A 72089-nucleotide genomic window follows, 5' to 3' on the forward strand; every position below is an offset into this window, starting at 1 on the left:
TACTGAAGACTTCTACGAGGATATGAAATCGATGCTTGATTGCTTTGATACCAGCGACTATTCAACGGACAACGTCTACGACATCCCTCAAGTAAACAAGAAAGTTGTGGGAAAAATGAAGGATGAGATCAACGGAAGAATTATAGAAGAGTTCTGTGGTCTAAGGGCGAAGATGTTCACTTACAAAGTTGGCGACAAGGTGGAGAGGAAATCAAAAGGAGTTAAGAAATGCGTGGTCAATAATAGAATCAGCTTGGAAGGTTATAAAGACTGCCTGTTCAACAACAGAGAACAGTACAGAAGGATTAATATGATTCGAAGTGAAAGACACGTTATTTACACAGTTAAAGTGAACAAGAAGGCGCTGAACCCGCATGACAACAAAAGACATGCCCTGGAAAATCGAGTAGAAACACTGCCGTACGGACATTGCGCATTCTGAGACTTTAGCTGGCGCTGCTTAAGCAGGCGCTGTCATCTTCTTCATAATCAGAATAGTCAACATCTTCATGATCATCGAATTCGTCTTCTGATTCAAAGAATGACCATAATTCAGGTGTGTTGCATATCGTTTCTGCTAGCTCTTCAACAGTTAAAGTACTGCCATCGTCTTCTTCTTCAGGCCTGTTTGCTAGCTCTTCAACAGTGTTGTTGTCTCGGTCCATTTAAGGCGTACAAAAATTATTCTGTATTAAAAAATTTTCTTTGTAAAATGGAGACTGTCATCAAGAAGGTCAACAATGCAAGCGGCACGAAAGAGATTAAAAAATTAAGTGAGCTAGAGGCAGACGTTTTATATAACATTACTGGATGTGAATATCTAAACACCAGATACAGAGAAAAAACGTGTGTAGAGCTTAATGATGATTTTTAAGTTATTTTGCCAGACAGATATGCTAAATTGATTTCTAACAGGGATGTTCAATTTTTTGATAGTGGACAGATGAAAATGAGATGTAAATGTATGAAGAAGCATAAAAATAAAAACAATGAACTTCACGATCTCGAATTCAGTATGTGAAACTTTTTTCTTCTTCCACCATCGAGGCAGGATGGCGTGTTTCAGCCCGAAATACTGGTACACTGTTGCGCTGAAGTACATAACGCAGAGGCCTGAGTGGAAGGCGTTCGATAGGAGATATTTTGCAGTTTTTTCATACATGCACCTAGGGAAAAGAGTCAAAAAATGGGTCAAATGGCTCTGAGCACTATGGGACCCAACTTGTGAGATCATCAGTCCCCTAGAACTTATAACTACCTAAATCTAACCAACCACACACATCCATGCCGGTCGCGCGATTCGAGACTGTAGCGCCTAGAACCGCTCGGCCACACCGGCCAGCCAGAAGAGTCATTTACTCTCGTTCACCAAGATGAGTGAGTTAGACCTGAATATTGAGGGAGAGTAACTGTTTTTTTTTTTTTTGGCTAATTATCTCGATTTTTGCATTCGTAACCATCAATTTATTTGGTGAACAATGGTGAATTTTGAGCTGAGAAATGGGTTAAAGTGTAGGTTTTGCAAGGGAAATGACTCCCTTGGTGAACGTAAGAAAATAAAGAGGTGAACGAAGGTGAATTTTGAGTGAATTGGAGCTGAAAATTGTGTTACAGTAGGATAATTCTGTAGGTTTTGGGTAATTAGCTCGGCTTCTGGCGAAACCGAAGGTTGGGCCAGGAAGTGAGCTAGTGAGCCAGAACTTAGAGAATTATTCTACTTACTGCTTCTAGATTGCAGCTTGTGGCACAAAACGCTGGACTTCATGTTGAACATGCCTTGCGCCAGCCTCACGACGGAAAACGGTGTCATTTTGCTTGTTATGTGGTTTTTGGCATCAGTACATATAAAAACTCATTTTTCCCATGCGATGTGGTACGGCCCTGCCGTGGTAGATGGGCTTACCTAACTAATAGTACTATAACTGTTGACCTCCGAACTTGTGCGGCTTATGCACGTGGAACAGTGTGGATGGTGTAACGTGCTTTCAAACCATGGCCGTCGTAATGCAATTCATCTTTCGTTTGTAGCGGAACCCATTTGCGTTTAGACGATCACAACATCATACACTGGGATAATTGTCATTAGGCTTATTTTGTTCCATGACGTTTCCCCCAGTACCAATGACATGCTGTTCAAATCGATGCCATTCTGAGCAGTGGTTCTCTTTCTACATCGTTTTGAAGCTGGAATTATGGACGTCTTGTGCATTCAGAGTCGGCCGCGCACCGGTTCCCCAAGCCAACGAAGTTGAGCTCTATCAGGGTTGTCTAGCACTTGGATGCATCACCGTCTGGGTCTGCCGAGCGCTGTCGGCAAGCGGGGTGCACTCACAATCATGAAAACTGTGCCGAGAATACTTAATTTGAGGTATCACTTCTCACCACGGACAGTGGTGCGTTACTTTCTGGGAAATCCTCGCATTTGAAAGCGTACAGTGAGGTGACAAGAATCGTGGGAAATCTCCTGATATCGTGTCAGATTTCCTTTTGCCCCATGTAATGCAACAGCTCGATGTGGAATGGACTCAACAAGTCGTTGGAAGTCCCCTGCAGAAGTACTGAGGCACGTCCATAATAGTGAAGGTGTTTCCGGTACAGCAGTTTGCGCACGAACTGACCTCTCGACGAGGTCCCATAAATGTTCGATGGCATCAATTTCTACAGATCTTGGTGGCCAAAGCATTCGCTTCGGATTACTCAGAATGTTCTGCAAATCATATACGAACAGCTGTGTCCTGGTGGGAACATGAAGTCCATGAAGAGCAGCAAGTGGTCACTAAGTAGCCGAACATAACCGTTTCCAGTCAATGATCGATTCAGCTGGACTAGACGACCCAGACAGCCCACACCATAACTGAGTCACCACCGGCTTTCAGAGTTCCTTCTCGTTAAGTTACATCCATAGCTTCGTGCGGTTTGCGCCACAGTCGAACCCTACAATCAGTTCTTACCCTCTCAGATCAGGGCCTATCTGACCAGGTCACGGTTTTCGAGTTGTGTAGGATCCAACTGATACGGTGCGAACCCACAGACCCTATTCTGATTCTTTCCGCCATTTTGCCGATCGGTTCGTTACGCGAGCGCACCGAAACAGAGCCCCAACATTATTCCGCACACATTTTGAAAGTGATGCCGAACGGTCCTAGCGAACCGAAACGCTGTTGTCAGTTCTCCTGGCGCCATCTAATGAAAAGCTATCCGCCTCAGATCCGCGCATACGCACTGCGGCACCTCAGCGTCACGAAGAGGCTAGGAGACGACACAAGCATGCCATTCTTCACAGTACCGAAAAGTGTGGTTAGAGTACTGTAAAGGAACTGAAAATATTGTGATTTAATCGCAGAGGTGCTGAAAAATTGTTCCCGTGACACACCAGAGAAATATCTGGTAAACTTTTTATCTTTGAGAGACATAGGAACAATTTCGCCCTTTGTTTTTTTTTTTTTTTCCTTGTATGAACGACTACTTTTTGTTCTGATGGGCTGGTGGGATGTCGTACTGTCTAATTACTAGTGTGTGTGTGTGTGGTAAATGAATGAGTTAAAAGACGCAAGATGTGGTTTATATTATTTTCATCGCACAACAAGCCTTATTCCCATGCCTATGGAGTATTTGTGTTAAGCAGAGAAGGCGAGTTTTAGATGGAACCGAAGATCTTCAAAACGGCGCTGCTCAACAATAGAGGTACGTGATTGTGCTCTCTACTTTCCTTTCGTGGCCGCTAAAATTACTTCCGATTCGTTTTGCCGAGACATTCAGAACCTGCAATCTTTTTCTTATAAAAATACTAGTCCGATGCAAAAGAAATACTCTTAGATTTAAAGAATTGCCATTCTTTTACCCAGGCCACGGGGAATGATAGAACGTACGTGCCTCTACTCTGAATGTACGTTCGCAATCTCCGAGTGTGTTACGACGAAATTATTTCACAATGAAAATTTCTCATCAGACCGCAACCACTCGCACGCGAATGTACGTACCCTCTGAATGTATCTAGTCAGTCACGAGCGCTGTTCAAAAGCTTTACTTTTAATATTCAGTGGATTACATTTCCGAAATTAATTTTTGTTTATGCTGCAAATCGTACTTCACGCGAAGTATTTATTACGTAAGTTTCATGCTCAATTTAATAAAAAAAAGATTCCGAATAATAGAAATAAAGAATAACAATCAAACAAATCAAACCTAAATAAACAGAAAGAGGGAACGTTAGAGTACGTAATACTGTTCAAATTTCGCTGACCACGGGCTACCGCCGAAAACAATGCTACGAATGCGAAACGTTACGTATGTATTGTTTGAAGTCTTCTGAGTGAGTGGGCCAAGTTTCCATCATTTCCGACAGATAGCGTAGCTGCAGGATCGTTTCAAAATGGCGCCTGTAGGTGATATACGTTACAAGCCGTTATTGAATTTCCAACTGCAGAGAAAGAACCTGTGGGGGAATATTCACAAACGCTTGTGCAAAGTGTATGGAGCACCTGCTGTCGACAGAAGTACAGTTAGTCACAGGGCACAGAGGGTGAGGTCATCAGAAGGGGTTTCGGCGGAGCTCCACGATTTGCGGCGGTCGAGGAGACCATGCACGGCTGTCACGCCTGGCGTGCTGCAGCGAGCTGATGTTGACATTCGCGAAGACAGACGCATTCGTGGAAGACACACAGTGAAGCACTGCCTCCGTCACCAGGACAAGGGTTTGTACCGAGAGGGCACGGACGTCCTTGTTTCGCCTTGGAGGAATGCCGTAGAACAGGATGAAATTACGTCCGAAGACGAGATGTGTAGATAACAATCCATTCTTTAGCGTGTATAAATCTCATTATGTTCAATAAAGAATTGTTGAAGAAAAAAATGCAGCACATTACATTCTGGGTAACGCTCATGTAATCGGTGATTCTAATGTTGTTGATGGAAAAGAATGTGGACTGCAAGATAGGCAAATAGTGCAGTTCAAGACTTAAGTTGACAGCCTGTAGAAAATAAATTGATGGTAAATCACATCGAGACAAAGTTTTTACAGTTTCAAAAGCGCAATTCAACTAAAACTTCCTACTGAAATCACAGACGGGCCATGTGATTAGTTAGTCTCATAAATGTAAATTCCTAGCTATTCAGATAGCTTGTTATTGAAAACCCATATTCACGAATATGTTCAAAAAAACTGAATTCTCCTATATTTACCACTAGAAGAGTATGTGCAATAATTCAGAGCTCAACTCGAAAATTAGTTTAGTATGCTTATTTTCATTTACTTACCACATACGACATGAACAAAGGGCATTTTTGGCCCACTAACAGGCAGTTGGAGTAATATGTCGACCCTTGTTCAGGAGTCTGGGAACTCCGTCATTGGCCTCACAATACATGTTTTCTTTAATGGTGTTTGTTGTTAATAATACGAGCTTATTTCCAAGAATAAGCAGTTTTGATTCAGTTAATAGTAGGCAGAGATCCAGTTGTAAGTAGACTGTTTAGGTTTTTATGTTGGTAACGCCACGTAGTGCTCTGTATGAAAATCACTGACTGTGCTGTGTGTAATCTGTGGCTGGTTGGCTATTGCAGTGTTGGCCAGTTGGGTGTGAACAGTGTGTAGCGTTGCGCAGTTGTAGGTGAGCCGCCAGCAGTGGTGGATGTATGGAGAGAGATGCTCGAGTTATCAGAGTGGACGATCTGGACGTCTGTCTCTGACAGAAAAATGAAATTTGTAAGACTGGACGTCAAGAACTGATATAATGACTTTTGAACACTGTTAAGGTAAATACATTGTTTGTTCTCCATCAAAATCTTTCATTTGCTAACTATGCCTATCAGTAGTTAGTGCCTGCAGTAGTTAGAATCTTTTATTTAGCTGGCAATATAGGCACTCGCTTTATTGCAGTAGTTTGAGTAACGAAGATTTTTGTGACGTAAGTGATTCATGAAGGGTATAGATTATTGTTAGTCAGGGCCATTCTTTGGTAGGGATTATTGAAAGTCAGGTTGCGTTGTGGATAAAAAAAAGTATTGTGTCAGTTTACTATTGATCAGAATAAGTAAAGAGAGAAATGTCTGAGTAAGTTCAGCTATGCTCAGCTGTTTGAAAATCAAATAACGTAGAGGTTTTCCAGCACTGTCATTTATAAATTTTTCTAAGGGTATGTTTCACAGTCTGCATTTGCATCGCACCTCTAAGACTCTTGTACAGAAAAGTGTGCAGTATTCTGCTACACGCGTTTTCAGTAAGATACCCTAAGATTTAAAAAATCTTAGCACTACTCCTATAATTTCAAAGTCTAAATTGAAGTCTTCCTCTTGTCTCTGATGGCTCACTCATTCTGTGCTGTCGGAGAATTATCGGGACAAATTAAAGAGATCCGTCCGTCGTATTGTTAATTGTGCTACCACATACCCAGCAGCTTTTGAGTAAATTTTGATATATCTATTATTAATCTTTCTTACATTAATTTTCATATACTGGCCCATTCCATGACCCTACTCCTCAGTTTGTTACAACCGAGCTACAGGTCTAAAATGACAACGAGTTCAGCTAACAGAAAAAAACAAATGGTCTTGGTTAAGGCGAAAATTTTCGCCTATGGACCCAACCGATGGACACCTGTGTTTCCCAATTCTCTCTCGCTCTTCGTCGTCTTCATGACAACTGCCAACACTAGAGGTAGGACAAACGATTATTTCGAAGTATCAGTTATAACGGTTAGGGTATTTTTTACGAGTTACTTTTAACAACTATTTATAGCTGTCAGTTATTTTTACTACCGAATTCGCCACATGGGGGTACAGTTAAATAAGTGAGCAGGGGGAAACCTTCATTTTAGCTTACCGATATGATTAAAACTCTCAGGAATGTCGGCTGAATCGTGCCATAACATTAGTCACTTAACTATCCATTACATTTCAGCTGATGCTTGAAAGGGTTATCGGTGTTTCATGTTACGTTTAGGTAGGTTATCGGTCGCTTTCAGAAATTAATTCTCGAAGCTGGTGCAGAATCTGTACATTTTGCCACAGAACTATCCAAAGTGTAATTTTAAAGACGGTCTTTTGAAGTGTGAACTAATGTGTAAGCTGAATACGGTAGACAAAATTCGAAGCTTAATTTCATGAACTTAACATCACAGACTCCTTTACACCAGTGCAACATATTCCGTTTAAGAAAAGTGAGAGCGTGGTATTAAAGTTTTACGCGTGATTGGAAAAACTACTCGATTTCTGCAAAATTTCTTCGGTTTCCGAAAGGGTATTATTTTTTTTTAGTGTTAGATGGACTAAGTACGTTTTTCCAAGCCTGCAGATTAGACTTGGCCACTGTCCCTATGTCTCGATACAGTGTATCGATACGTGGAACTGTTCCAGTGTTTCGGAACGGCTGTGGTTCACTGTTTCCAAACAGTGGTGTAACACTCCGTCCCTGTCTTGGATAACCGGACCAGATTCTATTTCGAGCCAGACACAGAAACTACACTCCTGGAAATTGAAATAAGAACACCGTGAATTCATTGTCCCAGGAAGGGGAAACTTTATTGACACATTCCTGGGGTCAGATAAATCACATGATCACACTGACAGAACCACAGGCACATAGACACAGGCAACAGAGCATGCACAATGTCGGCACTAGTACAGTGTATATCCACCTTTCGCAGCAATGCAGGCTGCTATTCTCCCATGGAGACGATCGTAGAGATGCTGGATGTAGTCCTGTGGAACGGCTTGCCATGCCATTTCCACCTGGCGCCTCAGTTGGACCAGCTTTCGTGCTGGACGTGCAGACTGCGTGAGACGACGCTTCATCCAGTCCCAAACATGCTGAATGGGGGACAGATCCGGAGATCTTGCTGGCCAAGGTAGTTGACTTACACCTTCTAGAGCACGTTGGGTGGCACGGGATACATGCGGACGTGCATTGTCCTGTTGGAACAGCAAGTTCCCTTGCCGGTCTACGAATGGTAGAACGATGGGTTCGATGACGGTTTGGATGTACTGTGCACTATTCAGTGTCCAGTCGACGATCACCAGAGGTGTACGGCAAGTGTAGCAGATCGCTCCCCACACCATGATGCCAGGTGTTGGCCCTGTGTGCCTCGGTCGTATGCAGTCCTGATTGTGGCGCTCACCTGCACGGCGCCAAACACGCATACGACCATCATTGGCACCAAGGCAGAAGCGACTCTCATCGCTGAAGACGACACGTCTCTATTTGTCCCTCCATTCACGCCTGTCGCGACACCACTGGAGGCGGGCTGCACGATGTTGGGGCGTGAGCGGAAGACGGCCTAACGGTGTGCGGGACCGTAGCCCAGCTTCATGGAGACGGTTGCGAATGGTCGTCGCCGATACCCCAGGAGCAACAGTGTCCCTAATTTGCTGGGAAGTGGCGGTGCGGTCCCCTACGGCACTGCGTAGGATCCTACGGTCTTGGCGTGCATCCGTGCGTCGCTGCGGTCCGGTCCCAGGTCGACGGGCACGTGCACCTTCCGCCGACCACTGGCGACAACATCGATGTACTGTGGAGACCTCACGCCCCACGTGTTGAGCAATTGGGCGGTACGTCCACCCGGCCTCCCGCATGCCCACTATACGCCCTCGCTCAAAGTCCGTCAACTGCACATACGGTTCACGTCCACGCTGTCGCGGCATGCTACCAGTGTTAAAGACTGCGATGGAGCTCCGTATGCCACGGCAAACTGGCTGACACTGACGGCGGCGGTGCACAAATGCTGCGCAGCTAGCGCCATTCGACGGCCAACAACGCGGTTCCTGGTGTGTCCGCTGTGCCGTGCGTGTGATCATTGCTTGTACAGCCCTCTCGCAGTGTCCGGAGCAAGTATGGTGGGTCTGACACACCGGTGTCAATGTGTTCTTTTTTCCATTTCCAGGAGTGTATATCGTTGTTTCAAAATAAGGCTGTTTCAGTCCCCCTGTGCTTAGAACGGACTAATTGTATCGAAACAGTGATGTTTCAATCCGCTCTGCGTCGGACGAGATTCGGGCTCGGCACGGGTACTGAAACACAACATACCACTTCATGAAGCACAGCAATAGCATGAAGCTAAAGGTATCTGAAAATAAAGCTTCGTTTCTAGCTGACTGTTATATTCCGAAATGCGCTAACATCTACTTTATAAACACTAACCAAACAATAAAACAACGCATATTATTCACATTCAAAATAATCAATATGTGAAAATCATTTAGTTAAATTACACTTTTTATGACATACGCTTCTCTGTTCGTGTACAGTAATCATATTAAGAAACGCAAGTAAGCCTACTACATTTTGAATTTTAAAAAAAGGCGTAGAGTAAAAGTTATAAGACCTATACATAAATTTGAAGTAGGTATAATTGCAAGCAATCTTTTGGCATATCACTGATAGTGTAATGGTGAATGGGAAGGGCTGGGAAGCATGGTGAATTTATAGTAACGGTTCGAAACACCTTGCAAGACAAAATCTTTTTCTGTTGTATTTTGGTATTTATTCGAATTATTTGGCGTTATTTGTGAGTCTGTAGTCACTGTGCCTATTATCCACAATGATTCCCTTTGTGTACGTGGAAATTAGCAGGATGGGTATATTACCCATACTAACGGAATATGGGAATCCCAGTAGCAAATCCGTTGTTCCTGCAGTTTGCTCCCATTTCAAGTTCCGTTCGTGGTGGTTCTTCTGTCTTCAGCTATGGCTGTCGTCAGCCAATTGAAAAGTATGAAAGTCACACGACACGAAAGCAGCGCATTTGCTGCAGGAAATACGAAACTGCCAAGACGCCTTTCTGCTAAATGAATAGCGCCCGTGCACCTCATTTGTGTTTATGTGGACTGTTTCCAAACAGCGTATCGAAACATTACATTGTGCTGTTTCATTTGTTTCGAAACAGTTACGTGTTTGAGTTTGCCCATATCTACTGCAGATCCAGCAGATAAGGCGTGTTCCAGTGATACTAAAGGAAGGTAAGGGCCTGCAACTGCATCACACAATAGGCGTCCTCATTACTCGCAATGTGTCGACAGCTGGTTTCTCAGTTGGCAACACTGCGTAAGGGACTTCACGTCACATCCGATCGGCCTTGAGGCAAACTGTGGCGCGAAAATGTATCAGTCTGCGACCAGCTGTCGGCGAGTGTGTACAGGTCTGACTCCTCCTCCGCGGATCGTGTTCTTAATTCAGTCGTAAAGCAGGTAGGTCTTATGTTTCGTGTTTGTAAATGTCAGCTGGCCGTTGGTTTGTTGAGAGGAACCGAGAAAAGAGCGGTGCTGTTGTTACTTATGTACACAGAGCACGGGACATTGGGAGGGAGTGCCACTATCAAATCCTGGAACTACCATACAAGGTTAACTTCACAGCGGATTCGCTTAGCCGCTTAACATAAATGCTAGGATGATTTCTTTACACAGGTCTCAACCGTTTTTCTACCTCATTATATGTGCTTCACAGCAGGGAAAAACGAGCTAGTGCATTTACCGTCGCCATGCACAAACTGACGTTTTAGTTTCGTTCTTCGTTCGTGATTTAATAAATTAAATTATCAATTGGCAGGTAAAATGTTATTTCGTGTTATTCACTTGTGTTGCGGTAACGACCAACACAAGAACTACAGGCAAAATTTATCTTTAACTTAGGCATAAAATTTTGCCATTAATAAAAACGTAGAATTACAGAAAATCTCAAGGCTTACTTTACTATTATTTTCAAAATAGCAGCGACCCACAGTGTACCTGGAATCAGTTCGTTTGGTTTAATTCTCTGACCGCATAATATTGCGTTAACTCTGTGGATCTTAAAAAAAGACGATCGGACTTCGAAGCAAGTGGTTGCATGTTCTATTGTAATTAATGGCTGAAAAATAATATATCTGAACTTGGCAACTGAAGTTAATTCCTATACCATACGAAAAGCTTCTGTATTTAAATATTTCATCTTTGGTTCAATGTTATGAACTTTTCTCTTTGTTACAACTCGCCTACAACCCTAATAGCGAGACAATACAGCAATGGCCGATTTCGCCACTGACTCGTCTTCATACAATCCGTAATGCAAAAAAATGGTTCAAATGGCTCTGAGCACTATGGGACTTAACTTTTGAGGCCATCAGTCCCTTAGAACTTAGAACTACTTAAACCTAACTAAACTAAGGACATCACACACACCGATGCCCGAGGCAGGATTCGAACCTGCGACCGTAGCGGTCGCGCGGTTCCAGACTGTAGTTCCTCCAGACTGTAGTTCCTAGAACTGTACGGCCACCCCGGCCGGCAATCCGCAATGCATGAAGATCTTTGTCTTCTTCTTTCTCCTTACAGTGGTACTAGTACAATGTTTACAATGATCACTGGTCTTCCGCAGACGACAAATATCTTACACATTAATTATTATTTCACTTCGTGTGTACTTGACGCTCGCATGACGACATTAATAATTTCAATAAAAAAACAAAGGAAAATTCCTTTCATTTTCCTGTAACGCTATATGCTAATGGTGTTTTAGAGTCCATGTTTACTAGACTTTTTCCCTCTGAATGCTCCTTCCTGACACATCTCAGAATACTGACCATCTTGAATGCCGTGTATACAAATATACGTTCCACGACTACTTACCCCGCTAGCTGAAGGATGACTTACAGTTTAAAATAGACTCAGAATCACATTGCAACCTCCCATTTTTCACGTTACAAAATCATTGCTAGACATGACAGAAACGGCAAGTTACAGGACAAGCCCTGGGGCCAGCGGGGATGGAACGCTACTCATTTGAGTTCGCAGACTGTTAAACTCACTGTGATGGTTTGTAAGCATTCCAGACATACGAAAATAGTTCGCATTGTCTGACATGAATAGTTCTTTTATCACAGCTGCTAGTGCTATGCACTGCTATCGCGTTTTTTTTTTTTTTTTTTTTTTGTTTTCAGCTGGCGTGCGAAATGTTAGGTATTGGGAACGTTCTCTCCACAGTATCGTTTGTCTAGTGTTTGTGCAATAATTTAAAGTGTACTTTAAAATATAGTAGGTCATTATATACGATAACTAATAATGTGATTTTACCATTCCATGCCTGGATGATTAATAACTTAAAATAAGCTAGCCGTACTCAGGACGGTAGATAGAATGAGAGCGAAGGTAGCATTACATTTTCAGTCACAGTGTGTCACCATAGGAACATGACCTTTTCATTCCCTCACGCACACAAACACACACTTGTTTAAATTTGAAGATCGTAAATGTTTAGTTTAATTCCTCAAATGATTACAAAGGTAATTTCTAAAACACTGAAAATTCATGCTTTCCGCCCAGTGGCTGATGCATAAGGGGGGGGGGGGACCCACTCCCCTGCCCCCCTCCGCGTTGCCCACCGCATTTCCACCCACGCCAGTCAGCCCGCAGGCTATTTGCTTCTTTCGTCAGTCGACTCGAATGAATCGAGTTATCAAGAAGTTGTACTTCCCTATGCAGCATGACCGTCCGCGTCATCATATTTTATACGTTTCTGTCTGGCACATAGACAGCTAACACATTGTTGTTGGTGGTGGTCTCATCCATTTAGTTGAAGCATTGTTTGTGTAGTGATCAGAGTGCACGTACGCTTTTGTTTGTATCAATAAAAAGTACTTGTAACGGAAGGGGGTAATGTTGTTGTTGTTGTTGTTGTGGTGGTCTTCACGCCTGAGACTGGTTTGATGCAGCTCTCCATGCTACTCTATCCTGTGCAAGCTTCTTCATCTCCCAGTACTGACTGCAACCTATATCCTTCTGAATATGCTTAGTGGATTCATCTCTTGGTCTCCCTCTACGATTTTTACCCTCCACGCTGCCCTCCAATACTAAATTGGTGATCCCTTGATGCCTCAGAACATGTCCTACCAACCGATCGCTTCTTCTCGTCAAGTTGTGCCACAAACTTCTCTTCTCCCCAATCCTATTCAATACCTCCTCATTAGTTATGTGATCTACCCATCTAATCTTCAGCATTCTTCTATAGCACAACATTTCAAAAGCTTCTATTCTCTTCTTGTCCAAACTATTTATCGTCCATGTTTCACTTCCATACATGGCTACACACCATACAAATTCTTTCAGAAACGACTTCCTGACACTTAAATCAATACTCGATGTTAACAAATTTCTCTTCTTCAGAAACGCTTTCCTTGCCATTGTCAGTCTACATTTTATATCCTCTCTACTTCGTCCATCATCAGTTTATTTTGCTCCCCAAATAGCACAACTCATTTACTACTTTAAGTGTCTCATTTCCTAATCTAATTCCCTCAGCATCACGCGACTTAATTCGACTACATTCCATTATCCTCGTCTTGCTTTTGTTAATGTTCATTTTATATCCTCCTTTCAAGACAATGTCCATTTCGTTCAACTGCTCTTCCAAGTCCTTTGCTGTCTCTGACAGAATTACAATGTCATCGGCAAACCTCAACGTTCTTATTTCTTCTCCATGGACTTTAATACCTACTCCGAATTTTTCTTTTGTTTCCTTTACTGCTTGCCCAATATACAGATTGAATAACATCGGGGAGAGGCTACAACCCTGTCTCACTTCCTTCCCAACTGGTGCTTCCCTTTCATGCCCCTCGACTCTTACAACTGCCATCTGGTTTCTGTACAAATTGTAAATAGCCTTTAGCTCCCTGTATTTTACCCCTGCCACCCTTAGAATTTGAAGCAGAGTGTTCCAGTCAACATTGTCAAAAGCTATAAGACCACAAATGCTAGAAATGTAGGTTTTCTTTTCCTTAATCTATTTTCTAAGATGTCGTAGGGTAAGTATTGAACCACGGGTACCAACATTTCTGCGGAATCCAAACCGATCTTCGCGCGAGGTCGACTTCTACCAGTTTTTCCATTCGTCTGTAAAGAATTCGCGTTAGTATTTTACAGCTGTGACTTATTAAACTGATGGTTCGGTAACTTTCACATCAGTCAGCACCTGCTTTCTTTGGGATTGGAATTATTATATTCTTCTTGAAGTCTGAGGGAATTTCGCCTGTCTCATACATCTTGCTTACCAGATGGTAGAGCTTTGTCAGGATTGGGTCTCCCCAGGCCGTCAGTAGTTCTAATGGAATGTTGTCTACTCCCGGGGCCTTGTATCGACTCAGGTCTTTCAGTGCTCTGTCAAACTCTTCACGCAGTATTGTATCTCCCATTTCATCTTCATCTACATCCTCTTCCATTTCCATAATATTGTCCTAAAGTACATCGCCCTTGTATGGACCCTCTATTTACCCCTTCCACCCTTCTGCTTTCCCTTCTTTGCTTAGAACTGGGTTTCCATCTGAGCTCTTGATGTTCATACAAGTGGTTGTCTTATCTCCAAAGGTCTCTTTAATTTTCCTGTAGACAGTATCTATCTTACCCCTAGTGAGATAAGCCTCTACATCCTTACATTTGTCCTCTAGCCATCCCTGCTTAGCCATTTTGCACTTCCTGTCGATCTCATTTTTGAGACGTTTGTATTCCTTTTTGCCTGCTTCATTTACTGCGTTTTTATATTTTCTCCTTTCATCAATTAAATTCAATATTTCTTCTGTTACCTAAGGATTTCTACTAGCCCTCATCTTTTTGCCTACTTGATCCTCTGCTGCCTTCACTACTTCATCCCTCAGAGCTACCCATTCTTCTTCTACTGTATTTCTTTTTCCCCATTCTTGTCAATTGTTCCCTTATGCTCTCCCTGAAACTCTGTACAACCTCTGGTTTAGTCAGTTTATCCAGGTCACATCTCCTTAAATTCCCACCTTTTTGCAGTTTCTTTACCTACGAGAAAAGACGCGACGATTCTAGTGATCCCGACACGTTATTCTGTCTGGCATATGTGTCTTGTATATGTGTGTAATCAGTTTAAATAAAACTTCCTTAAACTTTGCATGTGACTTGACAATTTTTTATTATGGTAAATGTAAAGGTAGCTCAAGATATCTCTAGTGCCCCCTTCTTGAGGTTTTCCTGTATCCACCACTCTTTCCGGCACAAAACAAAGTGCGAGAATGTTGCGCTGTAGTTGCATATCAGCGAGTGTAAAAGTTTTTCTGTTTTATCAACAGTATCTGCTGGAACTAGGGACTACTGGATTTAAAATGACACTTAGTTCACATACCTATTGTCAACTGGGTTACATAGTGTTCGTTCTGTAGACCGTTAGTGAAAAGCTTGTTGAAGATGTGGAAAATGTCAGAAAAACAATTCATAACATGTGTTTACGCCGGCTTTGTGGCTGAGTGGTTCTAGGCCCTTCAGTCCGGAACCGCGCTGCTGCTACGGTCGCAGGTTCAAATCCTGCCTCGGACATGGATGGGTGTGATGTCCTTAAGTTAGTTAGTTTTAAGTAGTTCTAAGTTCTAGGGGACGGACGACCTAAGATGTTAAGTCCCATAGTGCTCAGAGCCATTTCTTTTTTTTCTCTTGATCAGCACGGTGTTAGTGATACCAGAATGCCGATCGCTATTTAAACATATTATATTTCATGCTTTCTGAAAAAGGCTTGAAAATAAAATATGTTCAAAAAACAGTCAAGCGCTTTGTGAAATGATATGTCTAAGGGAAAGAAGTAAAACAGATTATAGAAACATCTGACGTGGCTTTGCATGATGCTCGAAATCGTGTACAGTAAATAAGGTTTCAATTAAGAATTTCAAGTTATTTGTTTGAATTTTAAAGAGTACTAGAGGATATTTCAAATGGTTCAGATGGTTCAAATGGCTCTGAGCACTATGGGACTCAACTGCTGTGGTCATCAGTCCCCTAGAACTTACAACTACTTAAACCTAACCAGCCTAAGGACATCACTCACATCCATGCCCGAGGCAGGGTTCGAACCTGTGACCGCAGTGGGCTCGCGGTTCCAAACTGAAGCGCCTAGAACCGCTCGGGAGGATATTTGCCTGGTGGAATTTCGCTGAGTGCTCTCTTTACGTCATTAATGTACGACTATCTCAGCTGCAGTGCATGACTTCGAGCATCACAGAATGGCGCGTCGAAAGTTTCAGCAATCTATTTTATTTCGTACTTTTAGACAAAACTTTTCGAAGGTTTTTCAAATTCTTTCTTATACATGGTTCATTCCATTCTTACACCGACGTCCCTGATGATAAACTCTTTTCGCACTGTAGTCTCTAATTTTGATATTTTTAATGCGCCTGTAAGTTTCCATAACAAGCAAGTACGCCATCTGTTCGCGTGCATGTCTCGTTAATGTTTCGGTTTTTATTTTCCCAATTTTTTCGTGCCGTGTTCGACGTCATACAGTAGTCTTTTCTGGAGGCTCATAAAAGAGCCGTTATAATGACGTCATCGGTGCATCGGCGCGATATCGCGTTGTTGCGTCAGCCTGCTCCCGCTACAGGTCGCAACTTGCTCGCTGGCTAGCCGGAGCGCTTAATCAGTGCTCTATTTATACGCACGCCAGAGCAACTCGTTAGTATAACTGTGCCGTTATTTTGCAGTTTTTGCGATGTATACGTAACTGTGTTGACCTTCCACCTCTGCTACACTTACCTTGTGCGACACACTTAGGGTGACCAGACGTCCGGATTAATCCGGACATGTCCTCCTTTTTAGCTCTGTGTCCGGTGTCCGGGTGGATTTTTACAGTGTCCGGCTTTTTCGCAAAGTTGAGCGTAATACAGTTAAATTTACAATTCGTCCCGTTCTATTGCTCTTTTCGTAAATACTTTAACTATTGGACAGCCTTCGTGATAAGCACGCACGAAGGCGGTGTTAGTAGGTGACACGAGGATCGTCGATGTTATTGTTGAAGGACCTATAGGCGAATGCAAATATCCATTATTTAAAATCTTCGTTTCGTATCTTCGCTTTGTATTGGCTTGGCTTCCTGTAGTGCACGTGATTTGCGAGTGTAATTTTTATCCGATAGAGTTACATAAAATATTTGGCTTTGCCTAAACGGAAGTGTACATTTTCTGATGTCCTTTCCTGCAAACATCCGGCTTTAAGAAAGGGAGAAATGGCTTTGAAGCGGAGTGGAAGATACACTCCTGGAAATGGAAAAAAGAACACATTGACACCGGTGTGTCAGACCCACCATACTTGCTCCGGACACTGCGAGAGGGCTGTACAAGCAATGATCACACGCACGGCACAGCGGACACACCAGGAATCGCGGTGTTGGTCGTCGAATGGCGCTAGCTGCGCAGCATTTGTGCACCGCCGCCGTCAGTGTCAGCCAGTTTGCCGTGGCATACGGAGCTCCATCGCAGTCTTTAACACTGGTAGCATGCCGCGACAGCGTGGACGTGAACCGTATGTGCAGTTGACGGACTTTGAGCGAGGGCGTATAGTGGGCATGCGGGAGGCTGGGTGGACGTACCGCCGAATTGCTCAACACGTGGGGCGTGAGGTCTCCACAGTACATCGATGTTGTCGCCAGTGGTCGGCGGAAGGTGCACGTGCCCGTCGACCTGGGACCGGACCACAGCGACGCACGGATGCACGCCAAGACCGTAGGATCCTACGCAGCGCCGTAGGGGACCGCACCGCCACTTCCCAGCAAATTAGGGACACTGTTGCTCCTGGGATATCGGCGAGGACCATTCGCAACCGTCTCCATGAAGCTGGGCTACGGTCCCGCACACCGTTACGCCGTCTTCCGCTCACGCCCCCACATCGTGCAGCCCGCCTCCAGTGGTGTCGCGACAGGCGTGAATGGAGGGACGAATGGAGACGTGTCGTCTTCAGCGATGAGAGTCGCTTCTGCCTTGGTGCCAATGATGGTCGTATGCGTGTTTGGCGCCGTGCAGGTGAGCGCCACAATCAGGACTGCATACGACCGAGGCACACAGCGCCAACACCCGGTATCATGGTGTAGGGAGCGATGTCCTACACTGGCCGTACACCTCTGGTGATCGTCGAGGGGATACGGAATAGTGCACGGTACATCCAAACCGTCATCGAAACCATCGTTCTACCATTCCTAGACCGGCAAGGGAACTTGCTGTTCCAACAGGACAATGCACGTCCGTATGTATCCCGTGCCACCCAACGTGCTCTAGAAGGTGTAAGTCAACTACCCTGGCCAGCAAGATCTCCGGATCTGTCCCCCATTGAGCATGTTTGGGACTGGATGAAGCGTCGTCTCACGCGGTCTGCACGTCGAGCACGAACGCTGGTCCAACTGAGGCGCCAGGTGGAAATGGCATGGCAAGCCGTTCCACAGGACTACATGCAGCATCTCTACAATCGTCTCCATGGGAGAATAGCAGCCTGTATTGCTGCGAAAGGTGGATATACACTGTACTAGTGCCGACATTGTGCATGCTCTGTTGCCTGCGTCTATGTGCCTGTGGTTCTGTCAGTGTGATCATGTGATGTATGTGACCCCAGGAATGTGTCAATAAAGTTTCCCCTTCCTGGGACAATGAATTCACGGTGTTCTTATTTCAATTTACAGGAGTGTATGTGGAGCTGGTTCGTACGTCTCATTGGCCAGGAAAGGTAAGAAATAACTCGACACATTAACTGTCATGGTTTTATTTCATTCTTTCACAGTCATTCAATTGATTTCGATTCGGAAGGTTAAAGTGCAGTTTACATGTCGTCAGGTGCTGCTTGTACTGTAGATGTTTGCAGCGGTGCGTCGAATGAGGGGAGGTGAATTGTCTTACGTTTTTCGCTTTGTAAACAATTGCGTGTTGTTGACATAACAAAACAATAGAAGCCACACTGCCACGACAATCAATGTTTTTAATTTTTTTAGATTGCTCATTTAACCACCACCTGACCATCAATAACAATGAACTATTAGTTTTACCGGCAATTACCGGCAGTCACGTGACTTGTCCAAAGCTGACGGGTGGTATCCTCCTGTGCAGTTGACCCGTTTGATGTGTCCTCCTTTTCGAAGCTGTTTGTACTCCTTTTTAAACAATTGCATCTGGTCACCCTAGATACACTCGCGTTGACTGTGTATTTAATGACGATATCACTCACTCCCGTCTGTATGAGAAAACTCTGGTTTTAGTGGTGTGTTCTTATCCGTGAAAAAGTATTGTAACAGCAGTGTACAAAGAATTTATATCACGAGATGCCGCGAAACTGATCAATTTGCATATTGACTGGCGGACAATATTTCCATTATACCAGCTCACAAATATCAAGTGTGGGCCGCAGTTATCGTAATGTGTTAACGCGGAACAGACTTACGCTGGAAAAATAAAATATTTCAAATTTTGGCCAAAAGGTGCAACTTTAGCACTGTGAATGCAAGCAGACGTTTAGAAACGTTTCCGTACGTGACGGATTAGCAGTGGGATGTGGGGGAGAAAAGGTCAAACAAGTGAGAAAGCCATAATGCTGATTTTATTTTTAACAGCCGCTTACGCAGTTTGTTCAATATGAGCACCGGAGGCATCAACGAGATGCTGCATCCGTAGAACGACGTTATCAACAGTTGTTCGTAGCGGCTCCGATGGAATTAGTGCAACGTGTTCTTGTAGACTGGTCTTCAGGTGAAGTAGAGATCGAAAGTTGCAACGAAACTGCTATTGCTACGTTACGTGGGGAAGACAGTGAAATTTTGCTGGGGCGAAAATTTTCAACATCACAAAGAGATTATTTGATTTAAACGATAAACATCTCAAAAATTTGTTGTTATTCTTGTGTTGCATAAACATCAAGAAACTTGTGATCATGGAGGTGTTTCTTACTGATCACATTGGCCCCCACCACTCAAAGAATGACTATGAGACAAATGCAAATGTTTACTGCTAGAACAGTTTCCAAAACATTACACTTTAGTAATTAGTTCTGCAGTGACACTTATATAGTTCAGTTGATTTCTTATACGTATCTTAGTTCTGCTTCATTGTTGTTGTTGTGGTTTACAGTCCAGAGACTGGTTTGATGCAGCTCTCCATGCTACTCTATCCTGTGCAAGGTTCTTCATCTCCCAGTTCCTACTGCAGCCTACATCCTTTTGAATCTGTTTAGTGTATTCATCTCTTGGTCTCTCTCTACAATTTTTACCCTCCACGCTGCCCTCCGCTTTTGTGATCCCTTGATGCCTCAGAACATGTCCTACCAACCGATCCCTTCTTCCAGTCAAGTTGTGCCACAACCTCCTCTTCTTCCCAATTCTATTCAATACCTCCTCATTGGTTATGTGATCTACTCATCTAATCTTCAGCATTCTTCTGTAGCACCTCATTTCGAAAGCTTCTATTCTCTTCTTGCCTAAACTATTTATCGTCCACGTTTCACTTCCATAAATGGCTACACTCCATGCAAATACTTTCAGACACGAGTTCCTGGCACTTAAATCTATACTCGATGTTAACAAATTTCTCTTCTTCAGAAACGCTTTCCTTGCCATTGCAAGTCTACATTTTATATCCTCTTCACTTCGACCATGATCAGTTATTTTGCTCCCCAAATAGCAAAACTCATTTACTACTTTAAGCGTGCCGGTCAGAGTGGCCGAGCGGTTCTAGGCGCTACAGTCTGGAACCGCGCGATCGCTGCGGTCGCCGGTTCGAATCCTGCCTCGGGCATGCATGTGTGTGATGTGCTTACGTTAGTTAGGCTTTAGTAGTTCTAAGGGACTGATGACCTCAGAAGTTAAGTCCCATAGTGCTCAGAGCCATTTGAACCACTTTAATCGTCTCATTTCCTAATCTAATTGCTGTAGCATCACCTGATTTAATTCGACTACATTCCATTATCATTGCTTTGCTTTTGTTGATGTTTATCTTATATCCTCCTTTCAAGACACTGTCCATTCCGTTCAGCTGCTCTTCCAGGTCCTTTGCTGTCTCTGACAGAATTACAATGTCATCGGCGAACCACAAAGTTATTATTTCTTCTCCATGGATTTTAATTCCTACTCCGAATTTTTTTTGTTTTTTTTGTTTTTGTTTCTTTTACTGCTTGATCAACATATAGATTGAATAACATCGGGGGTAGGCTACAACCCTGTCTCACTCCCTTACCAACCGCTGCTTCCCTTTCATGCCCCTCGGACCTTATAACTGCCATCTGGTTTCTGTACAAATTGTAAATAGCCTTTCGCTCCCTGTATTTTACCCCTACCACCTTTAGAATTTAGAAGAGAGTATTCCAATCAACATTGTCAAAAGCTTTCTCTAAGTCTACAAATGTGAGAAACACAGGTTCGCCTTCCCTTAATCTGTTTTTTATAAGTCGTAGGGTCAGTATTGCCGCACGTGTTCCAACATTTCTACGGAATCGTAACTCGCAGTAATCTGCTTCCTGCTGCTGCTGCTGAAGTAGCTGTTGCCTCGGTCCATTTCATCTGCTAACTGGATAAAGTTACGTGAATCCCATGAAATAATCCAGGTTCCAAGTCTTTTTCATAGTGGTTTATTTATGAAAATCCGCAACATTTCTTCTTGGTAGGAGCCCACTCCACACAACAGGCTACATAGTCACAATACCGTATTACAACAATCACATTATTGCACAGACGTGCTACATAGTGGTTGCGTCTCAAAACTGTTTCCAACTGTCCATTCTTGAATCTTGTGCTCCTCCTATTTATATGTTTGTTAACAATCAAGTCAACAAAACAACAGTGTAAATTTATTAAATTAACAATCAAAGGTTTAACATTTTTATGAGTAACTAACTTCAAAACCTTGCTTAGTTTATGCTAAAACTGGCGAATACAATAGAAAACAGTTTTACATAGGATAAACATCATATAAAATACTGAAAGATAACATTGCTAATCTAAATTTTCTTAATTATGATATCATTTGTAAATGCAAAATATTTCGAACATATATTGGACAAGCATGACCTACTAGTAACCAAATGGAATTATAAATTTTATGAGATTTAATGTGCATTATGGGCCATTAAAATTGCTGCACCACGAAGACTACGTGCTACAGGCGCGGACTTTAACGGACAGGAAGAAGGTGCTGTGATATGCAAATGATTAGCTTCTCAGAGCATTCACACAACGTTGGCGCCGGTGGCGACACCTACAACGTGCTGACATGAGGAAAGTTTCCAACCGATTTCTCATACACAAACAGCAGGTGACCGGCGTTGCCTGGTGAAACGTTGTTGTGATGCCTCGTCTGACGAGGAGAAATGCGTACCATCACGTTTCCGACTTTGATAAAGGTCGGATTGTAGCCTATCGCGATTGCGGTTTATTGCGTTGGTCGAAATCTAATGACTGTTAGCAGAATATGGAATCGGTGAGTTCAGGAGAGTAATTCGGAACACCGGGCTAGATCCCAACGGCCTCGTATCACTAGCAGTCGAAATGACAATCATCTTATCTGCATGGCTGTAACGGATCGTGCAGCCACGTCTCGATCCCTGAGTCAACAGATGGGGACGTTTGCATGACAACAACCATTTGCACGAATAGTTCGACGACGTTTGCAGCAGCATGGACTATCAGCTCGGTTACCCTTGACGCTGCATCACAGACAGGAGCGCCTGCGATGGTGTACTCGACGACGAACCTGGGTGCACGAATGGTAAAATGTCATTTTTTCGGATGAATCCAGGTTCTGTTTACAGCATTATGATGGTCGCATCCGTGTTTGGCGACATCGCGGTGAACGGACATTGGAAGCATGTGTTCGTCGTCGACACACTGGCGTATCACCCGGCGTGATGGTATGGGGTTTCCATTGGTTACACGTCTCGGTCACCTCGTGTTAGCATTGACGGCGCTTTGAACAGTGGACGTTACATTTCTGTGCGGAAAGTTGAAGGATATTTGCTTTCGTGATACAGACACCTGACAACATGCGTCAGCGCATTGTCAATGCATGTGCGAACATTACGGAAGGCGAACTACTCGCTGTTGAGAGGAATGTCGTTACACGTATTGCCAAATGCATTGAGGTTGACGGACATTGTTTTGAGCATTTATTGCGTTAATGTGGGAATTTAGAGGTAATCACGTTGTAACAGCATGCGTTCTCAGATATGATAAGTCCACTAAGGTACACGTATCACATTGGAACAACCGAAATAAAATGTCCAAACGTAACTACGTTCTGTATTTTAATTTAAAAAAACCTACCCGTTACCAACTGTCCGTCTAAAATTGTGAGCCATATGTTTCTGACTATTACAGCGCCATCTATCAAAAACCGAAAAAATTTGTCCGACTATAACTTTTATATTTCTTTACGTACTACATGAATAGGTAATAAATGGGGGTTCCTGTTTTAAAAAACGCAGTTGATATCCGTTTGACCTATGGCAGCGCCATCTAGCGGACCATCTGGTTTCCCTCTTCAAGCTAGACAAGTTTCGTTCTTTGTAGGTTTTTCGTTTGACGCTTATATCGTGAGATATTTGGCCCGGTCACGATCAGTGGATCACCCCATATATATATATATATATATTACGATTGAGTCAGTGACGCCAGACAGAACAGTTATGCACTCAAGTTTTGTGTTATTCTTGAAAAGCTGAAACAGGCCTTATCAAGAGCATGAGTTTTTCGCTGGCACAATCATTTTTGGAAGGCCGAGAATACTCGCTCAGGTAGCAAGATTTCTTTTCTGGTAGTAGGCATATCGTGCATAGAGCATTTGTTCCCCCAGGACAAACTGTCAACCAAGTGTTTCACAAAGATGACCTGGAAACGCTCGAGAAAAGGGTGAATCGATTGAGACCAGACATTACAGAGAGGTGGATGTTGCATCACGACAAAGCCCCCTGCCGCACGACCGCTTACATCAGGTAATTTTCGACCTCAGAAGGGATTCCTGTTGTCTCACAGCCCCTCTCCCCACCCATTAACCTAATCTGAGTGCTTTTGACTTTTTTTGTTTCCCCGAAATTCAAAAATGTCTTAAGAGGACGTCAATTTGGGACTCTGGGAAAAATTCAAAGAATGTGACTGACATGTAATGGCTCTCCCAGATGAAGCCTGTCAGCGTCGCAACCAAGACATGGAACAACGACTTTACAGCTGCCAAAAGGAATCACTTTGAAGGGGACAATGTAGTTGTTCGAAAAAATTAAGTACTTTGGTAGATAAAAAGACAGCCTCATTATTTTCCTCACACGTCTCGCATATTGCCGCTAGATGCGATGAACGGTGATCATGTGCTAACGTGCTACGGTACACTGTAAATATCGCACTACAATTATGCTATTTTTCTTCAAATGCGAGGCGGGAAACGCCGGAAATTCACGCCATTTTGCTTCGAATGTATGCTGGTATGCTAATAAAACGGACTAAAACATGCTTGTAGCGATCCCTCCGCGATATCTAGAAACCTGTCACGACGGCCGAAATGGTCAGCTGCACAACGATGAACCCAGAGAAGGGTTGCAGCTGTCCCTGTTTCCCACTGCGCATGCTCCGATGTGACGTCATTGGTGTCATCACTTAGGGTGCTACGTTGCTCACAGCACCAGGCCAGTATTTTTGTTTGAATGTGCGGATAAACTATTGTGCAGACTCTGTAGAAGGTTTGCTAAAGAGGTCCTTTTCCAATAGACCTTTGGAGCGGAATGAGGGAGTTAAAAGATTTGGACAGACTTAATTCAAATATAAATCTTACAAGGAGCGAGAATGGGATGGGGCTCACTGATTTGGCTTAGACAATGGGTGGAAACAGATAGATGCACCTTCAAAATTCCCATAATATTTCACTTGAGTAGGTCATAGGAACAGTTAAAGTGCTCTCTACGTGTTTATGAGTAAGTATTTGGGGCTTTTATAACAGTACTCGACGCATAGGTGCTGTAGGGTAGTCAAGCACGCAAACTGAAAATTCGTTGACTCGCGTGCGATTCATGCTGCTAGCTCATTTCTTCTTTTATTTTATTTTATTCCTCACAGTTGTAAACAATTATATCATTTAAATATATTTAAATAGTTTCATTTATATGCATATTATATTGAATCTCGGTAGGACTATTACCTTGTAAATCAGAACGCCATAGACGATAGTAAAAAACGCGAGTATACAAGGAAAATTAGTACGGAAGGGATGAAGAGAGTTGGATATGTGAGAGTGATGTTTACAATGAACTCTTTTGCTTTCCATGTTTGTAACTTGGGAATAGCGATGCATGAGGTACAAGAGGATTAAAATATACGACATATTATTGCATTAAATACCACACAGTGGAAATCCTGTATGAATAAGTAATACCTTTAAATTTGGTACTCCTGTCATCCTCAGACACAAGTTATATACACACATCAGAAAAGGTTTTGCATCACATCATTTCCGAGAGTTCCGGAACCTGTACAGAAAATTGGAATAGAGCTAAACCGCCCTTTTGACTCATGGAAACCACACAGTGCATGTTGCACCAGCACAACACAGCGAGACCTTCTGAGGTGGTGGTCCAGACCGGTGTCGGTACCTCTAATACCCAGTAGCACGTCCTCTTGCATTATTGCATGCCTGTATTCGTCGTGGCATACTATCCACAAGTTCATCAAGGCACTGTTGGTCCAGATTATCCCACTCCTCAACGGCAATTCGGCGTAGATACCTCAGAGCGGTTGGTGGCCACGTCGTCCATAAACAGCCCTTTTCAATCCATCCCAGGCAAGTTAGATAGGATTTATGTCTATAGATCATGCTGGCCAGCGAGCGATGCCGTTATCCTGAAGGAAGTAATTCACAAGATATGCACGATAGGGGCGTGAATTGTCGTCCATGAAGACGAATGCCTCGCCAACATGCTGCCGATATGATTGCACTATCGGTCGGAGGACGGCATTCACGTATCTTACAGCCCTTACGGCGCCTTCCATGACCACCAGCGGCGTACGTTGTCCCCTACATAATTCCACCTTAAAACAGCTGGGAACCTCCACTTTCATGCACTCGCTGGACAGTGTGTCTAAGGCGTTCAACCTGACCGGCTTGCCCCCAAAAACGTCTCCAACGGTTGTGTGGTAGAAAGTATATGCGATACTCATCGGTGAAGAGAACGTGATGCTAATTCTGAGCGGTCCATTCGGTATGTCGTTGGGCCCAACTGTACCACGCTGCATGGTGTCGTGGTTGCAGAGATCGACCTCGCCATGAACGTCGGCAGTGAAGCTGCGCATCATGCAGGTTATTGCGCACAGCTTGAGTCGTTACATGACGTCCTGTGGCTGCTCGAAAAGCATTATCAAGATGGTGTCGTTGCCATCAGAGTTCCTCCGAACCATAATCCGTAGGTAGCGGTCATCCACTGCTGTAGTAGCCCTCGGGCGGACTGAACGAGGCACGTCATCTACAGTTCCTGTCTCTCTGTATCTCCTCATGTCCGAACAACAGCGCTTTGGTTCACTCCCAGACGCCTGGACACTTCCCTTGTTGAGAGCCATTCCTGGCACAAAATAACAATCCGGACGCGATCGAATTGCGGTATTGACCGTCTATGCATGGCTGAACTACAGACAACACGAACCGTGTACCTCCTTCCTGGTGGAATGACTGGAACTGATCGGCTGTCGGACCCCCTCCGTCTAATAGGTGCTGCTCGTGCATGGTTATTTACATCTTTGAACGGATTTAGTTACATCTTTGAACAGTCAAGGGGACTGTGTCTGTAATACAATATTATCAGTCAACGTCTATCTTCAGGATTTCTGGAAACTGGGATGATGTAAAACATTTTTTGACGTATGTAGAATAAACAGGATTCTGTTCGACAGGAGAAACAATGAAAAATGAATGAGTAAAGTCATACAAATAGCTAGGAACAATGGGCGTATCACACATCAAAAAATAAAAACACAAATACAAAACAACACAACATATCCAACATTTCGAGAATGCAAGAAAATTAACAAGCCACAAACGTACAAACACACGCAATACACGAACGCGATGACGGCACGACACAGAAAAGAAGCAGATGGTACACTAAGACAAACACACATAATTAACACACAGAGTTACATATATACTAAAGAAACAGGACTTCTAAATAGCATATAAAGTCTGGGAAACTCTCCAATAAAGCCAACTAACAATCAACAGTGAGAATTTTTAGGGATCAGGATGATGTACAAAGAACACATCATGTGTTTGAAGTACGAAAAAAAACCATTCCACGTTTGCAGAGCACTTAAAACCTCGTAACCACCATCCTACGAACATGGTACAAGATGTAAAAATAATAGCGTAAACAACCATAACAAACGCCTTATACAAATGCAGAAAAGCTGTCAAAACCAAGAAAGCCATTGTTGAGAACAAACTTATCATAAATGATAAGACACATGTCAATACAGATTCTCTTCTAAACTTAATAAATGAAATAAGGTAAAAATTATTCCACTTGTACATAGAGCCAAATTAAAACAGATACATACTCTCTCTCTCTCTCTCTCTCTCTCTCTCTCTCTCTCTGTCTCTCTCTCTCTCTCTCTCACACACACACACACACACACACACAGTGATTTTTTGCATTGTGTACAAATTCTACACCCACATACATACATACACACATACAAACGCACAAGGTGATTTTTTTGCGCTCTAGGGATTGATCAATGAGAGGATATGGAAAAATGAAGATCAAATGAACTTCTGTCCGGAAATGCATGGTTTCCAGGCTAGAGACCATTTATTCCCTCATACATTGTTATAGACACTGTGGCATAATACACGCTGTACCATGCAGCCACAGTTGCAGTATGTGTTGAACATGGTTTTCATGTGCCTGTGCATGTGCGTCCTTCATGATTTCCTGTTTTCTTAAAAACTGGCGAAACACTTCTGCAAACATTGAATGCTGTGGTTGTTATCGGCGCCCGTTGCCATTTGCCTTTCTGTAAGTAAACACCGTGTTGGCGAGCACTCGTTTCGAATACGACACCATTGTGTACAGTGCTGTATCACATCTACTATAAGGTGAGTCAGCAAGAGAAGTGAATCTAACACAACATTACCAATTACTATGGCAATAGAGGACGCTAGAGCATGAAGGATGAGGAAACAGTACCATCTTCTAGGATGTAACTATGCATGCTGTAACAGTGGCTGCATAGTATAGGGCGTATTAGACCACATTCTCTATAACAAAGTATAATTGAATAAATGGTCTCTATCATGGAAACCATGCATTCCCTTTTTTGTTTCGCATCCTCTTATCGACCAATCCCTAGAGTTTGTACACGGTGAAAAAATCACCCGAGAGAGAGAAAGACAGAGAGAGACAGAGAGACCGACCGTCATCTAATCATACCAAAATAAAAACCGATTCATTCAGACACATACAAAAATAGATCACAGATATCAAGAAAACACATTCAATAGTTGGCAGTAACATTCGATCGTTGTCAATAACATTTGACAGTGGGCAAGACCAACCGAAACTTAACATCAAAACGAATGTTCAGTTCCTAGTATTGTGAAGTCTGAAAACAAATTTCGAATGGTAATTATAAGGAGAAGAACAGCGCAAGCAAGGGAATTAAAACATAATGTTTAGGAAAAGATGCTCGAAACATGCAAGCACAACTTAAAGTCCTCATTATAGAAAAGCAAACTGCTAGAACTGTTGATAACCTGTACATACAACATCCGAAACGTAAACTAAATAGTATAAATAATGATATGTACGTATTCCAGGTCACTGGAGATGTCTCGCAAAGAATAAAGGCGCAACGCATATGGTACAAAAACTGTTTCATTCGTTGTAATTATATGGTCCAAAAGTAAAAATTATTAACATATTGTAATATAGAGAGTGAGTCACTAACTATTGCTACCGAGAACAACTTCGAAAGTATGGTAGTAGCTACAAAGTTTGTGGGACAAATTTTGCATGGGACAACGGGGGCCACAATATGACGTTGGTTTTCTGTTTCTAGGTGAGGTCGCGTCAGAGATATGAAAGTCAAATTTGCTTTTTTAAATGGTTCTTATTTTCTGATAGCGGCTATTGAAACTAATCCAATGACGAGTAACAGTAAGGTCTTTGAAGGTCAGCGAGGGTCAAAAAGGTAGCATGAACTTCCATTTACAGAAGGTGTTCGAAGTGATGACCACTGATATCAATGCAGTGCTGCAATCATCTTATCATGGGTTGAGTGGTATTCCTTATCACTTCGGCTCTTATCGAAGCTTCTGTTCTTTCCTTGTCTGGAATGCTTATCGTCAACACTGCACTTCAGGATAACGAGACATTCCAGATAAATGCCGTCAGGAAGAACTTTCGAGTGCTCAAATGTACATAAGATGCTAGAATATTTCTCTTTTCCGCAAACTCTTTTCTCGCTACTGCCAGTCTGTAGTTTATATCCTCTATACTTTGACTTTTGTCGGTTGTCTTGTTACCTGAACAGCAAAACTCGTTTATTTCATTCAGTGTATTACCTTTAACCCAATTTCCTCAGTATCATCTACCTTAATTTTTTACTCTTTATTACCTCCGTCTTTTTTTGGGTGATTTTCATCTTCGAACATGTTTCAAACAAAGTATCCATTCCCTTCAACTCATGTTGCAGGCACTTTGGCATCTCTGATTACAGATTCTCAATAACATCAATAAGCCTTAAGTTTTTATTACTTCTCCCAGATCTTTAATTACTTACCTAACTTTCTCCTTGGTTTCCTTCATTTCTTGCTCAACATACAGACTGAGTTATTTATAGGATAGGATGAATCCTGTATTGCTCCCGTCTTAACCACTGCTTCCTTTCCATGTACTTCAGCTCTTACGATATTGCAGTGCGGTTTCTCTGCAAGTTATAGATAACCTTTCACTCCCTGTATTTTTTCCTTGCTATCTTCATCATTTCAAACAGTGTATTCCAATCAGTTTTATCGAAAATTTTTATCTAAATCCAGTAACGCAATAAACGTGAACTTGCCTTTCTTCAGGCTATCTTTACGTCGTTAAGTCAGTATTGCCCTATAGGTTTTTGCATCTCCCCAGAATAAAATTTGATCTTCACTAAGAGCGGATTCTACAAGTTTTTCCATCTTTCTGTAAATAATTCATGTCAGTATTTTGCAACCTGGTGAGCACCTGCCTTCTTTGGAACTACAATTATTACATGCTGTCCGAAGCCTGGAGATATTTCACCTGTCTCATTTATGATAATGATGCAAGCCAAAGCTATGAATTAAAATTTGTACCTGCACCAGGATTTGAAGCCAGGTCTCTTGTTTACTGAGTAGATGCGTTATCTATTATGCAACATTGGCACTACAGACACCACACTGCACATACTGCCCCAGTACGTCTCCCTCACTGATAAAAATTTCAACTCATACCTCAGCCTATTGCTGTTACCCTTCTATACTCGCATCGGTATTGCCAATGCTCTCCAATAATGGAATAGCACCTGAGAAATAAGTGAAAGGGGGTACTGGCAGGATGAACCCCAATTCGCTAATTGCTGAAGTGCTGCTCCAGTATTGGACAGTTTAGAAGGGATATTTATATCTTTGAGGGAGACATGCATCTCTGCTGTCTGTAGTACCAGTATGGCATAGTGAATAGCATACCTGCTTAGTAAGCATGTGTCCCAGGTTTGTGTCCTGGTGCCAGTACAAATTTTAATTCTTTGCTTTGGCCTACTTTATTATCATAGATAAAGGTGAGACTAAGTCTCATAAATACCGACCACACACGATTAGTATCTCGTATATCTTGCCGAATGTGTAGATTAATTTTTTCGTGCATGGCTCTCACAAGGATCTCAATAATTCTGAGAGAATGTCGTCTACTCCAGCAGTCTTATTTCAGCTTAGGTCTTTCAGTGCTGTGTCAAATTCTTGTCGCAATGTCCTATCTCTCTTCTCATCTTCACATATTTCCTCTCCTCTTTCTATTACATTGTCCTCATGTTTGTCTCCTGTGTATAGACCCTCTTTCCACCTTTCAACTTTCTCTCCTGTGCTTAGTACTGGCTTGCCATCTGAATTGCATTTGTCCTCTAGCTATAATTTCATTGATATATTGCACTTCCTGTCAATTTAATTTTTTAGATATCTGTATTCACTTTTCCTTCTTTATTTGTGACATTTCCATACTGTCTCTTTTCGTCATTTAAATGCAATACCTGCTGTTGTTATCCAAGAATTTCTACTAAATGTTGCTGTTTTCTTGTGTAATGCAATGCTGCCTTCCCTTTTAATCTCTCAGAGCTATCCATTCGTCTTATATTGTATTCCTTTTTCTCATTCGGTCCAACGTTGCCTTATGCTACTTCTGAAACTGTTAGTAGACTCTGGTTCTTTCATTTATCCAGTATCCATCTCCAGAACTTTCTTTCTTTCTGTAATGTGTTCAGTTGTAATTGCGATTCATTAACAATAAATTCTGGCCAACAACTGCACCTGCAAATGTCTGAGTTCAAAATCTGACTTATAAATTTCCGTTTTATCGTTATGTAACCTATTTCAAACCTTCTGGTGGCTCCAGATCTCCTCCATGTACAGAACCTTCTTCTATGATACTTAAACTAAGTGTTATCAATGTTTATGTTGCGTCCTACTACATGGCTTTCAATTTTATTCTCCCCACCCATGAAAATTCCCCTACTATTTTTCCTCCTTTCTACCAAAAGTACATTTTCATCTTCCTGAACTGTTTGAATAATTTCTTTTATATCATTATGCAGTTGTTCAAATTTTTCATCAAGCATATAAACTTTTACTATTATGGTGGGGTGTTAGTTTTGTATTTGTAAGCGCTATGATAATGTGTTCGCCATGGTGTTTTACTAGCTTATCTGCATTCTGGTTTTCTTATTCAGTGTTACACCTACTCCTTCATTATACAAATTTTATTCATATTGATAACCATGTACTGACCTGACCAGAAGTCCTGTCCCTCCTAACACCACACCTCACCTCTACCACAATATCTAACTTCAAGTTATTGATCTCTTTTTATATTCAGTAACCTACCTACCCAATTAATTCTCTGAATAGCAGAAGATCAGTTTTGTTCCTCCTAATGAGAACGTTCTCTTGCCTCCTAATGGGTTCAGCAACATCAGCAATGAGGGTATGACCCTCACTCAGTTTGCTTTCAATTGTTGGCTCCCATTTATTTCCTTGTAACTGCAGATAACCTCTTTTTATAGTCATCACTATTTTGGCTAGTTCAGTTTGGTCCATTATGATTTTGTCTTTTGTGCCCACTCTTCAACTCAGAATAGCACTTGCACCTTACATTCTCAATTATTTGTTCAATGCATTCCAAACTCTGTCTTATGCCACAGATTTTACTTGGTACTAGACTCATATTTGATGGACGATTCACGTCCATCTATTATGATTGCGTTTTCCACCTCCAGTTTCTGTCTTCCGCTACAGCTTTCACTTTTTCCAACACTGGACTTGTATTTCAGCCGACGATTGACGTCCAGCCATACTAATTACGTTTTCCATGGTTTCCTAAATCGCTTAAGGCAAAAGTATGGTTCCTTCTTGATCATTCCTTAATCTGAGCTTTTCCCCCATCTCTAATGACTTCATTGTTGATAGGATACTAAAGACTAGTACTCTTCACAATCTTACTTACTCTCTATAGCTCCCTGTACAGTTTCTTTACACATAATTACAATGCCAGTATTTATTCTGTTTTCTTCAGGGACTAGCCTGACAGCTGACAACAACATCATGGGTTTGAGTCTCCACAAGGCAGCAGAGTCTGGGGACGTGAGAGGACTGCAGGGCCTGCTAGATTCGGGGGTTGATGTGGACCACGAAGACCAGCACAGGCAGACAGCACTCCACAAGGCTGCGGAGAGAGGCCACGAGGAGGCCGTCGTGCTGTTACTGAGAGCTGGCGCAGATCCCAGTCTCTGCAACACCTGGGGGAGGGCGCCACTGCACCTGGCGGCCAGGGAGGGCCACAAGCGTGCTCTCAGGTTCCTGATCAGGGCCGGGGCAGCCATCAATGCGGTCGACTCATGGCAGCGCTCTCCTCTCCACCTGGCAGCCATGAACGGCCATGACAAGTGTGTCAGGCACCTGCTAAAGGCAGGGGCCGACGCCGAGGTCGCTGACAACTGGGGGAGGACGGCTCTGCACATGGCGGCGAAGGACGGGCGCGAACCCACCGTGTGGTGGCTCCTGCACTGCGGGGCAGACTCTGGTGCTGCAGACAGCTGGGGGAGGACAGCGCTGCACCTGGCAGCCAAGCAGGGCCACGAGCAGACGGTCAGGTGCCTCCTCTACATGGGTGCCAATCATAGCCCTCGCGACAGCTGGCAGCGGACTCCACTCCACCTGGCAGCCAAGAATGGCCACGTGGAGTGTGGGAAATGCCTGCTGTCGGCGAGGGCTGACCTCGGCGCCGTCGACAACTGGCAGCGAACTCCTCTTCACCTGGCAGCGGAGAAAGGCTCTGGGCAGAGCATCCCCTGGCTGGTCCGATCCGGGGCCAATGTTAACGCGAGGGATGGTTGGCAGATGACGCCTCTGCATGTGGCAGTAATAAATGGGAAAGATATGGCCGTCTTGAACCTCCTGTGCATGGGTGCTGATGCTACATTGTGGGATATGTGGCTTAGTACACCTTTGGACTTGGCAACTGCCAATCGTGATGAAGTCCTCATTTCGATGTTGATGCATGCACAAGGAAACGCTGGAATCTACGCTATGGACCACAATTAACATGCTTTTAACAGGGATAACATAATGACAGTGAGACCACAGAGACGATCTATTCAGTTTTCCATAGCCTAAGAAAATCCAGTGTAAGTCTCCCTGTCAATGCAAAGATGAATTGATTCTCCAGTGCTGACAGGGCAAGGTCATACGATTTTCAATAGCACATCTCACACTGTTGCACCATGGTTTTGAAAAACAAGCTTCAGCTGAAAAATAAAATGTATGCCCAGCTAGACATGATTATCACTTTGCAGAAGAATGTTCCTTGGCTTTCGAAAAGATCTACACGCAAAACCCTTCATTGCAATGAACACATTTATAAACGTCCATCCACAAAACATCGTCGCTCTTATATCAATGTACTTAAGGTAAAAAATAAATAAAAACACATAAATGTGGAAAACAAGCTGAAGAATAGGTGTTGATGGGCCACATTTGAAAAACATGGTGAGCAGGAACAGGACAATGAAATTTTTATTGCCTTGATGTGTCTTTATGTTTATTACCTTTCATAAACTGGACGTGGATGAACATTTGTAATTTTATCTCATGTATGAAAATTCTAGTGTGTTAATATTTCTGATGATAAAGCCATGTTCCTGTAGAGAGACTGTGCCTACATTTTATTTTCCAAGCTGAGCACAGTCACGAACGCATATTCAATCACAGATAAACAAAAAACACCTAAGTCAATTAAGTAATTAAAAACTTTAGCCTAATGACAGGTTTAACATTATAAAACATGAAGTAAATCTGGTTGTAATGAACATATTCTTTCCCATCCTTTATTCATTCATGAGTAACGTCTTCACTTGAGACACAACCGAAGACTTCATTAAACTTCCACATAATCCTATGCTGTTTGGCTCTCTCTACCTCTCGTAGTTTATATCCTGGGGTAGCTGGCGTCGCTCACCACTCAAAACGTCGTGGAACAATGACTGTCAATCTGCTACATTTTCACAGACATTGTGATTACTTCACCATTGGTGGCCTGTGGGTTTCTCATTTTGTCGGTGAAATGTACAGAAAGTCTCAACTAGACATTATCAGTTCCTAGACTACAAAATGACGGTTTTTGCACTCAGATGGATTCATTGTCCTGTTAGCAAAATACACTCAACTTTTCGCCACAAATACGAATCTACCAAATTGCTGGGAGGTTTTCAAAAACCCTATTCAGTTCACGTTCACTACGTTAAGCAGTTTGTCACAAAGCCTTTCTATTTTCTAAGCAACCCCTCTCGTGTACTACAGACAGAACTTTGCAATACCTGACCTCTGTGTTGTTCAAATGGCTGCTCACCATTCATATTTACACTTATTTTATTGATACTATCTACCCTTCTCCACATTTTCACCACCACTGAACACATCCAGCAACTGCGATATTCTGTCTCTAACCATGCTAAACATAGCATTTCGCAAGGAAGAAATGGAATGATGTATTGTAAGAATCATAGCAGTACATAGACTCGCAGTTAAGAAGCATAAACGCTGTGTAGGACCATATTATCCACGATAACTTTCAGTTCCCAGAATTTTATTGGTATATTTTTTTCATTCTTATTAAAATTTTATTTAATTTGTATAAGAAGAATTTCCAATCGGTTGCGAGAGCTACTTATTTAAGAAGGACGATTATTACTTTCTATTAAGAAGACAACTGTTTTGAATTTATTTTTCTACTTTGAAATATGCTTCTCTTTAGTTTATTACTTGTAATTGCTTTTTGTTTCATTGCACTAGGAATAGCTTTTTATTTTGTCTTGAAGTTTTTATGTGAAAAATACTTTGTAAACGAAATGAAGTGTTAATAAACAAAAAAATTCAAGTCTCTCTACCATCTCATGTTTCCCATCTTCTTGAACAATCAACAGTTTCCTTCACCATACCATAAAATTATCCTGTCAGCTGCCTCAGAACTGTTAATGGCTCCTGTCTCCAAAACTTACAAGACGGCGTCCTTGGGATACGTAGGACATTCTCAATCATAGTCCTCCAACTACAGAAAATCTCTAAACAAATTGTACAATAATGGTTCCCTCTCATTAGCAGTATTTGGTGCTCGTCTGCGTGTATTTCTGTTTAGTGCAAATAATGTAGTGATGTATTACCAAACGTGAGTGTTGTTTTGGCTTGGGCGGCGAGGTTCGGAAGAAGGGGAATAGTCAGTTGGGCTAAGAGAGAGGCAGTTAGAACTCCCTTATTACTAAAGGAAAGACTTGGAAGCAATCATTTTGAATAATTTTCGAATATTAAGCTATTATTGTAGTAAAACACTAAATTTCTGTTACGTCTGTAGCATTCGGCTAGCACATTAACAAACAAACACTGACAAATCGCGTTAACATGTCAAGTGACAACGTCTATTTCTTTTTTTGGTTCGTTCATTGTAAGTTATCAATTTACCATCAATTGTTGGACCGTGCGCGAATAGACTAGTTCACATAATTTAGAATACTGAGTGCTAAGAGTGAAATGAACAGACAATATCTAAGTTCGTTCAATGAAGAATGGTTACAGGACGAAAATTGCAAGGAATGGTTACAAAAAGTTGGTAATTATTAGTGTATGTGTAAGTGCAGAATAAGTAGTACTTCACTTACCATTAAATATGTCGTCGTGGAGGATGTGAATAAACATAATCATAAAGGCACAAATCGAATATAATGACACAAAAGAGAAGTCAGACTCTTCTTAAATTCTTGGCAAACAATTTCCTGCAGAAGACGACAAAATCACGGTAATAATTATCTTTGACTCATCATGGTGTGAAACACCACGATTCTTACAGTTCTCAAGATTGTAGTGATAAGCGATATTGACATGTTTCCATAGACTCCTTTGTCATAACGAAAGCAAGATGCGGCCGAACTCAAAGTGTGGCGATACTGAAAGACGCGATTCAACCTTAGGCTAAAAAGAAGCTACTAACGTAATAAAAACAAATAATTCCGTTTTCATTAGCTTCAGACACTTCAAATATGAACAATAAAAAATATTATCCAATTGTTGTGACACACTTCTCCAAACAAAAGATATAACGTAACGAAGTTCTTGTGTTCCATGAAGATATACACGAGTCTGCAGAGGTCATTTCAAATAAACTAAAACCTTCAGCCAACCGGTTGCACACAACCTTTTTAAAAAAACACATTAACCAGGTTTTGATACTTCTAAGACTATCTTTATCGGAATGGTAAGAGTTGTATGAAATCACATAACAATTTTTAAATTTGCTATCGTCAAATGCCATGTTTGTGTTCCATGAGTCAAGAATAAAGGTCATAATGAAAAAGACAGAAAATTGTCACAGAATGATAAAATCATGGTTGCAACTGACGGCACAAGTTAACTGCTGTGGCCGGCCAAGACCAGCACATACACAGCAACCGTGTGCTGAATGTTACATTTTGTATAACTGCATGCACGTTTGCTGGGAGCACAGCCACAAAATTTGTAAAATATCAAGCTAAAATCTATTTTATTGGAAAATGATTTAACACTAACTTATTCAGCCGATAATGCTTCAGTTAATTTCGGTAAATATAATTCTGTCTTTATTAGATTAAAAGAAGAAAACAAACTTAAAGCCAATTGTTGTTTTCATAAGTCACATAATTGTGCTAAGCTTCTTTTCAAGCTTCTAAGATATGATGTAAAAGTCTAGTTCTTAAAGTATCCTCAGATGTTCCGTCCTCATCAGAAAATGCCAAGGAAACAAAACCATTTTGCGAGTTTACTCAGCATGACTATAGCGAAAAATTGCTACACACTGTTGTCCGATTGTTGTGGAGAGTCTTGTTAAGATGTGGCGAGTTTTGAAAGATGTATTACGTAGCACAGGGTGAAGAAAATACACCCGCCCTAGTTTCAAAATTAAGTAATTCTCAACAAAACCAAATAAAAGGAGGATCACCAACATTACCAGACTGTTTCCCGTATTTTTCAAAAAGCAATGTAACCTGTAGTTTCTAAAGCAGTTAGACTTTTGGGAGAAGAGGACGGACTTTCCACACATGTTCACGAGGTTCTGTTGGAAGTTAAGAAACAAATAGAAGGTCATAAGGAGAATACGTTTTACGGATTTGAAGTTAATATGTCTTTAGAACACCTTGCAGATGAGTAAAACAATATTCTAATAAAAAACTGTACATTTGTTTACGACAGCTAATTAAACCATCTTAATATATGGTACAACCTTAGTGAAAATGAAAATATGTATAAAATTGTGTCCTTGCTTGATTTACCTCAACCAAAACTATTTTCATTTAATAACTTGGCCGAAGTAGGAAAGAAATTGAGAATTAGATTCGATGTAAGCGAACTCTGTCAAGATTATTCTGTTTTGAAATCGGTGGTATCAGATCTTGATGGGAAGGATAATAATTTTTGTAAAATGTGGAGTGAGCTTTTCGAAAAGCAAATGCACCAAATCTGTTCAAAATATGGAGCACGTCCTCGCTATTCCTGATAGTACAGTTGTTGTCGCGAACTATTTGAACGAGCGATTAATGTAATGAGTCCGTTATGCTCGGATGCTAGTAACAGAATGCCCGTTGAGCTTGTGAAAGCCGAGATTTGTATTCAGATGTATTTGAGACTCACATGTAGAGGTTTCTACAGCGTGGCACTTAAAAAGAATTCTGTTCTTAATGCAGAGAGATCCTCAATAAAATATAAAAAATAAGGTACACGTTTATAAAAGTATATTTTTACTGATATTCTTTTTATTTGGTTAGGAACAGGTTTGAGTAGTGTTAATGGCGGCATTAGCAGGCGCTTAGTTGTCGTAGTAGTAATAGTTGTAGTATTAACAGTAGTAGTTAAATTTATTACATTATTAAAAATTGTAACCGTAATAATACATTAAAATCTGTTTAAAAAAACGTGTACCCAACTACACCAATGTCCATGGCCCATTGTTTGTCCTCTAGGCCAATCACGACTTCTTAAGCTAGCGTGGCCATCCATCAGCAAGTAGAAAATAAGCACAGAACTTACTTATATTGATCACATTACAGTACGTATGTGCAGAAATCAGATTATACATGACACATTTTATGATTTCATTAACAATACGTAGAAATAAACTGGTTTCCATTAAAAATTCATCAGTAGAGTAGAAGGAGTTGGCTGCCAATAAAAACTTACATTTCCTTTTAAACTAAACTTTGTTGACAGCTTTTATGGCTGCTGGCTAGTTACTGAAAATGTGTGTTCATTAGCTATGGACACCTAGACTTGCGAGCTGTCGGTTGCCATGCAAGCTTGAGTGAGAACCACTAGTTACAGGATCACTATATGCACAAACTTAAGCGCTGCAAATCGTGTTCGCAGCAGCTAGCACACTGGACTCGCATTCGGGAGGACGACGGTACAAATCTGCGTCAGTCCATCCAGATTTTAGTGATTTTCCTAAATCACTCCATGCAAATGCCGGCATGGGGTCTTTTAAAGGGCGTTGCACATTTTCTCCATCATCCTTGACAAAATCCGAGCTAGTGCTCTGTGTCTAATGACCTCGATGTCGACGGACCGTTAAACCCCTATTTTCCTTCCTCCCTCCTTCCTTACGAATCATGTTATAATGGAAAGGTAGGTAACAGAGCACACATCACCAAGTTCATTCATGGTTATGGCGTACTTTGGTTACTACACACATCGAAAAACGTTTTCATCACCCCAGTTCCCAGAACTCCTGAAGATAGTCGTTGGGTGTGGATATTGTATAAGAGACACAGTCCCTTTGGCTTTACAGCGATGTCATTAAAAGAGGCCAAAGATGTAACCACCTATGCATGAGCAGCCCCTATTAGACGCTCTTTGCAACCACGACTCAATGCAGCGCGGTACACATGGGCCCAACAACATGCCAAATGGACCGCTCAGGATTGGCATACACGTTCAACCAGACAATCGTCGGAGACGTGTTTGGTGGCAACCCGGTCAGGCTGAACGCCGTAGACACACTGTACAGCGGGTGCAGCAAGGTGGAGGTTCCCTGATGCTTTGGGGTGGCATTATGTGGGGCCGACGTACGCCGCTGGTGGTCACGGAAGGCGCCATAACGGCTGTACAATACGTGAATGCCATCTCCGACCGACAGTGCAAGCACATCAGCAGCATATTGGCGAGGCATTCGTCTTCATGGACGACAGTTCGCGCCCCCATCGTGCACATCTTATGAATGACTTCCTTCAGGATAACGACATCGCTCGATTAGAGTGGCCAACATGTTCTCCAGACATGAACCCTACCGCACACGCCTGGCGTAGATCGGAAAGAGCTGTTTATGGACGACGTGACCCACAAACCACCCTGAGGGATTTGCGCCGAATCGCCGTTGAGGAGTGGGACAGTCTGTGCAAACAGTGCCTTGATGAATTTGTGGATAGTATGCGACAGCGAATACAGGCATTCATCAATGCAAGATGAGTTGCTACTGGGTATTAGAGGTACCGGTGTGTACAGCGATCTGGACCATCACCTCCGAAGGCGTCACTGTATGGTGGTACAACATGCAATGTGTGGTTTTCATGAACATTAAGAAGAGCGGAAATGATGTTTATCGCCGGCCGCGGTGGTCTCGAGGTTCTAGGCGCTCAGTCCGGAACCGCACGACTGCTACAGTCGCAGGTTCGAATCCTGCCTCGGGCATGGATGTGTGTTATGTCCTTAGGTTGGTTAGGTTTAAGTAGTTCTAAGTTCTAGGGGACTGATGACCACACATGTTAAGTCCCATAGTGCTCAGAGTCATTTGAACCAGCCATTGATGTTTATGTTGATCTCTATAGCAATTTTCTGTATAGATTCCGCAGCTCTCGGAACCCAGGTGATGCAAAACTTTTTTTAATGTGTTTACCTTCTTTCGTGGTTATTCATGTGCTGGTGCAGAAAGAAAGGTAGCCACCTAAGTTAAAGCTCGCGCGTATTTGACTCTACTACACAATGAAACGTTTCGTGAAGATAACATGGAAAATGTGAAGAACAACTCTGTATCATATTTTTGTACTCATTTAGTTGTGTGTTTTTGTACATTAACTCGACTTTTATTAATATATTCTGGAATTATGTTACTCTGTATTTTTTATTTGGTAATTATTATTTACTTAACTACAATGCTCTGAAGCTCAAAACAAACTAAATATAACACGGATATCTTTTCATATGTAGTTTTTTATGTCCAGCTATCAATTTTTCTTTTTTCTGTAAGTGCTGTTACATGACACGCTTGGATATTAGACATGTTCAGATAGGCAAAGCATTGTGCTTAAGTAGTTAAATTCAAAAAGTAAAAATGTAATAAAAAGAAATATTAAAGTAATATAATATGCACATACAAGAACAAATAAATAAAATGACATTTCATTTCTGAAACAAATAAAAAGTTATTAAAAACAAATATGTCAAGAAAACACTAAGTACATATGAGAATAAAGAAATATTTAAATAAACATTCTTGACAATGTCCTACGTATCTTCACACTGAATGAGTCATGCAGATTGTTAAATTCAGTTATTAGTAGACTCACTAGTAAGACCAGAACAAGATACTTAGTAACTGAAAGTTACATTTGATCAATATTTCACTGAACAAGTATTTTTTGTAACTTTATCAAATGAGCCACTCAACACTTCACACTCTTTTCACTTTCAAGAAGCTGAATTCTTCAACAGGCTTTACAAGCTCGCGATAACGTCCTACAACAGTATACCTTTTGCTGTTTCTTTATCGTTTAACGTTTGGAAACTGAATTATGCATCAACTCTAATTGTGGAGACTGCCAACAGAGTCGCAGTTTCCCCTTAATTACCAGGTAAGCACTGCACAGTGAGGTGTCGATCGATACTTTGGCACACACTTTTGTATGAAAAAGTGCGTTTGAAGGCTCAACAATTGCGATAATATTGTATTTCTGTTTTTAAAACCTCTCTTATTTAGTTATGAAAGTAGCTTTTCTCATTAAAACAAATTTAGCAGGTAAGGAGAATTAACCGTAAATGCTGTCACTTATTAAAACTGTTTTTTCCTGGACTCATTAAGCTTATGAAACATTGGCTGTTTCTCTGTTATATAAAATTTGCGGGTAGCCTAGAAAAGCAGGAGTTTACTGTCCACTAACGTGCTGTAGTTTTCATTTTTTAATCTAATTACCTCAATTTCACCTGTCTTTACTCGACTACGCACAAAACTGAGTTTTTATATTTTTTATGTTCATCTTATAACGCCTCTTCAAGAGGCTATCCATTCCCTTCAACAAGTCTCGCAAGTTCTTTTTGGATGTCTCAATGGTATGGCTGTCTGCTGTCCATGCCAATTATACTCTTCGTCGATGACTGGGTGCATTAGCACAATTAAAGAAGAACAGAGCAAGTGTGAGTCAATGTAGCTGGTGGTGGACGTAACGTGATCCAAGCAACCGCTTTGGACATGCGCTGAAAATTAAACTCCGGCCAAACACGCCATGAAGATCCCACGGTACCGACCGGCCGCCGTGCCATCCTCATACCACAAGAATCACTGGATGCGGATATGGATTAAAGATTGATAACCTGCCATTGTGGCAGCAGTAACCAATCAATGTGTGTGAACTACTAAGGGACCAAACAGCTGAGGTCATCGGTCCCTAGACTTACACACTATTAGTTTAAATATTGTGTAAGTCTAGGAACCGATGACCTGAAACTAACTTATACTAAGAACAACATATACACCCACGCGCGAGGGAAGGGCCGTGCAATCCATGATCCATGATACGCGCGGCAACTTAGTGTGACGGTTACAAAAGGTTTACAATTCAGCCATTTTTCAATACAATGACTACGTCAAGCAGTGTAAAGTGGAATGACAGATAAGTCCTTTGTGATTTTTGGTTTATGGCCTTTCTACCTTCATCCAAAGCATGATTTGATACCAAACTGCCTGTTGGCTTCTGTGTCGGGTTCTTCAGCCAACGTTTGTCTGGTGGTTTTTCTGACGTTTCGCCGGGACGAGTGGCTGGCACTGTCAAAGATTCACCTTCCATTGCTGCTGGTGGACTGGAACCGCGATTATACACTGAAGAGCCAAAGAAATTGCTACACCTGTCTAACATCGTGTAGAGCATCCGTGAGCAGGCAGAAGTGCCGCAACACGACATGGTGGGACTCGACTAATGTCTGATTTGGTTCTGGAAGGAATTGACAACATGAATCTTGTAGGGCTGTCCATTAATCCGTAAGAATGCGAGTGGGTGGACATCTCTCCTGAACGATACATTGCAAGGCGTACCAGATGTGCTCAATAATGTTCATGTCTTGGGAGTTTGGTGCCCAGCGGAAGAGTTTAAACTCAGAAGAGTGCTCCTGGAGCCACTCTGTAGCAATTCTGGACATGTGGGCTGTCGCATTGTCCTGCTGGAATTGTCCAAGTCCGTCAGATTGCTCAATGGACATGAATGGATGCAGGTGAACACACAGGATGCTTATGTATGTGTTACCTGTCGTATCTAGACGTATTAGGGGTCCCTTATCACTCCAACTGCACACGCCCCACACCATTACAAAGCCTCCACCAGCTTGAACAGTGCTGACATGCAGGATCCATGGATTCATGAGGTTGTCTCCATACCCGTACACGTCCATCCGCTCGATACAATTTGAAACGAGATTCGTCCGACCAGGCAACATGTTTCCAGTCATCAACAGTCCAATGTCGGTGTTGACTGTTCCAGGAGAGGTGTAAAGCTTTGTGTCACATAGCCATCGAGATTACACGAGTGGGCCTTCGGCTCCGAAAGCCCATATCGATGATTCGTTGAATGGTTCGCACGCTCACACTTTTCGATGGCCCTGCATTGAAATTTGCAGCAATTTTTGGAAGGGTTGTACATCTGTCACGTTGAATGATTCTCTTCTGTCGTCCAGGGATATTTTTCGGGCAGCAGCGATTTGATGTTTTCCCGGATTCGTGATATTCCCAGTACACTCGTGAAATGGTCGTGCTGGAAAATCTACACTTAATCGCTCCCTCAGAGATGCTGTATCCCATCGCAAGTACGACTATAGCAGCACGTTCAAACTCACTTAAGGCTTGATAATCCGGCGTTGTAGCAGCAGTAACCGATCTAACAACTGCGCCAGACACTTTTTCTCTTACATGGGCTTTGCCGACAGCGGCGCCGTATTCTGACTGTTTACATGTCTCTGTATTTGAATACGCGTGCCTACACCAGTTTCTTTAGCACTTGAGTGTATGTACCTGGCGCGCCAACGTCCAAGGGCTTCTCCGCTGTCATTTCTGGGAAACGGCGTGTATCGAGAACCAACACACACGGACAGATACCTGGACAAACTGCCAAATCACCACCCAAGCTAGAAAAGAGGCACTATTAATAGGCTCGCAACGCGAGCAAGACGAACAAGTGAGCCGCAGAACCTCAGACGCGAAATGCAGCACCTGAAAAGTGTTCTGAGGAGCAAAGGGTACCCCATAACTTGTACTAGAAGTACAACTCAAAAACTAGGCGAAGAGATACATCGGGAAAGGAAATGTCAGGTACTGCCTTTGTGGCGCACACTCCCAGAGTGACGGACAGAATCGGCGGTATATTGTGCAAGCACTGAGTGTAGACTACTTACAAAAATGACAAAGAAGAGAAAAAATGGTTGGAATTGCTATGAGCACTATGGGACTTAACTTCTGAGGTCATCAGTCTCCTTTAACTAACCTAAGGACATCACACACATCCATGCCCGATGCAGGATTCGACCCTGCGACCGTAGCGGTCGCGCAGTTCCAGACTGTAGCGCCTAGAACTGCTCGGCCACTCCGGCCGGCGACAAAGAAGATCAGAGAGGGTCTATGTTCAACAAAGGAGAAACGGGACCCACTTGCGACGTCGGCAATATACCGCATACCACGTAAATGCGGAAAAGTTTATGTTGGAATGACTGGAAGATCAATCAGCACCAGGATCACAGAACATAAAACGACATTGAAGGTTGGCAGGTGGAGAAATCGGCATTGGCAGAATACGAGTGATGAGTGGCTAACCACATTAGTAAAATTCACCGATGCGAAAGTTCTAGCGGTAGAAAAGAGCTATCACGCCCGCTTGTTCAGAGAAGCTAACACGAGCAAAGCTTCAACAAGAAAGAAGGTAAACGGACCCTGGCCTCCTGTGCTGCAGTGAACGACCGTTGTAGGTAACAAGAGTAGAACCGCACCGGAAATGACCGCGGAGAAGCCCTCGGACGTTGGCGCGCCAGGTACATATAGTCTGCGGCCGCGAGCTCGGGTCCTCTCCAGCAACAGAAATGGAGGTTGAAACTCTGACAATGCCAGCCACTAGTGCTGGCGAAAAGCCAGAAACATCGTCAGTCCTGGTAGAGAGGCGTTCTCACAACGGACGATAGCGAGAGTAAACCACCCTCTTCCAGTATTGTCTGCGGCAGCATCAAGACTGAAATTAACTCGACATCCACGGAACAATATCGGTCCATTGAATATGACAGTGCCATTGGTACCAAGTTTATTCTCCAGGCTAATTATGTGTTTGTAGACAGGCATGCGGTGGCGCGCTCCAATGCTGTTGCAGACAGAGCTCACAGCGGAATGCTTCAGCTGGCGTGCACTGCCCGCTTGTATAGGGAGCGAACGACCTTGATTACGTAACGCGCTGATAATGGACTTAGAGACAGGCAGAAATCGAATTTGCCGGATCTTCCCTTAGCTCATTGTGGCGAGAAACTACTTCGCTGTGTGTGCCTCGAATTAAAACGGAAGCTTCCCAAAACAAGCTGGCTCTTTTCCGAGTAGCTCACGTTTCCACTGTAGCCTTTTTCCACGCCACAAGAAACAAGCGCTCTGCTCCATTACTTACTTAAACAAATAAGAATTTGGTATCGCGAATATGCTGCATGTCGCATGAAAGCTTTATGAGACATGGTGGTCATGTTTTTCACTTATACCAATAGTCTCGTCTTCAGCATAAAATATTTATTTCATCTCAGCTGAAGAACCTGAGACAGAAGCCAACAGCAGTTTGACCACGAAAGCCTTAACAATTCTGGGTAATTTGGTATGCCGTATTCCAGTTGAGGTGCAATGACAACACTGCGCAGATAAAGAATGAAGAACAAGGTTATTAATAAGTGCATAAACGAAAGCTCCTTCTTGGAGTAAGTTAATTAACAGAACTGTTTGCAGTAGTTCGTGGTCGTGAGTGAACTTACACAAGTTTGTAAATCGGCAGGTAGTGTAAAGTCAGAGGCAGAATCCACTCTGTAGTGGAACAATTGAAACGCTAGGTAATGGTGACGCCCAATACCAAAATCCTTCTAGAGTCTGCGGCATACATGTCACTCCCTGGCGTAGCCACTGTCAATTGCATGAGTGGCAATGACTTGCTGCAGCATGTACTGTCAAGCAACCGCTTCGACACCGTGCAGGTGGGGTTTGCCTGCTTTCGGCCGCTAGGGCATCCATGGGGCTCAATTTGTGTCGTAGAATCCGACGGCCACATTTGTAACGTGATCAAAAAAGGTGTGTGGGTCCCACTGAGGATGTTGCCAGACTGGAATGATGTGGGAGGGCGGAGGGGTGGGGGGTGGTCTTAGAGAGACACTTTGCCGCTTCGTTCTTGTACATGTTAATGTTGCACCCCCGCCCTTCCCTCCTTCCCCCATCCATCTGCCGCCCCTCCCCCATGATAACCCCACAGGAGGACTGGGAACGCTACGACACCCATGGCTCCTTCAGATCACACTCAAATTTCATCGAATACTTTTGAACAGCCCCTACTGGTTCCACACTGAAAATCGGAGCAAAAAGGTCCGGTCGCAATACACTCCAGTGGGGCCAGGTGCCGTTTAACGCCTAAGACAAGGGTTGAAAATCGCAGGGTGTGACAGCAGTTTCAAACGCTGTCAAGAACGTTTTCCTCTAGCTCATCGCACTGCGAACTGGCCTTTCCGACCGTGCATGAGGGCTTAATTAAATAGAATGCTAATAATTTTAATTTTTGTCGCTGTTTGTCCAGTTACGCAGTCTCGTAAACGGTTGGTCATGAATAATATTAGTAAGCAATCTGACTGCATAGAATAACAACAAAGAATGAAAGGAAATTTCCGTTAACACAATTAACTATAAGAGCTACGAAACAAGGAAGCATGAGTGTAACTGATCTGTGTGTGGAAGTGTGATTCAACGTACACATCTGGCACGGTTCTTCCTCAATACGACAAGATGCTTTAAACGCCATTTACAATGAAGTAATTAAAAAAAACAGAAATACTATGATTGCACCTAGAAACCAGAATTACACTCTAATACATGAACACAAGCCAGATGCTTTGTTGACTGAACCTGTCACCAAGAGGCATTGTTATTTAGGAAATTTGGAATACAACAAATTTTTTTCTATTACTTCATATACACTCCTGGAAATGGAAAAAAGAACACATTGACACCGGTGTGTCAGACCCACCATACTTGCTCCGGACACTGCGAGAGGGCTGTACAAGCAATGATCACACGCACGGCACAGCGGACACACCAGGAACCGCGGTGCTGGCCGTCGAATGGCACTAGCTGCGCAGCATTTGTGCACCGCCGCCGTCAGTGTCAGCCAGTTTGCCGTGGCATACGGAGCTCCATCGCAGTCTTTAACACTGGTAGCATGCCGCGACAGCGTATACGTGAACCGTATGTGCAGTTGACGGACTTTGAGCGAGGGCGTATAGTGGGCATGCGGGAGGTCGGGTGGACGTACCGCCGAATTGCTCAACACGTTGGGCGTGAGGTCTCCACAGTACATCGATCTTGTCGCCAGTGGTCGGCGGAAGGTGCACGTGCCCGTCGACCTGGGACCGGACCGCAGCGACGCACGGATGCACGCCAAGACCGTAGGATCCTACGCAGTGCCGTAGGGGACCGCACCGCCACTTCCCAGCAAATTAGGGACACTGTTGCTCCTGGGGTATCGGCGAGGACCATTCGCAACGGTCTCCATGAAGCTGGGCTACGGTCCCGCACACCGTTACGCCGTCTTCCGCTCGCGCCCCAACATCGTGCAGCCCGCCTCCAGTGGTGTCGCGACAGGCGTGAATGGAGGGACGAATGGAGACGTGTCGTCTTCAGCGATGAGAGTCGCTTTTGCCTTGGTGCCAATGATGGTCGTATGCGTGTTTGGCGCCGTGCAGGTGAGCGCCACAATCAGGACTGCATACGACCGAGGCACACAGGGCCAACACCCGGCATCATGGTGTAGGGAGCGATGTCCTACACTGGCCGTACACCTCTGGTGATCGTCGACTGGACACTGAATAGTGCACGGTACATCCAAACCGTCATCGAACCCATCGTTCTACCATTCCTAGACCGGCAAGGGAACTTGCTGTTCCAACAGGACAATGCACGTCCGCATGTATCCCGTGCCACCCAACGTGCTCTAGAAGGTGTAAGTCAACTACCCTGGCCAGCAAGATCTCCGGATCTGTCCCCCATTGAGCATGTTTGGGACTGGATGAAGCGTCGTCTCACGCGGTCTGCACGTCCAGCACGAACGCTGGTCCAACTGAGGCGCCAGGTGGAAATGGCATGGCAAGCCGTTCCACAGGACTACATCCAGCATCTCTACGATTGTCTCCATGGGAGAATAGCGGCCTGCATTGCTGCGAAAGGTGGATATACACTGTACTAGTGCCGACATTGTGCATGCTCTGTTGCCTGTGTCTATGTGCCTGTGGTTCTGTCAGTGTGATCATGTGATGTATCTCACCCAAGGAATGTGTCAATAAAGTTTCCCCTTCCTGGGACAATGAATTCACGGTGTTCTTATTTCAATTTCCAGGAGTGTATATTGACGAAAAATACACTCTGATCATTACAACATCCCCAATTGAACAGCATCGGCTGTCTAGCCCATCAGAACAACTGCACACGACATGCTCACAACCAGTACTGCAGCTACGCCTACCTCAGAACTAACACTGCCCACAGCAACTTCTCAACAAGCACTGCCAGTGGAGGCGGCTGAAGAATACTCTTTGGCGCAATCTCTGACGCTGTGTCTCAGTGTAGCCACTTTTCATATGCCCCTCCTCCATGCGCTAGAATTTGATGGTATTTTTGCCAGCATTGGTGGTGAAAATACCATCAAATTCATCCAAAAATAGACAGACAAAAATAAAAGATAATATTACATTAGTACCACATAACTAAATAAATTTTGGCTTTGCACTGACTCTTCAATAACCTGATATATAAAATACGTTAAGGAATACAAATGCTTGCATACATGTGATTTTACATAATAGCTTACACAAGTATCATATGGTTAAGCAATTCAATCAATAGTGTCAGCAATGACGAATAAGTGCAGGTAAGAGTCTCATAACATTTCATACACAGTAAATACGCAAAAAATCAGTTTATACAAATATTCACATGAAATCCTTTCAATAGTCCAATAAACATGTAGCACTCCTTAGAGTAGTTGACAGTTCCAACAGTGGCACCCAGCAATTGTCAACAGGTGAAAATAGCAGTCTCATAACATTTCATCAGCAGTATTTAAACAGCTCCAACAGTGGCACCCAGAAACGGCGAGCAGGTGCAGACAACATCAAGTGACATTATCTCAGTAGCAGCAGTTCCATCAGTGGCACCCAACAATGTTGAACAGGTGCAGACACCAAAAAGTGACATCATTTCAGTAGAAGCAGTTCCATCAGTGGCACCCATCAATGTTGACATGTGCAGACAGCAACAAGTGACATCATCTCTGTAGAAGCAGTTCCATCAGTGGCACCCCGCAATGTTGAACAGGTGCAGACAGCAACAAGTGACATAATCAGTAGTAGAAGTTCTAACAGTGGCACCCAGTAATGTTGATCAGGTGCAGGCAACAGTCCATAATATTCACTATCACTAATTAGACAGTTCATCTGAGTTCATCAGCAGGGATTAAACATTTCCAAGTGGCACCCATCAATATTGAACAAGTGCAGGTAGCAGTCCATAATACTCACTATCACTAATTAGACAGTTTATCAGAGTTCATCAGCAGAAATTAAACATTCCCAAGTGGCACCCATCAATGTTGAAAAGGTGCAAGCACGAACAACAGTTTCAATGCACACACAATTGCTTTTACAAAATTAGTATCAATGCTCTTACACTAAACATAGAAATTATAAAAAACACAGAAATGATATCAGATAATTGTAATATTAACTATTACAAATACACAAATGTCAGTAAACTTATAATATTTATGGGTGTCAGTGCAAGCCACAACAAACAAGTAAAATAATATTTAGGAGATAGGTTGGTACCAATTATTTCGGATTAGGAAAGGAAAACACACAAAACACACTCACTCATCTTTCATCCACATTTAAGTACTATTGTGTAATTGAATAATGTTAACTATGTAAATGCAATTCTGTCAAAATTTGATGCTCAATATATGTATCAAGTAGTAGTGATACAGTGTATAACAGTCAATAACAGTTAGTCAACTTCATAGTCATCATGTCAAGATCAATGTTTGCCAAGCCATCTTTTTCTGAACAACTGTCAGTGTGCCATGATACGCAAATACTTCCTTTATCCAAAAAAAGTATATACTGCTTATTGATTTAACAAAGTGTGTGTGTAGACAATCTTCCTTCTACTTGAATGTTCTAGTCTGCCATCTTCATCCTCCTTGTTCCATATAAACCAACAAAAAAATTATACTCCTCACTTACTTCACCTCTTATCCACCAAAACCAAATAATCATCAGCATCACATAATCTTAATACTTCAATAATATCTCTTCAATACGTCGATACATATAAACCTTATCACCAATATCATTTACTTTACCTCTTGTCCACTAAAACTCCAATAATCATCAATTCACACAATGTCAATACCTCTTCAATATGTCAATACATATAAACCTTATCACCAATATCATTTCACTTCAATAACAACTCTTTCCTCTAGTCAGTCTCCTAGAACAAGTACAGATAAAATCCTTGTGCAAACTTCAATTCATGATCCCACACAATCCGAAGATACAATGCCCACACACAACCTCTGTGTAATCCACCTGACCAAATCTCCTACTCGTTATGAATTATAAAATACATTTTGGTTACCTTGTCCATCATTAAATAAAATAAATGCATACATGACCTCTAACAGCCTTTAGTTTGAATAACTTTCAGTAAGTAAGTACGAGTACGTATTGTGAATGATTGCGAAATTTCTCAGTGTGTACACCACTTCAAGGATCAGGGCAAAACAGAAGCAAACATGTGGAGTATTTCTTGTGTCAAGTGTCACTTGCTATTTCAATTGCTCACGAAAAATGCTATAATAACTGTCAATGGTCTAAACCTAGTGTTGGTATGTCATGTCGTTAGCTTCCTTCCTATTAGCATAAATTTATACAGCTTCCATAAAACCTTCAGCTCATGTAACTTCAATGAAGTTTATTGTACCAATGTCGTTCGTAGAATTATAGCAGTTCATTTTCTTATCTTAAAATATAAAGCACTTAGCGTAAGCAAAACATGCAATACCGAGTAAATATACCAGTAGATAACAGAATGTCATCAAGTGGATGCAGCACAATCCCTACAACGAGGCCCTGCCAAGCGAACAATCTATAATTAATACCATAGTGTGACCCAAACTCCATGTTCGTACCCCGCATATCAGCATTTCTATATACCAAAATTAAAGAGTAGTTATGACAACAAAACAGAAATGTGTAAATATGCAATCCATACTCAAAGCAGCAAATATATATCTTACATAATAAACAGGTCATTAGCATCATATCAGCATAAGCAAATAAATGTTCATATGTAATCTTAATAAGTAAACATGAAGGCGCAAGCAGATAAATCACGAAGTATGACTTACATACATAACCATATCAGCACAACTAATCAGGTGACAGTTATAATTTCAATAAACAAGCATAGCAGGCACATAATAAAAAAAAAGTGACATCATTGAAAAATCAGTGCAGCCAAGCGATGCATAATATACAGAAGTAACAACCCTGTTCATTAATAAAACATTGTCCAAATCAGCAAATGTACGCAAGCACGTCGCTTCGCAAGTAAATTCCTAGAACATAAAATTTAGCACAAAGTATAAATCACGTAATCGCGAGCAGCAAATTACGTATAAAGTACATACCAAAGTAGAAATACGTTACTTGAAAAATAAACTCAATTAATAGTACCTTTTTAGTTTATTACTTTCTTCTTCGAAATTACATTCTTCCTGAAATTTTCTCGATAGCAAGTCCTCTTAACGTCGGACACACACAGACTTTACCCGAAGTTCTTAAATATTTTATACAACTGTATCCTGAAAAATACTGAACGTTAATAACATAATTTATCAAGTCACTATAGCTTTACACTGAATTTAATCAGAGAAATTAGACTGTGTATTTGTTTACGGCTGTCAGTGCATTCGCACTGAGCGCTCGATCAGTTGTAGGTACGCGTGACGTAGAAGGTAATTGTATGCGGTCAAGGACTGCCTTGTGCGGCGCGCAGACTTGACTGTTGCTTTGACTATGTACCGCCGCCAGAACACGGCGCGGTGTCCTTGTATTCTCCGCGTGTTTATGTATAACTGTTAGTTTCTCAAAAGTATGTCATTCCATAAAAATTTTAACCTTCGATATATGCTGTATTCTCTTAAAGCGCCGTGATTTAAGAGTTTCTACTCCGACAGTGTTATCATGAATAATTTTGCGAACCCTATATGGACCGTTATAAAGCAGAAAATTTTTTCGACACAAGCCTTTTCCTTTGTGAGACAAACGATGAGACTTAATTAACACCTTTTGACCAATTGACAAGGTATTTAAACGACCAGGACGTTTAGCTGATTTCTCTCTTCCAGCAGTTGCAGATGCAATATTTTGTAGAGCCAGATTGACAACTTCAGAATGCCGCAGTTTCCGTGAAGGCGGAAAAGGAACGATTTCAGAAATGCGATTTGTCGGTGCTTTATTTTTTAATATCAATATAGGCGGTAAAGACGTTGAATCATTAGGGAGTTCATTCAGAATGTTTTGAAAAATATGGAGATACTGATTCCACGTTCTGTGATTCGGATGACAATAAATACGACACAATTTATTGATTTCCTTCATCCATCTCTCTGAAGCGTTAGATTGAGAGTGAAAAAGTGAAATGAAAACTGGTTTAATCTTAAGACGCCGTAGAGTACGAAGCCAAATTTTGGAGCGAAACTGTGATCCATTATCTGATATAACCTTATCAACATGTCCCACTTCTTCAAGAAAATGTTTGATGAAAGTATTAGATACTGAACGAGCTGTTGCTTTGCGTAAAGGTGTGAAACGCACATATTTTGATGTCAATTGCACTCCTACCAAAATGTACGCAAAACCATTAGTAGAACGAACCACTGGACCGAACAAATCGACTGCAGGCATCTCCTTTAATTTCGCTGGAATGATAGGAAACAACGGTGCTCTGTGAGAAATAGTTGGCGGCTTAGCCTTTTATCATAATTGGCATCTGGCAAGAACAGATCGAATACGTTTTTCCATATTACTGAAGTAGCAATTTTCTCGTAAATTATGAAAGCATTTTCTGGGACCAAAGTGTGCATAACTGAAATGTGTATACCAAATCAATTTATTAACCCACTCATCAGGAATGCAAACTAACCAAACAGAGTTGTCGACCGGTTTTCGTTTAAAAAGAATATCATTGCGAACTAAATAATACTGTCTAATCGCTACGCTTTCCTTCCTCCTCCACTTCTCCTTAATGTCCTTCCAGATTGGATCCTTGTTTTGCTCCTTAGCGATGTCCTGGAGGGAAGACGGAATAAAATTTTCAAACGCAACACCTTGAATATACATCAAACAATAATTGTTTTCTTTTCAGTCCGCCTCAGCACTTTGTTTCAAACCCATAGGTGCACGTGATAAAGCATCCGCAATAATATTTGAAGAACCCTGTATGTGAACAATGCTAAAATCAAATTCCAGTAGATACATCGCCGGTCGTGCCAATCTTCCATGTGTTAATTTTGCTGACATAAGAAATTCCAGAGCTCGATGATCGGTGTAAACCTTAGTATGTCTGCCATACAAAGAGATGCGAAATTTTGTGAAAGCCCAAACAATAGCCAAGGCTTCAAGTTCCGTAATCGAATAATTACAACGCCGTTTTCTTCTATCTCTTGAAATAAGTGTGCACCTAGGTCTTTGTATGATGAGTTCGTCGCCAAACAAAAATCTTTAGACAAATCCGGGCCAGCATCTCGTGGTCGTGCGGTAGCGTTCTAGCTTCCCACGCCCATATTCCCGGGTTCGATTCCCGGCGGGGTCAGGCCTTTTCTCTGCCTTGTGATAGCTGGGTGTTGTGTGCTGTCCTTAGGTTAGTTAGGTTTAAGTAGATCTAATTTCTAGGGGACTGATGACCATAGATGTTAAGTCCCATAGTGCTCAGAGCCATTTGAACCATTTTTTTTGATACATCCGCATGTGAAAGAAGTGGAGCAGCAACTAAAGCATCACGAAGTTGTTCAAATTCTGACTGAGCTTCCACATCCCAACACCAATTAGAATTCTTTCCAGGTAGTTCACATAAACGAGGTGTGGTCAAATTGTCCAATCTAACAAACCGTCTAAAAAAATTACAGACACTAAGGAAACTACGAACATCACGTTTTGTAGTAGGAACAGCATAATTACGAATAGCGTCTAGTTTCTCTGGATCAGGAAGAATACCTTCTGTAGAAATAACATGACCAAGAAATTTCACCTGAACGACCAAATTCAGATTTTTTCAAGCTCACTGTAATGCCAACTCTTGCAAAAATACGTAATAATGAATCCAAAATTTTGTTATGCGCACTCCAAGAACGTTTAGCAATAAGAATATCGTCAACATATGAAGTAATATTGTCACGAAGATAAACAGGTAAAATTTCGTTTAAACTACGAATGAATGCTGCAGAAGACATAGTAAGTCGAAACAGTAATTTCCGAAATCCCTTTTGGGTAAAATAGTCATATCCGGTTATTCTTTACCTACTCTCTAGATAAATTGATAGTCGATGAGTTGTTTTGATAGATACAAAGAATAGTAAATGAGTAGGCAGCAGTGCAGAAACCTAAAAGGGAAATAGCACCACTACAGCTCGGGGCCCTGTGCACACTACGGCACATATTCACTTAGTGTAATGAATCCCCTGAGGACTTAAATAGCCGCACATAAATTCCAGTCTGTGACTTAGTGGCCAATTTGGTGGAAGTGCGTACATAAACTGATCTAACCACGAACATGGATGTATGTCATTCTTAGAATTGCGAAAGATCTTAAATTTCCGAACAGTTAAAAAGTGTTTACAGTCAAAGTTTTCGTCCAGTGGCGACAAAGACCTACCGCGTCTGTCCCCGTCTCAATGTCGATTATTGTCAAGTTTGCGCGCCTGGCGCTCTCTTGTTGCTTCTCTTAAATAAAATAAATTATTTTCTTCAAAGCCCTCTGTTATCTGTGATTCTAAATTTCCTCTACTGTCCTTTCCTACGATTTCGCTTTCAATTTGTTTGACTTGCTTTCGTAACGCCTCAAATTCCCTTTTAACACGTTTATTAAATTTTCCCTGATTTTCAACATTTTTATTTATGTTCTGGTACTCTTCGGTTTCTGCAAATGGCAATGGAGCTGTATCATCTGAATCTTTGTCTCCATTTAAACTAAGACTTGTCAGTTTATATGAAATCTCCTCAACTCTTTCCGATAAGTCACCTATTTGTTCTTTCTGTTTATTTACGTCTTCCGTAAGTGTCGCGACTCAGGTTTCAGTATTGACACATTTAGTAGTTAACTGTTCACATTGTTGTGTTAGGTTATTTATTCTTTCGTTTGGTACAGATTCCACGAGTCTTTCAAAAAACTCTTCCTTATCGTGTGCACGTTGTAAATTTAACTCTGAAAATTTTTGTACTATCACGCGATCTCTTTCTTCCTGCTCTCTATCCTGCTACTTTTGTCTGATTTCTATTGAAATTAATCTATTATTGTGAGCATTCAAAATCGGTTGTACTTCTTTTCTAATTTCTTTCTTTATTTTATCTTTCATGTTTTTAAAACATGCCCCTATTCGTGAGTCTAACCGTGTTTCCATTGTTTCCATCTCGGTTTTAATTGTTCCTATTTGTGAGTCTAACCGTGTTTCCATTGTTCCCATATCAGTTTTAACTGTTCCTATTTGTGATCCCACTGTTTTTCATTCAGATGCCAAATTTAATATTCCACTCATCAACTGCTCCATATTAACTGGTTTGAAACTCTTTTCAACCCCAACATTTCCCACAAAATCAACTTCTTTCGTCATAGCTGTAAAGCTATCTGTGTTCGATACTATTCCAGAATCTTCTGTCGTTAATCTCGCATTCTGAAAATTTTTTGATTGTGAAGAATTTTAAACTGGTTCCGGACTATTTTCCCGACTTATTAAATTGTTTTCTGCTTCACTTTTTCATCATACTGTTCTCCTGTGTTAGCGAGTTCGTCATGTTAACATTTTCTTCATTCTCCCTATCCATCATTTTTGCCTTTTTCATCGATCACGTAATCATTTATAAAACATACAAAACTCGTCACTACACGAAAATTACATATAATATGACACTTAATCACCAACAATACCATTCACATGAAATGCTTCCCGACAAACGTGCAACGAACAATTGAAATGTTCATAATTGCACAAGATTGTCAAACCCATGTACAAGACATCAAAAAATTAAATTGTGCAAAAATACCATTAGATGAAAGACAAGACAACTACAAATGTTCATTACCAAATCTACACATGCAATATAGACTACAACTACTAAACTACAAATTACTACAACAATACTACTGTTTGCTATTTTTACTATCAAAAGAATTCCAAGGGACGATCCGAAGCAGCGGTCGCCACGTGCATGGGGGCTTAATTAAATAGAATGCTAATAATTTTAATTTTTGTCGCTGTTTGTCCGGTTACGCAGTCTCGTAACCGGTTGGCCCTGAATAATATTAGTACGCAATCTGACTGCATAGAATAACAACAAAGAATGAAAGGAAATTTCCGTTAACACAATTAATTAATTAAGTCCCCAGCAACTATAAAAGCTACGAAACAAGAAAGTATAAGTGTAACTGTTCTGTGTGTGGAAGTGTGATTCAACGTACACATCTGGCATGGTTCTTCCTCAATACGACAAGATGCTTTAAACGCCATTTACAATGAAGTAATTAAAAAAAAACAGAAATACCATGATTGCGCCTAGAAACCAGAATTACACTCTAATACATGAACACGAGCCACATGCTTTGTTGACTGAACCTGTCACCAAGAGGCATTGTTATTTAGGAAATTTGAAATACAAAAAATTTTTTCTATTACTTCAAATATATTGACGAAAAGTACACTCTGATCATTACAACATCCCAAATCGAACAGCATCGGCTGTCTAGCCCATCAGAACAACTGCACACGACATGCTCACAACTATTACTGCAGCTACGCATATCTCATAACTACCACTGCCCACAGCAACTTCTCAACAAGCACTGCCAGTGGAGGCGGCTGAATAATACTCTTTGGCGCAATCTCTGACGCTGTGACTCAGTGTAGCCACCTTTCAACCGTTAATAGTATTTCTCGAGGTGGAGAAATAAAACAGTGCAAGATGTTCCAAATTATGATGAAAATAGGGATAAGCTATAGGCAAAGACCGATAACACACACCACTGGCCATTAAAATTTGCTACACCACGAAGATAACATGCTACAGACGCGAAATTTAACCGACAGGAAGAAGATGGTGTGATATGCAAATGATTAGCTTTTCAGAGCATTCACACAAGGTTGGCGCCGGTGGCGACACCTACAAAGTGCTGACGTGAGGAAAGTTTCCAACCGATTTCTCATACACAAACAGCAGTTGACCGGCGTTGCCTCGTGAAACGATGTTGTGATGCCTCGTGTAAGGAGGAGAAATGCGTACTATCACGTTTCCGACTTTGATAAAGGTCGGTTTGTAGCCTATCGCGATTGCGGTTTATCATATCGCGACATGGCTGCTCGCGTTGGTCGAGATCCAATGACTGTTAGCAGAATCTGGAATCGGTGGGTTCAGGAGGGTAATACGGAACGCCGTGCTCGATCTCAACGTCCTCGTATCACTAGCAGTCGAGATGACAGGCATCTTATCTGCATGGCAGTAACGGATCGTGCAGCCGCGTCTCGATCCCTGAGTCAGCAGATGGGGACGTTTGCAAGACAACAACCATCTGCACGAACAGTTAGACGACGTTTGCAGCAGCATGGACTCTCAGCTCGGAGGCCATGGTTGCGGTTACCCTTGACGCTGCATCACGGACAGGAGCGCCTGCCATGCTTTACTCAACGAGTAACCTCATTTTTTAGGATGAATCCAAGTTCTGTTTACAGCATCATGATGGTCGCATTCGTGTTTGTCGACATCGCGGTGAACACACATTGGAACCGTGTATTTGTCATCGCCATACTGGCGTATCACCCGGCCTGAGAGTATCGGGTGCCATTGGTTACACGTCTCGGTCACCTCTTGTTCGCGTTGACTGCACTCTGAACAGTGGACGTTACATTTCAGATGTGTTACAACCCGTGGTTCTACCCTTCATTCTATCCCTGCGAAACCCTACATTTCAGCAGGATAATGCACGACCGCATGTTGCAGGTCATGTATGGGCCTTTCTGGGTACAGAAAATGTTCGACTGCTGCCCTGGCCAGCACATTCTCCATATCTCTCACCAATTGAAAACGTCTGGTCAGTGGCGGTCGAGCAACTGGCTCGTCACAATACGCCAGTCACTACTTTTGATGAACTGTGGTATCGAGCTGAAGCTGCATGGGCAGCTGTACCTGTATACGCCGTCCAAGCTCTGTTTGACTCAATGACCAGGCGTATCAAGGCCGTTGTTACAGCCAGAGATGGTTGTTCTGGATACTGATTTCTCAGGATCTATGCACCCAAATTGCGTGAAAATGTAATCACATATCAGTTCTAGTATAATATATTTGTCCAATGGATACCCGTTTATCATCTGCATTTCTTCTTGGTGTAGCAATCTTAATGGCCAGTAGTGTACAATATGCACAAGAACCAAGAGGGGAATAATAAGACTGGAAGACCAAGTACGAAGTGCTGTGATCAAAAAGGGTGTAAGGCATGGATGTAGTCTTTCGCCCTTTCTATTCAATCTATACATCGAAGAAGGAATGACGGAAATAAAAAAAAGGTTCAGGAGTGGAATTAAAATTCAAGATGAAAGGATATCAATGAGAAGATTCGCTAATGACATTGCTATTATCAGTGAAAGTGAAGAGGAATTACGGGATCTGCTGCACAGATTGAACAGTGTAATGAGTACATAATGGACTGAGAGTAAATCAAAGAAAGACGAAACAGGAGCCGATTCACAAAAGATAAGGAATCCAGTATTATAATCAGAATTAAAGAGAGATTTGGAGGATTTAAGATCAAGTAAGGCAGAAGGGATAGATAACATTCCATCAGAATTTCTAAAATCATTAGGGGAAATGGAAACAAGACGACTGTTCACGTTGGTGTGTAGAGTATATATGAGTCTGGCGACATACCATCTGACTTTCGGAAAAGCATCATCCACACAATTCCGAAGACGGCAAGAGCTGACAAGTGCGACACTTATCGCACAATCAGCTTAACAGCTCATGCATCGAAGCAGCTTACAAGAATAATATACAGAAGAATGGAAAAGAAAATTGAGAATGCGCTAGGTGACGATCAGTTTGGCTTTAGGAAAAGTAAACGCACGGGAGAGGCAATTCTGACGTTGCGGTTGATAATAGAAGCAAGGCTAAAGAAAAATCAAGAGACGTTCATAGTATCTGTAGATCTGTAAAACGCGTTGGACAATGTACAGTGGTGTAAGATATTCGAAATTCTGAGAAAAATATTGCTAAGTTGCAGTGAGAGACGGATAATATACAATATGTACAACAGCCAAGAGGGAATAATAAGAGAGGACGACAGAGCACGTAGTGCTCGGATTAAGAAGAGTACAAGACAGCGATGTAGTGTTTCGACCCTACTGTTCAATCTGTGCATCGAAGAGGGAATGGAAATAAAATAAGGGTTCAGAAGTGGAACTCAAGGTGAAACGATATCAGTAAGAAGATTCGCTGATGACATTGCTATCCTGAGTGAAAATGAAGAAGAATTGCGTGATCTGCTGAAAGAAATGAACAATCTAATGGTTACAGAATATGCATTGAGACGAAATCAAAGAAAGGCTATAGTACTGAGAAGTAGCAGAAATGAGAACAGTAAGAAAGTAAACATCAGGATGGCGATCACGAATTAGACCTAGGCAGCAAAATAACCAATGAGGGACGGAGCAACTCTTGGTTCTCGGGCCATATGGTGGGTGACACGCAGGTTGGCGCCCCACAATTGCCTGGGGCGTCCCCAGACACGTCTTTGGTAGCCATAGGGGCCTGGAATCTCATTGACTGAAGTAGGATTGTCTTCGGTGAAGAGTCCCACTTCCAACTGAGCTCCGACGACCAACAAAGATGCGTCTGGAGACGCCCCGGACAGTGGTGGGATACCGATCTGACGGTCGCCCACGACATGGCCCGAAAACCAAGAGCAATCAATCGGGGTGTCATTTCAGGCGCGGTACCCTTACGGCACAGTGATACCTCGACCATTTTCGACGTCCCGTTTTGTATGTCTTCATGGCAACACATACTGGGAATACATTTCAGCAAGATAATACCCGTCCGCTCACGAGGACTGTTCCTGCTGCTTGCCTTCGTGCTTGCTAAACGCTATTTTGGCCAGTTGGGGGGATTCCTACCCCATTCTGTGGCATCTAATAGTCAGGCCTACTAGATGAGTGCCTTGCCAAGAGAGTCCAATCACACTACTGGCCATTAAAATTGCTACACCAAGAAGAAATGCAGATGACAAACGGGTATTCATTGGACAAATATATTATACTAGAACTGACATGTGATTACATTTTCACGCAATTTGGGTGCATAGATCCTAAGAAACCAGTATCCACAATAACCACCTCTGGCCGTAATAGCGGCCTCGATACGCCTGGGAATTGAATGAAACAGAGCTTGGATGGCGTGTATAGGTACACCTGCCCATGCAGCTTCAACACGATATCATACTTCATCAAGAGTAGTGTTTGGCGTATTGTGACGAGCCAGTTGCTTGGCCAGACGTTTTCGATTGGTGAAAGATGTGGAGAATGTGCTGGCCAGGACAGCAGTCGAACATTTTCTGTATCCAGAAAGGCCCGTACAGGACCTGCAACATGCGGTCGTGCATTATACTGCTGAAATGTAGGGTTTCGCAGGGATCAAATGAACGGTACAGCCACGGGTCGCAACACATCTGAAATGTAACGTCCACCGTTCAAAGTGCCGTCAATGCAAACAAGAGGTGACCGAGACGAGTAACCGATGGCACCGCAAACCATCACGCCGGGTGATACTCCAGTATGGCGCTAACGAATACACGCTTCCAATGTGCGTTCACCGCGATGTCGCCAAACACGGATGCGACCATCATGATGCTCTAAACAGAACCTGGATTCATCCGAAAAAATTACGTTTTGCCATTCGTGCACCCAGGTTCGTCGTTGAGTACACCATCGCAGGCTCCTGTCTGTGATCCAGCGTCAAGGGTAACCGCAGCCATGGTCTCCGAGCTGATAGTCCATGCTGCTGCAATCGTCGTCGAACTGTTCGTGCAGATAGTTGTTGTCTTGCAAACGTCCCCATCTGTTGACTCAGGGATCGAGACGCGGCTGCACGATCTGTTACAGCCATGCGGCAAAGATGCCTATCATCTTGACTGATATTGAGACGAAGCCATTGGGATCCAGCACGGCGTTCCGTATTGGCCTTCTGAACCCACCGATTCCATATTCTGCTAACAGTCATTTGGTCTCGACCAACGCGAGCAGCCATGTCGCGATACCATAAACCGCAATCGCGATAGGCTACAATCCGACCTTTATCAAAGTCGGAAACGTGATGGTACGCGTTTCTCCTCCTTACATGAGGCATCACAACATCGTTTCACCAGGCAACGCCGGTCAACTGCTGTTTGTGTATGAGAAATCTGTTGGACACTTTCCTCGTGTCAGCACGTTGTAGGTGTCCCCACCGGCGCCAACCTTGTGTGAATGCTCTGAAAAGCAAATCATTTACATATCACAGCATCTTCTTCCTGTCAGTTAAATTTCGCGTCTGTAGCACGTCATCTTTGTGGTGTAAAAATTTTAATGGCCAGTAGTGTATAATTTATTATCGTCCTTAACGGAATGGATAACGCATCTAACTAATAGCTTGTGAGCATTTCTGATGGACTCCCCCCCCCCCCCCCCCCCTGGCTACGTCTACGCCACATTTCCTTCCTGTGGTATATATTTCATCCAAAGCTTGGACATCCCAGCAATAAAATGGAGGTTATGGTAAAATACCTCAACGAAATGGCTACCCACAACTCAATAATTAAGATCAATATTTGTCTCACATATCTCCTCTTTTATTACAATAAATTCTTTCACGCTAATGTTGCGAAATTTCTTGCATTACTCTTAAACACAATAGTTAAACAAGGGATTCTCTACCCAATGGGCATGACATGACATAAGCATTTTACTATTCTATGGTCTCGTAATATTTTGGTATCTTATTTATCTGATACACTGATCCTCAACTGAATGCTACAACAAACTCTTCTAAATCTTTTTATTGTCTCATAGTCACGTTGAGACTCACACTGTACTCAACACGTGGAAGTGCTTGTCTCTAATTCAAGTTCCGCACACGGAGATGTTAATTATTTTCAACTTAGATTTACACACGCAAGTATTTCATCTTAATACTACCACACGCTAGTACAATTACAAGACTTGGTTTCTTTGTCACTTCCGAAGAATCCTATGTTCCCTATGAATTTTTTTACCTGTCTATCTTTTTCCGAATATCTTATATGATGAGCCTCGCACCAAAAGTTTCTAAAAAGAGAAATTATTAGTTCCTCAACTCATAAATATTCTACATGCCTACCGTTTTCATTTAAATTTGTTTTCCTGGGGCACAAATAAAGCACGTCTTCACACCCCAGGAACCAGCGACAGAGTGCTGAAACATGGCCGCTCATCCGGTCATTCCCCGCTTCCACCTTGCCACCGTATTGGTCAGCCACATTCCAGGCCGTCTGGTGCTGCGGTATACTTCCTCTCTTTGGTTCGGGCAAAGGTGACCGGAGAACTGCCTCAAAGATGATTATAGTATCTACGTTCATTAACCATTCATTTAATTCACAAGCATTACCAAACTGGATTCAGGGATCTTTTACAGGAAGTGCACATCTGAATAATTAAACTTACAAATTGCCCTTCTTTCCTACATTGGTATCCGGCTTCGGTGTATTAAATAAAATGGTGTTATTCTACAAAAAAACAAAAAACGCTGTTCTGACAAGAACAACGAAGTACGTTGTTGTACATCTTTTCTATGTCGGGCAGTACTGACCCATCCACAGTAAGGTCGCTAGATCTCTCCCCAATCGAGAACGTTTGGAGCATTGCGAGCAAGGTCCTCCAACCAGCTGGGGACCCTGACGAGTTGACGCAGCAGTTGGACAGAATTTCTCACGATACCCCCTCAATGCGAACCCGAATAAATCGTAGCATAAGGGTCAGAAGTGGACCAACGGGTTACTGACTGTCTCAGTTTCGGAAGCTCTTTCTATTGAATAAATCATCGAATTTTACTGAAATTGTAGTCGTTTGTTTGTCTATACATTTAAGTCTTATCTACCGATTCCACCTCCATTCCGATAATTCCTTCGCGATACGTCGTCTTTTGTGTTAGAACCTATTACGAAAGTTATGGATACAACTTCATCGATAATTCGACTAATAAGCAATAATTTTTAAAAAATCGTCTTTTAAGTGCAACTACTGGGTGGGTGAGAATTAACTCCCTACTGAAATTATTCATACCTCTTTTAATAATTAACTAATGTTAATGAAACAATAGACATTGTGTTGCCTAAATTGGTAGAATTTATAACATTATCTCACATTCATGTCACTGCAACAGTGGCGAACTCTGCCTGAGCTGATGTAGCTGCCATCATCAATGAAGTTTGGTGATCAGTGGTAGAAGTAGCGACATGTGAAAGTATAAAACTGGTTCAAATGGCTCTGAGCACTATGGGACTTAACTTTTGACGTCATCAGTCCCCTAGAACTTAGAACTACTTAAACGTAACTAAACTAAGGACATCCAACACATCCATGCCCGAGACAGGATTCGAACCTGCGACCGTAGTGGTCGCGTGGTTCCAGACTGAAGCGCCTAGAACCGCACGGCCACACCGGCTGGCATGTGAAAGGAACCCGTGCCTCGGTATACGCAAAGATCATAAGGACTTTCCTCTCTAAACCAATGGAGACTGGTGCTGTATCATGTATTAGGAGAAGTGGTCGACCCTTAACATCGAGGACGGAGGGAAATGTACAAGTGGTTCAGGAAATGTTGACTCACAATCCTCAGAAGTCACATAGACAGGCATCTCGCGAAAGCTATCCGAACTGTTCCCTAGAAAGAGTTGAATTTTCGTCGAAGGGAACAACATTACTGCCGGGAAATATCGCCGCAAGACTGCGAACTTGGTTGGAATATGGGGAATGGTATGAAGTCTGGTCCCATATTTTCGGTAATATCTTGTGGCCTTTGTGACGGTACGTCACATAAATAGACATTTGGAGAAAGAGAAAGGAAATTTTTGTTATGAGACGTGTGAATTATAAATTATTTCAAGACTGTGTACGTGTGCGTGATATATAACAAATAGTAAAGAACGTAAGGCATTATTATCAAAACACAAATATCGATGTAATTAACAAAACACAGGTTTTTGGTAGAATCTCTGTGTAACATAGGCCATGAAGATCAGAGACAATGCTTTGATTGAACAGCTCTCATGTTTTGTTTCTTCTAGCGGTAGGCCGCCATTGTAGTGCTGTATTTTCAAAAATATAATAGAAATTGTCATTAGAAAGTGTGTATTATTAGTTGTCACCTCTTATGATTGCAATCATTAATTATAATTAACAAAATTTTTACGGAACTTCGTAGTGCCGGGAGCTCATCTCCCCTAGTAGGATTTAGTCGGCCATTACGCTGACTGTATTATTTAATTAAAATATCATGTCATAATATTAAATGTAAATGCGAGAGACTTCTCAGTTTTGATCTTTCATTGATTTCAAAGCTAAAAAGAGTCAAAATAGATTTGGTTTATTAATATTTAGAACACTGAGTGAGTTCAGTATGTTTCGTTTTGGCTCCCAAACGGCAGACGAGATTCTCTCCAGTTATGCCTTGCAAATAATGAAAAAGAAATACTTAAAATCATTACATTACGCAATATCTCAGTTAATCTTTGTGTAATTTGGTACATGAATAACCAGTAGCTCCTGAGACCCACGTTAATAAATACAGTTTGCGTAAGAATACGCATGTTTTCTTTTCTAAATAGGAGCGCTCACGCAAACTATTTATTAGAAGGCGGTGAGTCGCGCGCTGTGTTTAAAAAATATTATATCGTGCGTAGTTCGGGGCAGCCGATGTCCGTACCAGTGTTATCGCGGTATAAGTTAATTAAAAGTCTCATGCTAGCCCACAATATTTAAAGCCATCTCAAACAAAATCATAAAATATATAATTATAAAAAATAAAAATATTCACTTATACCGTGATACCTTACGAAGGCGTGTTACATGTTGGGTGGGGGAGGGGAGGGGGGAGGGGTTGTTAACGGCACAATTGCAGCAGAGGATCCGAAGTTATTGTCGAACAATGTCTGTCACAAACCTCCACATTCGTTTACGGAAACTGGTACATAATGTGGGTGCTTACGTTGAATTTCACCAATGCATAACAACTATACGATTGTAAAGGGCTAAATCTTTTTTGTTTCATGAAAACTGTTTAATGAAAATGTGTACAACTTTGCTTCCGCCGTTTGCCGACATGTGGCGACAACGGTAAGTAGCGGTCGAAAGAAACAGATCGCAGATTTCAGGCAGTTGGCTTGGACCTCGGTCAACATAACCTAATTCAAAGATTAGTCGATTTGTGTCTGCATCATAAAGTTGTTCTTGATTGAAAATGACACTTTACGAGCCTAATTCTCGTCGTTTGCGGAAGGTGCTACTGTTTTATCTCAGTATGAAGAAAACAGCGGCTGAGTCTCATCGAATGCTCACAAGTACGCATGGTAAGAACGTTATTAGTGAATAAACGTGTTGTGAGTGGTTTCAACGCTTCAAGAACGGTGATTTTAACGTCGTCGACCGGCATAGTGGTGGAAGAGAAAATGTTTTCGAGGATGAAGAATTGGACACATTGCTGAGTGAAGACTCGCGTCAAACTCAAGAAGAATTGGCACGATTAGTGGGAGTGACACATAAAGCCATTTCAAAACGTGTGCCTATGGGCATGATTCATAAGGAAGGAACTTGGGTCCCGTGTGAGCTGAAACCAAGACACGCTGAACGGCGTTTGTGTGTTTGTGAACAGTGGCTTCAGAGGAAACAGTGGAAGAAATTTCTGCATCGCATTGTGACCGGGGATGAAAAATGGGTTCATTACGATAACCCTAAACGCAAAAAAACATGGGGATATCCCGACCATGCTTCCACGTCGACAGCCAGACCTAATATTCGCGCGCCGGCCGCGGTGGTCTAGCGGTTCTAGGCGCCCAGTCAGGAACCGCGCGACTGCTGCGGTCGCAGGTTCTAATCCTGCCTCGGGTATGGATGTGTGTGATGTCCTTAGGTTAGTTAGGTTTAAGTAGTTCTAAGTTATAGGGGACTTATGACCACAGATGTTGAGTCCCATTTTTTTTTTTTTTTTTTTTTTAAATATTGACGCCTCCAAGAAAATGCTTTGCATTTGGTGCGACCAGCTCGGTGTCATGTACTATGAGGTGTTAAAACCAAGTGAAGAATCACAGCCGGCTGCTGTGGCCGAGCGGTTCTAGGCGTTTCAGTCCGGAGCTGCGCTGCCGCTATGGTCGGAGGTTCTAATCCTGCCTCGGGTATGGATGTGTGTGCTGTCCTTAAGTTAGTCTAGGGGACTGATGACCTCAGATGTTAAGTCCCATAGTGCTTAGAGCCATTTGAACCATTTTAAAAAAATCACAGGTGCTCGTTATCGAAAGCAATTAATGCGTTTGACGAACGGCCTCAATACAGCCAGAGGCAACATAAAGTGATTTTGCTGCACGACAACGCTCGACCCCATATTACAAAAAAAGGTCAAAACGTACTTGAAAACGTCAAAATGTGAAGTCCTACACCACCCGCCGTATTCTCCAGATATTGCTCCCTCTGACTATCACCAGTTTAGATCAATTTCCGATCTCATGAAGAAGTCACAAATTGGATCTATTCGTGGATCGCTTCAAAAGTTGAACAATTTTCTCGACGCGAGATTCGTACACTGCCCGAAAGATGGGAGAGAGTATTGGCCAGCGACGGAAAATACTTTAGTTGATGAAACTACCTGGCAGATTAAAACTGTGTGCCCGACCGAGACTCGAACTCGGGACCTTTGCCTTTCGCAGGCAAGTGCTCTACCATCTGAGCTACCGAAGCACGACTCACGCCCGCTACTCACAGCTTTAATTCTGCCAGTATCCGTCTCCTACCTTCCAAACTTTACAGAAGCTCTCCTGCGAACCTTGCAGAACTAGCACTCCTGAAAGAAAGGATATTGCGGAGACATGGCTTAGCCACAGCCTGGGGGATGTTACCAGAATGAGATTTTCACTCTGCAGCGGTAGCTCAGATGGTAGAGCACTTGCCCGCGAAAGGCAAAAGTCCCGAGTTCGAGTCTCGGTCGGGCACACAGTTTTAATCTGCCAGGAAGTTTCATATCAGTGCACACTTCGCTGCAGAGTGAAAGTCTCATTCTACTTTGAATGATACATGTGTAACCAGTTTGTTTCAGTAAAGCCTCAAATGTTGGGGAAAAACAGCGGAAGCAAAGCTGTACACCTTGTATTAAAAAAGTCATAAACAATTATAATAGGGAGTTAATTTTCACTGTAATTGTCAGAATCGTGATATTTTTTATCCCCATACCAGGTTTTATTGGTGTACATCAACAGCTTCAAAAGACAAGATGAATTGCTGGAAACCATCCCCCACAAAACCTATTCTGTCACTGGTCTTGATTTCCAATACGTGTTTGTAAATCTGGGGCTAGTTTCTAAAAGAGAAATCAAATAGAAAAATTTGAAGTACATGAAGAAGTCTGACGAAGTAAATATAAGTACAGCCAACACCGGTTCCTGTCAGATCACCGAAGTTAAGCGGTGTCGGGCTTTCCTAGCACTTGGTTGGGTGACCCTCTGGGTCCGGCAGGCGTTGTTGGCAAGTGGGGTGCACTCAGCCATTCTGAGGCCAGTTGAGGACATACTTGAGTGAGAAGCGGCGGCTCCGGTCACGAAAACTGACAACGAGCGGCAGAATGGCGTGAGAACCATATGCCTCTCCGCACCCGACTCCACTGATGCCTATCGCCTAAGAATGACACGGCGGTCGGTCGGTACCGTTGGGCTTTCCGAGGCCTGTTTGAACGGAGTTCAGTTTTTTCAGAATATAAATAAAAAAGATCATTATGGAAACCACCGGATAGTTTCTAACAGTTCTGTGTAGAGGCTGAAGTGTCTGTTATGTTACGTTAGTCCCAACTTTTATTAATCAGAATTGAAGTTATGACGAACAAAGCAGTTTTCATTTGAAATAAATGGCTTGTAATAGATCAATTGGTCGGAATCGTTTTCGGATTTATGATAAGCTCGGCGAGCTGATTAGAATTATATCACAAAGCACAGTATATGGCATTTACATTCACCCAAACACTGACTTCATTTGTATACATGACTCATTCAGCCGTTATTTCACCAAATCAGTTATTACGAATCGCTCTACATTCGACATACTTTCACTTCTCGAACATGGTTTTCACTTCATAACACTGCTTGTACGAGGGTGAGTCAAATGAAAACCTTAAATTTCTAATAACAAATCGAAATTTCGCGCCGTTATCCTGTAATTTGGTAATCGTGCTACAAACAGCGTGCAGAATAGCCTGTAGGTGGCAGCATAGTGCAGATGCACACATACCGTCGCAGTATCAGTATAAAGATGGCCGCCCCAATTGCAACTTGCACCAGGGAAGAACAGAGTTCTGTTATTCGGTTTGCCGGCCGGGATGGCCTAGCGGTTCTGGGCGCTACAGTGTGGAACCGCACGACCGCCTGCCTCGGGCATGGATGTGTGTGATGTCCTTAGGTTAGGTTTAAATAGTTCTAAGTTCTAGGGGACTGAGGACCAGAGTGCTCAGAGCCATTTGAACCATTCTTTTTTTTTAATCCGGTTTTTGCTTAGTGAAGGTGTGAAATTTATCGACAAATGAAGGTCCAGTACGGTGATGCATGTTTGTCACAGCTGCAAGTCTACGAATCGAGTAGGAAGTTCGCAAATGGTGTGGTTTCAGTGGAAGATGCTCCTCGTCCAGTCAGTCACAACGAGTTGTGAGTCCACAGAACATTGCAGCAATTAAAGCCAGAGTGAAGGAAAACCGCCGAGTGACACTGAATGACATTGCAGCATGTTTACAGATTAGTCATGGGTCAGCACACCACATTATGCATGATGTGCTCCAGTTTCACAAAGTGTCTGCAAGATGGGTGCCACGGCAGCTGACTCCTGAAACGAGAGAACGACGTGTTGATGCTCCTGAAGACCTTCTTCGGCACTTTGAACGAGAAGGTGATGGCTTCCTTGCAAGAATCGTTACTGGGGCGAAACGTGGGTTCACTTCCACCAACCGGAAACGAAGAGAGCGAGCAAGGAATGGCGCCATTCTTCATCATCAAAACCAAAGAAGTTTCGAACAGAACAATCAGCAGGGAAGGTTATGCTGACTCTCTTTTGGGACGAAAAAGGCGTCATTTTGGAGCATTACATGCCCAGAGGGACCACTGTCACCAGTGCATCATACACAGATCTCCTAAAAAATCATCTGCGGCCTGTAATCAAATCAAAGCGACGTTGATTGCTGTCAGCAGGTGTCCTTTTGCAACATGAAAATGCCCGTACAACAGTTGCAACAATCACAGACCTGCATTTTGAGTGTCTTCCTCATCCACCATATCATATGTTTGGACCACTCAAAGACGCAATGGGAGGAAAGAAGATCCGTTCTGATGAAGAGGTACGCCACGCGGTGCATGAGTGGTAGCGCGGACAACTAAAAGAATTTTTTTCTAAAGAATTTATGCACTTTGTAAGCAATGGAGGACTTGCATTGAGTGTGGGGGACATTATGTTGAGAAGTGATACAGCTTTGTACGACTTCTGCACGATAAATAATATTTATAAAAATATTTAAGGTTTTCATTTGACTCACCCTCGTATAAACGCCCATTTTAAATAACGTTCTTCCCCGTTTGATTATCACAACGGATACACACGCACCTCACCAGTTCCAGTTAAATGTTGCTCCTACAGGGAACACTCACTTTAAACTATGTTGGGCATTGATAAATATTACTGTCCGTTTCTACAGGGCCTCAGAAAAAGTCTGAAAAGCTGCTCATCTTCTGTGCGAAAACAATCATTAGAAACAAAATTCGATACGTTCCGCCGTTTGCGAGATAATTAGCACCGAAGTTAGCCAATTAGTCCACGGCGCCGGCCAGAGATGGTGTCGCAAAACGTGTTCTCCGCTTGGTTTCCTAAAACCGAACAAGAGAACAATACAAAAATTGCACATGAGCGCGAGTAAGGATTGAACCCGGGCCAAAGGTACACCAGTCCCGTGCCCTATGTTCTACGCTATGAGAACAATCGATACTAAATATGGCACGCCGCTTGAATTTGCGCTCGCATAGGCCTGGTTGGCTTACTTCAATTCTAATTAAATCGGAAACGGTGCAAGGTAAGGAATTTTTTTCTTAACACTTCTTTCTCAGCATAACCTGCCGTGTACCAGTATTACTATTCACACTGTTTCTGACCAGCTCGTATAATACTTTTTGGTTCTGTGGTGAATCGATCACTAATCAGTCCTAAAAAACGGCATCACACGTTCTTCCACACACACCAATCGTCCCTGCACCAGTCCGGTGTATTTTACTTTGTTTTTAATTGCTCTGGTCATGCAACTTGGATTACACAACAGATTCATGTACAAGATTTACACACATTTAACACGTGCACATTTCAGATAACATAATTAAAGACAACTAAAAATTACAAATGGCAAATAAATAAACACGAAAAGAAAAATTATGTCTTAAAATTACACTGCCTACTGGCATTTTATACTCCCGCCAGCCTTTTGTGTGTGCAGCGCGCCCCTTTGAGTAGGCAACCACACGAACCTCGAAGACGACGAGGTTGCCTGACGCCCAGGCGTAATCGAAGCCCTTTGCAAGAATGCACAGGAAATTGGAAAAAGTATTTAATTGTTTAGTATTTTAGACAAGAAGTGTTGCATAGCTGTTGAATACTTCAAATGAAGCGTCCTAAAATGAGTCGCTTAATTTCGTTACTAGTTCCTACAATTAACTGCTAGAAACGATTACCTCAGTATCTCAATGAGTAAACTGTCTCGACGTCGGCAAGTATCAACAAGCGCATTAAAATTATTTACCGTCGATAATACCCGTTTCGACGTCTTGAGCAACGCGTGCTAGATTACAACTGTTGCTATGGAAGGTTTAATAATTTCTTCCATAGAACGAACAATTGCGACGACATAATTGTTGGTGTACCAAGATACACTCCTGGAAATTGAAATAAGAACATCGTGAATTCATTGTCCCAGGAAGGGGAAACTTTATTGACACATTCCTGGGGTCAGATACATCACATGATCACACTGACAGAACCACAGGCACATAGACACAGGCAACAGAGAATGCACAATGTCGGCACTAGTACAGTGTATATCCACATTTCGCAGCAATGCAGGCTGCTATTCTCCCATGGAGACGATCGTAGAGATGCTGGATGTAGTCCTGTGGAACGGCTTGCCATGCCATTTCCACCTGACGCCTCAGTTGGACCAGCGTTCGTGCTGGACGTGCAGACTACGTGAGACGACGCTTCATCCAGTCCCAAACATACTCAATGGGGGACAGATCTGGAGATCTTGCTGGCCAGGGTAGTTGACTTACACCTTCTAGAGCACGTTGGGTGGCACGGGATACATGCGGAAGTGCATTGTCCTGTTGGAACAGCAAGTTCCCTTGCCGGTCTAAGAATGGTAGAACGATGGGTTCGATGACGGTTTGGATGTACCGTGCACTATTCAGTGTCCCCTCGA

At 42.4% G+C, this 72089-nt stretch overlaps 1 protein-coding gene across 1 annotated transcript; it reads left to right on the forward strand.

The window, feature by feature from the left end:
* Positions 1-10094: 10094 nt before the first annotated feature.
* Positions 10095-35399, forward strand: LOC126292144 (serine/threonine-protein phosphatase 6 regulatory ankyrin repeat subunit B-like). The gene is made up of 2 exons (XM_049985983.1): positions 10095-10179; positions 32536-35399. Exon 2 carries the CDS (start codon positions 32565-32567, stop codon positions 33561-33563), a length of 999 nt encoding a protein of 332 aa, XP_049841940.1. The 5' UTR covers positions 10095-10179; positions 32536-32564; the 3' UTR covers positions 33564-35399.
* The last annotated feature ends 36690 nt before the right edge of the window (positions 35400-72089 follow it).

This window comes from Schistocerca gregaria, chromosome 9, assembly GCF_023897955.1.
Source record: "Schistocerca gregaria isolate iqSchGreg1 chromosome 9, iqSchGreg1.2, whole genome shotgun sequence".
NCBI classification, from domain to species: domain Eukaryota; kingdom Metazoa; phylum Arthropoda; class Insecta; order Orthoptera; family Acrididae; genus Schistocerca; species Schistocerca gregaria.

Bases quoted from the DNA above. Each gene is read 5' to 3' on its own strand.
- LOC126292144 (XM_049985983.1), top strand. From the start codon at position 32,565: ATGGGTTTGAGTCTCCACAAGGCAGCAGAGTCTGGGGACGTGAGAGGA.